Source organism: Phaeoacremonium minimum (assembly GCF_000392275.1).
Source record: "Phaeoacremonium minimum UCRPA7 unplaced genomic scaffold PA7_03_scaffold_592, whole genome shotgun sequence".
Taxonomy (NCBI): Eukaryota; Fungi; Ascomycota; class Sordariomycetes; order Togniniales; family Togniniaceae; genus Phaeoacremonium; species Phaeoacremonium minimum.
The window spans coordinates 351826-417031 of record NW_006921494.1 but is presented as its reverse complement, the minus strand read 5'-3'; the positions used below and the strand labels follow the sequence as shown (position 1 = coordinate 417031).

General features: G+C 48.6%; 5 protein-coding genes across 5 annotated transcripts; 2 read left to right on the top strand and 3 right to left on the bottom strand.

Moving 5' to 3' along the window:
* Nucleotides 1-18106: 18106 nt before the first annotated feature.
* On the bottom strand, nt 18107-19882 carry UCRPA7_8410 (putative fad-binding monooxygenase protein; the record flags this gene model as incomplete). Its single annotated transcript, XM_007920923.1, has 1 exon — nt 18107-19882. One exon carries the CDS (start codon nt 19880-19882, stop codon nt 18107-18109), a length of 1776 nt encoding a protein of 591 aa, XP_007919114.1.
* Nucleotides 19883-20389: 507 nt separating this feature from the next.
* UCRPA7_8409 (putative beta-glucosidase g protein) lies at nt 20390-22352 on the bottom strand (the record flags this gene model as incomplete). Its single annotated transcript, XM_007920922.1, has 2 exons — nt 20390-22293; nt 22343-22352. 2 exons carry the CDS (start codon nt 22350-22352, stop codon nt 20390-20392), a joined length of 1914 nt encoding a protein of 637 aa, XP_007919113.1.
* Nucleotides 22353-25576: 3224 nt separating this feature from the next.
* On the top strand, nt 25577-26598 carry UCRPA7_8408 (putative oxidoreductase domain-containing protein; the record flags this gene model as incomplete). Its single annotated transcript, XM_007920921.1, has 4 exons — nt 25577-25877; nt 25930-26036; nt 26134-26290; nt 26345-26598. 4 exons carry the CDS (start codon nt 25577-25579, stop codon nt 26596-26598), a joined length of 819 nt encoding a protein of 272 aa, XP_007919112.1.
* Nucleotides 26599-30686: 4088 nt separating this feature from the next.
* Nucleotides 30687-31416, bottom strand: UCRPA7_8407 (putative benzoate 4-monooxygenase cytochrome protein; the record flags this gene model as incomplete). Its single annotated transcript, XM_007920920.1, has 2 exons — nt 30687-30690; nt 30743-31416. The coding sequence occupies 2 exons, from the start codon at nt 31414-31416 to the stop codon at nt 30687-30689; spliced, it is 678 nt and encodes a 225-aa protein (XP_007919111.1).
* Nucleotides 31417-60149: 28733 nt separating this feature from the next.
* Nucleotides 60150-63125, top strand: UCRPA7_8406 (putative ankyrin repeat domain-containing protein; the record flags this gene model as incomplete). Its single annotated transcript, XM_007920919.1, has 1 exon — nt 60150-63125. The coding sequence occupies one exon, from the start codon at nt 60150-60152 to the stop codon at nt 63123-63125; it is 2976 nt and encodes a 991-aa protein (XP_007919110.1).
* Nucleotides 63126-65206: the final 2081 nt, after the last annotated feature.

Below are 65206 nucleotides of genomic sequence, written 5' to 3'. Positions count from 1 at the left end.
AGAGAGCGCGATACTTGGACGACTTACGCAGCAAAGGGAAGCTAGCAGGTCCACTCCATGGGCTGCCGGTGAGCCTCAAAGATTCATACCAGGTCAAGGGGACTCAAGCGAGCATTGGCGCCGTAGCTCTTCTTGGCCAGACTTCAGAAGAGAACTCGGCCCTAGTAGAGGTTCTGCTCGGATTGGGTGCCGTTATTTATGTCAAGACCAACGTATCTCAGGTATTGATGGTTTGTGTCACTGGCCAATGTCTTGTTTGAGTAGACGTTGATCTTTGTATAGACCCTGGACTCAGATAACAATGTTTTCGGGCGTGTCTTGAACCCATGGAACACCATGCTCACGGCTGGAGGCTCCAGCGGCGGGGAAGGTGCCCTGATTGCCTTCCGCGGATCGCCACTCGGAGTCGGGACTGATCTTGCGGGTAAGTGAAGGTGGTAGGACTACAATGGCGCGATTGGTTCTGAGAAAAGTTAGGATCTATCCGTATTCCGTCTTTGTGTTGCGGCACATATGGATTCAAGCCATCGTCAAGCAGAATTGCTTATACGGGCCAGGTTATGCCTCTTAATGCAGGCATTGCAGCCATCATCCCATCAGCTGGCCCTCTGGCGAACGACATGAAGGCTTTGCAAATTTTCACCAAAGCTGTCATTGATGCCAGGCCATTCACTCACGATTCTACAGTTCTTGATGTGCCATGGAGAAGCGTCAGCTTGGAACAACGACGGAAATTACGTCTAGGGCTCCTTCCCGAAGACCCGCTCTTCCCTCTCCATCCGCCCGTGAAGGACACGATAACTAAAGCTGTGCAGGTACTACAATCACATGGGCACGAGATTGTAATATTGAACTCGGGCGAGTGTTACATAGCTGCTGCGAATCAGGTAGCTGGAAGCCTCCTTAGTCTAGACAATACGCCCGGAGAGATCATAGCATCTAGCGGAGAACCTGTTGTACCATCGATGGCAATGTTCGCTGACCAGTTGAACAGCATTGGCTGGAATTTTGTCCCAGATCTCAGTCAGATGGACAGACTTCAAAAGTTCGGAGCACTTCAGAACATGCGAGCAGAGATCATTGACAGTTGGCGGAAGTTGTGGGTCAAGCATAATCTCGATGCAGTGATTTCGCCTTCCGCGCAGAGCACAGCGGTCGAGCACGACCAGTATGGCTGGCCGGCGTACTCACTCTTGTTGAATCTTCTTGATGTGAGCTTCCTGCAATCAGTAGCAGTGCTGAGACGAACGCTCTATGAGACTAATGGCAAAGAGCAGTATCCGGCATGTATCATACCCGTTGGCAAAGCCAAGAAAAGCGAGCAAAAATTTGACAGAAAGCCTGGCCAAGGTACTCCATTTTGTAAGTTACCTCTCGCGGAAGTCTCTGCGATGAATTAGCACAAATTGACTCAAAAACAGACAATCCGGAAGCCGTGGAAAATGCCCCCTGCTCGATTCAGATATTCACTAGTCGGATGCGTGATGAAGAGTGTCTAGCGGCAGCAGAAATAGTTGATGAGTGCTTGTGAGGTAATATAACAAAGGCATGATTGCCAGCTTGGTTGATGGTCGTAAAAGGCAAGTTATAGGACTTTTGAGAGAGGGTTCAACTCCCTCAAAGGGGCTCGCTCTTCCAGTATTCCCCTGTATTGTGCCGTGACACAGATGAGAAGCGTGAGGACAGCAGTCGCGCCGGATGATTGTAGCAAATACACGGGATAGCAATCATATGTCGTAGTCTACATCTCGAGTAATTTCATGAAAGTGGTTCTAATGCGTCGACGTAAATACTCTTGACGGTTATAAGCGGTTGTTTCGATCCCCATACTTAGCGTAGGAGCCAGCCAAACCGTTATTTGTCGGTTAGGTGGTCGCGAGCACATTTTGCAGCCTCCCCACAACAAACCCATTCAATTAATAAGCTTCAGATTATTCTTCGGCGTCTCACCACGGGCATCGCCTTGAGTTGAGCCCAAGCGGCCAATATGTCATTGTGGATGATTAATGGGGAGAATCGATCACCGCGAGCATGTGATCGATGCCACGCCATCAAGGAGCGTTGCGAATGGGTGCGACTGGAAACGCAGTGCGAGCGATGCATCCGGCTCGGGCATGTCTGCGAGACCGTCAGACCAAAAGGTAGGCCCGGCCGGAAAACATCAGCAATGAACAGGAGGCGGCTTTCCACAGATCTGCGGCCACACCGGCATAACAAACCCGATGACAGCCAACTGCTGTGTACGCACTCCGGGTGCCGGATGCACGTCGATGACTACATCAAGTTGGTTCCCAGGCGTTTGTCTGAGCTTAGCTATCTGTCTGCGGCTGATAGCCAGCTTGTGGAGCGCACTCTGTTTCAGGACCACCTGTTAGATACATTCTCGGTGTGCTCTAGCTTCAGCGAGAGGGTCCGCGAACAAGTTATTCCACGGCTATTGCTGCCTCAAACGACTGTCCTAGGCGGTCTACTGGCCTGTGCCATCTCATGGGAGGGCGATGTCGACGGCCAAGCCAATCAAGGTCGCTTAAGAACCTGCTATCAACACGCCTCATCGGCTCTAGCCGCACTGTCATCGTTCCATGTCACCGACTTTCAGGCTATGATTGACTGCCTCATGCTCGGCTCTCTAGTCTCGACATTTGCCGTAAGGCTGCGCCTCAATGACATACTAGCCATCTGCAGCCGGACGCTCGCACTCATCCAGCCTGTATACAACACCAGTGATCCTTCGCGACCCGAGCTACGGGTCTTCTTGAGCTGCATGGTCATGTGGGAGCTCCGGGGATGCTTATTTAGCTGTGCGGTGCCTACGCTGCGCTTCCGGCCGCCCGCCGAGGCATACGCCGACCGTCATGTCGGGCTGTGCGGCACTCTATTACCCCTATTTTACGATGTCTGCAAGCTGAGCCATGCACTAGCACATGACAATTCAGATAATGATAATATTTTGATGGATCTCGATGTCATCGAACTTTCGGCACGAGAGTGGCAACCGGCAGTGCCTGAAAACTTCACCACCCGCTTCAGTGCAATCGAAGTCTCTCACATGCTCTGTCAGGTGCATGCAATGCGCGCGGCAGCTCTATTGGTGATCCATCGTCTTCGATACCCCTTTGGATTACACAATGAGCCGGCACGGGCCTTGTCCCTGGCCATCTTGGCACAGCTCGAAGTGACGTTTGCTGCCACGAAGGAGGCTGTTCGATGCATTGATCTGGCTCTTATGATTGCATGCCTTGAGTTACAGGGTCTTGAGCGTCGAAAGTGGCTACTCAACATCTCAAGGTATGCGGGATTCTCGCCGAAGTATGGGAAGCACATGCAGGATACGTTGACGTCTTTCTGGGCGGCGATGGATTCGTCTAAGACCATTTCATGGAGTGACTTGGCCACCGCAGGGTTTCCATTCCTGCGTAATCCAGAGTAGTAGTTACATCGTAATGAAAGAAATAAATACAAAGAACGGTATATATAACGAGATGTTCGGATAAGAGAGTACCTACCACAGTAGTCTATCACGAATATTGGAACAACCAGGACTCTTATGACTATAGCTCATTACTCACCACGGGCTTTCACCCCAGATAATGTCTTGTTTGGATACGCAGATGAGATTACGGGCCATCAGTGGCCTTCAGCCGTATTCGCAATATAACTATACATCCGTGCAAAGCGCAATAGGGTCGATAACATAATCATGAATAAACATGACTTGTAGACAGCATGTAATTCTCCTTGAGCAAATAGTCGAGATGACCGCGATGTACTCTCTGATGACTAGAGATAAAACGTTAGGAAGGGGTGCTCCGTTACGACTAGAGACCCGAAACGGTGCGAGGGAAGAGCCTCAAGCCCCTGAAGCTCTAGTGGCCTTTCACCATCTGGGGAAGGGGTGTATCAGAGTTACAAATAGAGGTGTACATGGTTCTCATGCAATTAACCAGCATATCATCATTAACCTCTGATGTACATCTATTCTATGCCAAGTGGTGAGCGAAAGCACATCATTGATAGCGGGCTTGAGATGCAGGGGTTACGCCATGATGCAGGACACTGGAGGGAATAACATCGCACCGCTACAAGTGGACGAAATAGGATGCATTGGCCGTCCCCACTCCCACTTGCACGGTTTTGTCAGATGGTAGCTAAAGCTGCAGCGGGCAGTAATCGAGAAAAGTCAACGCATTTTCTCCGAATGCCTTCGAAAGTCCGCTCTCCACACAACGCATCACCAAGCCCACGGTGCCCCGGCTTATTTCGTGATTCTGTGCTGATCAGCGGTGGGACTGCCTTACAGTCGCGTGGAGATTCGGTATGAGCCGAACACATGTTCTGACCTCACTGACGGTAACCCATCCCACATAGCATCCACCTGCACGGCGGAGCTTTTTGTCCGCACACCATCATGGAGATGGTGGGAGCCTCATGAGGCTATTCGCAACTCATGCGACACCGCGAAAAGAGCACATCGTGTAAACATGGGAAGGTATTAAACAGGGTCTTCACGATACCACTTAGGGACGTATTTCAATAACCTCTAGCTTCTCTATTCCTAGACACGATCCAACGTCATGTCATGCTGAGACCCTGCAGCACTAGCATAAAGACCCTAAGGGTCATTTGAGAAGCTCAGATGGTGTCTACTGCATCGCAAGTGTCTCGCTCCGGGTCTTTCTCGACGCTTACTATTTGGCCAACCGTAACTCCCGTTCTTACCGTGTCGCGATGCGTCATTTTCGGGAGTTTTTGGTGTGGGTGGTAAGGAGCCAAATGGCAGGTCGAACGGAGGACGAGCATGTTACCGTCTGTTCCAGTCCGAAGCGCCTCGATCGGACCCGTTGCTGGGGATCGTGAGCCCATCCTTATTTATGCACCTAAAAGGAACTATCGAAGCGAACGGGAAGCCGTCTTCTGAAGCCTGCACCGGGAAAAACTGTCGGTCAGGCAAATGAGACGGTGAAGACAGATTTCGTAGGGGCCAGGATGCACCGATGACAGCACTGGCTCCCGGTCATGCAGCGACCTGCAGCATGAGGTCAGCAAGCCTTAGTCGAAAAGGAACCAGCCGAAGCCGCCTGTCCCCTCGCTGGAGCATCCGCAATGGGAACCGCGGCGGGTCGATCGCACGGGTGGGTTTAGTTAGTAGCAATCGCCCTCAGCATCGCAACTTGTCGAGGGCTTCACAAACTTGCTTGCTGTAGAGGAATCTCGCGTATCGTGCCAAATTTAGGTCACCGTGTACATCTTTCGTTTCAGATGAGCCGCCGCAGAAGCAAGATCCCTCAGCCCACTGCATTCCATACACTCACTCACCGTCGGTCCCCACCGCCCTTCGCCTCCATCTCGCCTAACATCGCTTAGCCCTCTCTCTTCACCGCAAGCGAGCTACTCTGTAGATGTCTCCTGAGATTGTGCAACGACAGTGATGCAACTCATCTCCTCTCTGGGCTAGGGCAGCACGTCAGGCGCGGCAGGGGTTCCTGAATATCCTCTGTCGGCAGGCCGATGATGTCGCGGTGCAGTAACAGACCCTGATCGACGAAACAGAGACCAGCTATCTCAGCGTGCGGCTTTGTGTGGTACGTTGGGAGAAGGCAAGCGTCGATTTGCCGTGTTCCACCCGGCCGCGGTTCGCGCTCCACGGAAGCACAGCAGGCCGGTAGGGCAGGAATGTATGACCGTATATAACGGCGGATGCACAGACTACCGTAGTGATAAGGAATTGAGCTTACTGAGGGAGACGGTTCCGCCTCAGGGATTGGCGTGTCACTACGACGGGTTGAACATGCGACCATGAAGAAGAGAGCTATGCAGCTATGCAGTGCTGCAGGAGCCAACACGCTGTGCTACCTTCTTGCAGCTTGAGAGCGAATCAAGTGCTTGTGCCGACGCGACCAGCCGTATGAGAATGTTATTGCTGCTGGTGCTCTTTGTTGATGTTACGGATGGCCGGCTGCTGCGGTCGGTTGCCCAGGGAAAAGACACGCACGCAGTACGCTCTTGAGTGTTACTGTGGATCTTACAGGCTCAGCAGGACCGCTCCTTGCAGCGTATAGATGATACTCCGAACCCCAACCGCGGGTTGGAAGGAGTCGCAGTTTGCATGTGCATGCGCATGTATGTACGGTATAGTACTGTACTGTGCCTATTGTCTTTCAGGCGGCTGGGGCAGGCGCAGCTTTGCGGAGATTGCCAGCGAGATTTTCGCCGACGTGATCATGCTGAAAGCAAAGGGGAAAACAGCTATCTAATCTATGCACTTTGATGCATTGAAGGAGTACGATAATATGAATCTGGATTTGACTCGTTCTGTCCTGCGTTATCCAAAGTAGAGTTGCAACAACGGAAACGGACACAGCGAAAGTCTCTTTCAGCTTGCCAGGGATGCAACTGGATGATGCCCATCTGTAGTGGGGAAGTGTGTGAAGGAAAACGGCGAGCGAAATGAGAGACCCCGTCCAACCCAGCTGTGAACCCCAAGATGGTACTGCACCCAGCCCCCGCACACAGAGCCCAAGGGAACTGGGAAGGGCCGAACGGAAAACCCTTCGCGATGCCGAGACGAAACACTATGAGAAATGGAGGCCCGTCCCAATCGAGGCCATGGTGCATTGCTAGCACCCAACAGGCAAGTCACAGGGGGTGCTCGGGAGTGAGCGATTGAATTATTGTGACGATACCCTGGATCCACGGGCTTTTGCGCGCTTCTAATGATGACAACCGGCGGAGAAAGCTCCAAGAGCTACTTGCTAAGTATGCAGCTTTACGAACTCTTGAGTAGACGGGAATGCCGTCCTAGTCCTGTTAGAGGTTGGTCGCGAACCTTAGGTGCCGTTGGTGGGAGACTATCAGGTCGTTTTTTCTTTTTCGCTTCATTTGACGGATAACTTAATAAACTCTAGCTCAGCTGGTCTTGTCTTTTGAATCTGAGACATGTCAGTTACCTCTGCAGGACGCTTGCGAAATGCAGTGGCAGCAGAAAGTAGGGATCGGCAGCAGTGCAGAGGGCAACCAGCGGCAGATACGGAGTCGGACAATACTCGCCATTTCGGTAGGCCGGGGCTAAGTCCTTGTCTTCTCACTTCTCACATCATTTCAGATAACACAGCGCAGTTGAGGAGAGAGATACTGTGGAGAGAGACAACGTTTGATCGTGTAATTCTTTGCATTGTTTCATTATCCTTTCGTTATGCTGCATGTATCTAAAATGTTGGACAATACCACACCACCGTGTATATGTGTGTACGCCGATACCATGATGACAAGTAAAAGTAATGAAGTGTCCTCCATATGCTGCCTTGGGCGCCTCGCTTTGAATTGACAGATTACATGTCTCATAAAAAGTAATACATGGGGTATGTTGAGTGGGTTGTTCGGACTGACAGCCATCCCAAACCAGAGTAATCATAAAAGTAAAAGGGTATAAGAAGTAGACCCGAAAGGGATATAGCGCAAGAAACCAGTATTGAAGCTATTCCCACTCAGAAAAAGGATTGCAGCAACAGCATCGTCAGACAAAGGGAGGGAAGGGCAGGGGACAGGAAAACCCGCCACCCCCCATCCATTCATCCATCCATCCATCAACGCTGAGACCGACGAGGGAGGAGGGAGGAGGATATGCCCCACGTATGTGTGCAAGTCCCTGGCTAAAGCGCGAGACCAGCGCCAATGCAGCACCACGTCATTGGCTTCAGCAAGGAAACCGGCTAAAAATAAGGACCGCCCAATCAAAAGCCTCAGCAGCGAGTGAATCCGCCGATGGTCTCTCAATTGGAGGAATGAAAGCCAGAAACTGGCCCCGCGCACGATCATCCCAATGACGTTTCCCAGGCCCGCCCGCCTCTGGCTGCTGCGGCACTGATAGAAGCCAGGCGACATATCCGCGCTTGCTCGGCCATGGCGTTAGCGAGCGGTTTCATGCCATTGGAGATTGCTCTCAGCGTTGAAGATATACGCGCGCCATCCGGCAGGTGGAATGCGCGATAGAGAGCAAATTGATTGTGGTGCTGTTCGGGACCAGGAACCAGCGTGGGATTGTGGGTGTGCAAAGGCCGATGCTGCGTCGTGTATCCTTGCGAGATCAGGGGATGGATCACATGGTAATCATGTGTAGCAGGTTGACTGTGAGGTGTTCCAGAGCTCAATTCCGTTGAAAATTGTCCTATCCGTGTGCTGAGTGATCCCCGGCTTGGACAGGCTCAAGCGTCGGCATAGCTGGCCGACCCATGTGCCTTGTATTGCCTTGTGGTTCAATCTCATCCATATACCATGTGTTGGTGTGACGAAGGGGCTATTGCAGATGCCGGTTGATGAGGGATGCGGATCTACAGCTAGAAGCTGCACAGAAGAAGTGAAAAGTAGTGGTGCCCATCGTGTTTTTTGAGAAAGTGCCCCGGCGTGATCCAGTCCACAAGCTCGGGTTCTCGGGTTGTCATGTAGGAGGCATAGTCAGCACCCAACCCTGGGATTGGTCTGAATCCATTCTGAGCGCTGCACCCATATCCAAAAGGGCAGCTGTGTGGAAACAGAAGATGCATAGAACGTTTCCTTGACTCCGCCGATCATGGCAAGCAGCTCCGTGGAGCTGCAGAATCGGGAAGGGTTGGGTTGGTCTGCTGAGAGCTCCTCTTCTCCTCTGTCGGATCGAATGTCACGTATCCACTCGTGATTGAGGACATCAGCCTCATTTTCGACTTTGTGCATGAACTCTGAGGCTCGATATCCCTAAAACCAAGGCCCTCAAGGTTTGCCCGCTCGTTGTAAGCAATTGGAGCAGTATATGCTGCTGTTCATCGTCCGTGTGTAGAAAATGTGATCCTCCATGTCTCGTGAGAGCTACCGTCTAACGCTTTTTAATCCCACCAAAAGCGACCGTATCGTCGACCCAAGTGAAACTGATCATTTGTAGCCGACCATCTTCGCGCATCGTTGGCAATAGTAGATGTTGGTGCCTACTCGAACCATGCCGCTCATGCTGGCGTCGTCCGTCGACGTCGTCTCCACCGCTCGCTGGCACCGCAGGCAGCGAAGCACCTCTACCGAAACCACTGGCCGCGAAATCGAGTCCATGCTATGTCTGACTGAGGATCCGGATGCTGACGAGGAGAGGTCTGAATCTGAGGCGGAGTAGGATCCGTAGGAGGAAGTTGACGACGCACTGCCGTAGTGCGTCTTGCTTGGCCGTGATGACGATGGCATGGCGAAGGATTGTTGAGGTTTATTGTGCGTCAGGTTTGCCTGCGTATGGTCTGTAGGTTGGTAGATGACAATAATCGTCGTCGTTGCTTAGATGCTTCCCCTCTGTCCAAGGATGGGGGACCAAGAGTTATATGTATAGTGTGTGTAGTGCGTGTCTGTGTTCTTAACTCTACTCTAAAATGAAACAAGGGAGGGGCCAGGGCTGGTGGAGGGTCTGGAGGGATCTTATGGATCGAGAAGTCTGGTGTTCATCCGGGTTGGAGGCAGGAGGAAAAGGGCGAGAATGGGAACCCCAGTAGGCTAGGTGAAGTACCTACTGGGGTACCTCTTAGACAGCAACGCACTTGGGCATAGCAAAATGGTACGGTACCACCGGTGCATCCGCCTGCCTGCCTGCCTGACAGTGACTGTACTAAATGACTGGGCTTCTGCAGGTGGGACTGCAAGTCCTAGAGATACGTACAACAATGGGTACGTCGAGGGGAGGGTCAGCGAGACAGGGATGATGCTCTGGGTGTCTCTAACGTACTCGCACGCAAAGATACCTCGCCCAAGTAGCGTAGACACGGAAACAAGGGCGTAGTCGTCAGCGTGCCCAGGTAGCGGACTCCTCCAACTTCAGCTGCAGATGCAATTATTGAGTTTACGCTTGTAGAGGACTTAGTCACACACAGCAGCTCAACACGTTCCCCCTCGAGCAGACCGCTCGAGAAGGCATAGCCCAAAACGTTACTGCATTCCGTCTGTTCGGCCCAGCGAGGAGCCGTTATTACACATTGTTGAGAGGAGTAAACTTCTCTCGACCGCACGGAATCTTTTGCTCCGTTTCTGTGATAAATGAGAGATGATGGAGGGCAGCTTCAAAGATTGCAGGTACCTCAGAAGGAAATTCCAAGAGGACTTAAATGACAAGAAAGTTAACATCGAATGATCTCGAGACAGCATCGTCTTCCGAAGAGAAACACTCCCATGGATGATGGCTCGATGGTCGACCGTTTTCTCGCAGAACTGCCCTTCCACTACCAGTGAGACAGGGGAGACGGCCACGTCCTCCGGCATGATTACAGAGTTTACAGCGCGAAAGCGAGCAAATGTATTTTCTTGGGCTTTAGGTTATGCCGTGGGCGTGCCGAGACTTGCAATCCCTCTCCTACCCAATGCCCACTTTTCCGCTTCCCTTGGCCGTTTCAAGTCAAATAGAGTACTGGAAAAGGCACCCAGGTATCACTTGTAAGCCATTTGCTATTTTGTAATCAATACCTTACTCAGACATGATGCAGGAAAGGCTTCATTGACCCGATGACATACGTTTTCTTCCGCCCATTCTGCAGCCGTTTATCATTCACCTTCCTACGTCGGACCTGATTGTGTGCATTGCAGCTGCGCTGCTACGCACCGAAGATTAAGAAACGGGGCGTTGTCTTGAGTTTGAAAGTACCCTCCTTACGGTACATTCAACTAACGGAGGATTTCCCCCTTCGACGTCCCTCACTTGGGAGCCAACGGCCCAACCAGAAGCTGTTGATTAGGCTTGGAGAACGGTGGAGAAACCGGCCAGGCGAAAGGACGCTCAAGAAGGCTTAGCGGCTAGCCCAGACTCCTGATGAACTAACAAATTCTCGATCGCCAGCCCCAAAGCGGTCCTGTATGATGGCGATCCTCTGCCTTCCAAGCTGTCACAGGGTCCAGACGCGTCCATCCGTCGCTCCCTCCTGCTACTAATTGGGAGCGTTTTGGTGCGGGCAGCAAGCAAGCCGGCAGGGCTCGGCAGCCTGCTCTGCCTTGCACGATTCCACCGTATTGGTTTCGATCCAGAACCCAACATCCGCCCCCCTGATGTGACATTGGCAGAGCGACGCAGAATTGGGGTGCTGTTGGAGTGCCAGAATTCTCCAGCTTCCGCCCAATCATGTTCCGTGCGCCCTGAATGCCTTCTTCGAAACATCCACGGGACCACCTCCAGCACGCAGTGTACTGGGTGCAAGAATCCCCGCTATCAAACCTACAATGAGCCCCAAAGTCTTAAGGCTGTACTACTGGTCGCAGGTTGGACAGCACTTCTCTGTAGCGCTTCATATCTTGAGACTGTATGCAGTGATTCGTCACCCATGACCACATACTCTAGGAAATGGCCATATCCACAGCTCATCCATTTCAGTTATCGATTTCTCCTGTTTGAGTACCTGCCAAATGGCAATGGATCATCTGCCATGATTGGTTCGATCAGATCTCAGAGCATCGGAAAGTCGCCCGCAGCTTTGTTTGTCCACAATACCGATAACGCCCACCAGCCACAAGGAGTCAGGCACGAGAGAGGCTCGTGGACGTTGGTGCCACAAAGGTCTCGTTGCGATTGACTGATCGGCAGCGCGACTCTCCCAGGCTGGAGTGAAGCTGCGGAGATGATTCGCAAACAGGACCACCCACACAATCGGATCAGCACGCTCTAACACCTCTCATCTTCGATCACTTGTCGATACGTATCACAAAGCAAGATACAGGCCTGGCAGATCATGGAAAATTCCATTCTATCCCTGAACCAGAGCCTGTCAATCAACAATATGGAAGGAGCGGTAACGTCCGTTACATGCATAAACGCCCTTGCTAGACTAGGTACTATATTCATGTACCTTGCTGAACAAGAGTACTCCTCGCCTGTATTCACTCTGCCCGGCATCTTCGCCATCCTTGATTATGCAAATCACAAGTTTCCCATCCGAGACCGAGACAGATCCTCTGCCAAATGGACGATTTCAGGGCGTCCGGCTGTGTCACATCCTATCGGCCAATTAAACCTGCTGTCTCGGCTCATCTCTATCCAATAGATGGTTCTATTGATTACCGATGCCGCTGTGAAATGTCCCGACAAGATTTCGGGGCTTGGTATGTTCAGTTGGCGGGTCTGCTCTATGCATGATAGCCTCGCTGTCATCTTCACTTTTGCGGGGGATCATCAAAAAGACACAAATCGTTGGCATTCTGTTGTGTTCGTCCCCCTTCCCTCGCAGCGGGCGACACCTGCAAAGGTCTGGGGCTACTCATTTAGTGCCCTTCACCTGCAGCTGCAACATTGATGAGTGCCGTCTCGCCCTTATCCCTCTCTGTCCGATGGATCCGGTAGACAGTGTGAGCGAGCATAGGAGCAGCACAAATGTCAGAGATGGACCAAGGCTAAGCTCGGACGGTTTTAGCTGCTGCCTTGCGTCCGGCCAGAATGTGCCGTCCAACGGTTGTCTCGCCCAACGTTTAGTGATGCACCTACAATCTCCAGATTTACGCGCAACATCGTCCACAGGGGTCAGGGCAAGACACTTTTCAACACTGCGACATTTTCAAAGTTCTAGACCACTATGGAGTCTCCTCTGTAATGCTAACACACCGACTTGACCGGCTATCAAAGACATCAACATTGCAGCGACATGTCTGCATGGAAATTTCGAGATACTTTCTCGGTTGACAGCTTCGTGTTCCGCCAACTCCTAGGTGCATGGTAGAGTATTACAGTACTAGACGATCTCGATTGCTGCAAAAGTCCCCATCGACGATGGCTCACCTGGCTCTCAGCACGGTACGGTGCGGTCGGCTCCGAAGCGCCCTGGTGAATGGGTTGCCCCTTTTGGCTAGATCTTTCCAAGCTGAACCAATGAACGGCCCGGGTACTGCTACCAGCCAATCAGGGAATTCATTCTGACTGACGAGGCTTGTCGGCTTCTCCCTGAGCCAAAAAGTTTTCTACTGTCCAAATCGAAAATTTGTTTTCATGATCTCAAGCTGTGATCCGACTGGGCTGAAATGCGTCCAAGCTCGGCTTGGTGGGTCCCACTGCTCAATCTCCTGACTCACTTTCTTCAGCTCAACTTACCGCCAAGAAGTATCTTGCTCAAGCCACCGAGGTACTTGGAGGATTGGACTATTTGGTGAACATATCGTACCATTATGACTTTCGAAACAAGCTTCTAGCGGGAAAGGTAGAAACAACTGATAAGGCGGACGGAATCGGAGATCGACCCGGTGCCCGTCTTGTCATGGGGCCCGATCATTCGCTCTCGCTTGGCCTGGGCTGTGCCGGATCGGCGATGCAGGTCTCGCCGACGGGAATCCCGCATACGCGGGAGCGACGGGACTGCGGATCACCACTTGATTGAGCTTACGACTTACACAGGTACGCCAAGTCCGGTGCAGGTGGTGCAACAGTTAGATTATCGCGAATGGCTGTAGACAATGAGTGTCATCCCTTTTTTTGATGGATTTACTGGTAATTGCGCATTCTACCAAGGCGTAGAATCGGTTTCGCAATCGATCTGTTCCAGACGCCGGCTCTCCTGACACGTAAGCGGATCCTGGGTTCTAGATGTCGATCACAGTGGAACCCTGCTCTGTCCAGAACATCATTCTTCCCCTGAAGTACGCTCCACATTACGCTTCTACGTTGCCGTGCCTGAATCTGCCTAGAACGCCTGGTGCTTATGGTTTGGTGATGGGACACAAAGAACAACTCCACCATTGATCAGATCATAGACCTTCTTCATTAACGGGGCGTACTTCATAAATGAATGCCTTATATGCGCGCTTAGCGGCTATAGTGTAGCATCAAACACACTTAAGTGTATTGGGAACCACAAATTGCATCGAAGAGATCTGAGTCGTGCTCATCATGAACATGTCTACAAATACTCTCACGGCGCCAAAAGCCGTTGGCGCTTGTATGCGCCATATTGATAGGGAACGTGGGTCTGCCGTTTCACCACCAGCCACTGGCCCAGTGTTTTCAGGGGTAGCTGTCATTCTCCAGTACATGCTCTCAGATACTGGGGCCATCCTGCCCAGATTCATCAATTGGATACATCTTATCTAGGAACCGTTGATATCTTCAAGTGGTACGATTTGGCGTAGTCCGTTTCATGCTTTCAGCGAATGAGGAGGGATGTACTCGTCAGTGTGTGCCTCATCTCACTCAAAGTGCCTTTTGCGACACATGTTCACACACAAACCCAGGAGAAGAGAAGTGAGCTTGGTGAGCTTGATGAGCTTTGATGACTGTCTCAAGTGAATGGATATACTTGAGACTACTAGTTCAGAATTCGTCATCTCCTCGACCACGGTTGTTATAACCCTTCAGCCCATGAAATCTGATGAGTGGCAGAAAGACCTCAGGAGTTTCCCTTGATAGTCATGTGTCGAAGAAATTGCGCTTGTGCCGACATTTCCGTAGGACTGCCAACGTGCTGCAGTCATTCATGTGCTGAAATGAATGCCTCCACCTCAATCTCTACCAACATGCCCTCCAACCCCAACTTTCCAATTTGAACGCATGTCCATATGGGCCTATGTTTTGGAAAGATCTTCTTGAACACGGACGTCATGATATCGAAGCTCGAGTCCATATCGATGTGGTAAGAGCGGATGGCGTATATATGATCGAACGTCAAATCTGCGTCGACTGCTTTGAGCGCACTCAGGACGTTGTCGAATGCCCTGTCAATCTGTTTCTCGAGATTGGCAGTGATGTGGCCGGACTCATCCCACCCGCCTTGCCCTGAAGTTCTCACAACATTCCCGACCTGCACCGCTTGGGAGTAGTGATACTGTGAAGCATTCTCCTCTGTGCCGGGGTAATTGAAGAACTGAAGATGCATATTTGCAAACACAGCTTCGAGTGAGATCACAAGATCAAGCTTTTTCTTCTAAGTTATGACTTAAGATCTAGTGTTGAGACGTGAGGCGAGATGGGACGAGGTGATAGCGGCATCTTCTCCCTTTTATTTCCCGTGGAAAGTATAGAATTTGCAGGATGCATCATGGATGTTTCCCTTTATTCAGGTTCGATGTAGCTGCTGACTCGCGTCATGGCATTCTCATTTGAGATGAGACAGCGTTTATCGCTTTGATGGACAATCAGCTTACTCGAAACGTAGTGAGGGGACTTGGGAAACCAATATCGAGAGGCGCAATATGACGGTATTCTACAGACGACATAATAATGACTAGACTAGAATATTACCTAGAATCATCACTTTAGAGGCAGTGTCATAAATTTCGTGATGGGCAAGGGGTTAGTCTATGTAGCCTTGGCGAAGACATTGGTCAACCTTTTAACCCGATTCGGAGTTGGTGGAATATACCACTGGAACGCTAGTTACACTATCACAACACAGAAGGATGAATACTATATGCCATGGCTTATTCGACGATATAGAGGGTCTATGGCATTGTTACGGCATATTGGGGGCTCATCTGAAGTGATGTAACATTAACCTTCATGAGAGTAATCCCGAGTGAAAGACCAGAGTCATTTGCTTGGAGGCTCCATTTGAAGTGTATCTATCTGAGCAATTCGCCTGTGTTCTGTCATGTGTGTAGATATAGACATTGCTATCGCAATGCAGGTGTGATGTATGTGGTGGTGTTGATGTATGAAGACTTGGAGGTCCTAAGCTTATTACAATCCAACAGGATGCACTTGTCCAGCCCACGTTAATCCCTCTTTTTGGTAGAGCTATCTCGACTTGTAGGCCTCGAAGGAGTTGTAATACAGTCTAAGCTTGACTGAGAGAGGAGAAAAACAACAACAAATTCGGCCATGCTGGCCCAAGTGAGCCGTGCAACGCTGGAGCGAGCGTCGCGGTTAGGAGAGCCACGCTACTCAAGCCAAGTATCCATGGCTGGTGAAGAAACCCATTCTGAATGATTGGTAAAGAAGCTAGAAACAGTGCAAGCCACTGGACTAGCATGCTTTGTAGGAGGCCCAGTAAATCGGATTCACGGTAATCTTTAGCCTTGTTCCATGGATCGGTGTTGAAAAAGGATGCGAGTTGAAGCGTTGTAGTTATGACCCCCAACAACGTAGTCACACCAACTATCATTCTGTCTGAGTGGTTGTCGAGATTGTTAATTAAATACTCTTCTGCTATAGATTTGGCGGGTTCCTTAGAAATGCTGATGGCAGAAGGTCTTAACTGTTATTCATCCTCAACTTTGTCTTCCCAATTTGGTGTAGCATTCCAGGACGAACGCTGATGATCTCAGCCCCTTTTCAAATCCTTCGCTATAGGATATCTCATAAAGCACTGATTGCCTTGCATCTCTCGTCTATCTCTTGACCGTACGATATACGCCTTCGAATGGCTGAGGACTCTGACAAAGCTCGTGCCAAATCATCCAATTCATGACAGATATTGAGCACAAGTCTATGAGACAGCGTTTCTTTCACATCTATTGCTCCACTAACCACAAGAAAGAACAGCTCACGCCAGAACGACACGTAGCTCTGATGTTGCAGACAGTGCACAATAAGGAGCTCCGCTAGATCACGACTAACTAATGCACCGAATTCCTCACCTTTTTTGACTGCCTCAGATCTCATGTTCTCGCGCTGCTCATCATCAAATGTGGTGGACTCGAGGTCTAAGAAGCCTTGTAAGACAATCTCGTCAATGTTGCCAAATATACGCGCTATTGTGCGCAGGGCGAGCTTGGTGGCATAGTCATAGCTGTTCCAAATTGAATAGTAGTCGGTAGGCGGACCAAGTATCCTTGGACGTCATCTTCGAAAGGCTCGAGACCATGACGAGTATATTTGAGACTTGCGGTCCTTTTCTCCGTGTCTTTTTGAGACGAAGCAACTTCAAGACAGGTGGGAAACCCTCAATGAAAAGACGATCATATTGCATTGAAATGGGAGGTGTCGCTGCGTCGCCACAATTGCACTGCCCTAGCTCAAAAGCCTTGCCAGGAGCCCACCAACCAAATCGTCCACTAACATCCTGCTAACTATGCGATGACACAGGGCATATTCCATCTGTATCTAGAGTACTGATCGTGTGGTCTGGGTCAGCACCAGGTCTAGAGTAGTGTTATCTTATCTATTACGATCTAAGCTTACAGTAGCTTTGCGTGGTCAATCAAATTTCCCCATTCAGTAAAGACGCCTTTAATACCGCTCACACCAATGACATCTCATTGAAAGCAAATCAAATGCACTCCATAGAAATTGTAATGGATACTACTCAGTACATAAAATCAGTCACAGTCAAAGGAAGGTTCCTTATACAGAACCAGCCTCGCATTTTAAGCTCTGTTCTGTTTATTACATCGAACCCAGGTCGCCCGAATATTCAAATCTAACTCACCTTCCGCAATGTCAAAGACATTCACACCGAAAGAAGTCTCTGAGCAATCAAGCAACGAAAATAAACTAATAATAATTAACCGGAATGTCTATGATATCACTGCATATATGTCAACACATCCGTGAGTAGATCCAGTCACCACTGCCGTCCTCATCCACATCAAGCCAACGGGTTGACATAGTGGCGGCGATGATATCCTTGAGGAAGTATTGGGTCAAGATGCAAGTGAAGCCTTTCATGAGGTTGGACATAGTAACGACGCGAAAAGCGTTCTGGAAGAATTGCTAGTCGGAAAGCTAAGTGAGGATACCTTGGTAAGGACACCCTCCATACTGATGACTTACTCAAGTCAGACAACCCCTACATGCAAGATCTAGAATAGATCAAATTGTTAATCACAAATACAGGCACCGTTATCCCATCGGCCAAAGGCCATAATATCAGCATCGTCAATCCTGTCTATTCTTAGCATCATTTTGTTGTCAATCAGTGTTGTATTCTTTCGAGATCACTTATGGAACTCATTTGGGCCCACCTAATGAAACATGTAAGAAAGTGAAGCGGGATTAAGCGAGGACACAAGCTACAGGAAATGTTTCCTTTCTGTAACTAAAGCATTTATCTTACCATCACAGTGAACTGTCGTCAAACATTTCGGGGTGAGCTACTGAAGGAAAACGCAGGGTGAATCGCCTTCACGCTAAACAAGATTGACCGTGCGAAATTGGACCTCTCTTGTTAATTGAATTGTATCAGGTGTACCTTGAATAGATTCACTATTTCTGGAATAGAGCCCTAGCTAAGACATTTGGCCAGTTCTGTAACAGATTTTGCTGCCAATTTCCGCGCCAGACAATGATGCCATCCGGTCGCACGAGGACAGCCCCGTAACCTGCTGAATACTTAGGCCATTGATTGGTGATATCTCTCCAATGGCTATCGCCGATCAGCTCGACATTAACGTTCTCACTTGCCAGGGTTTCCCATATCGCCTCACTGGAGATTAGCAGAAAATTATTTTGGGGAATGAGATCACGTATAGCGATAATAATTCCAGCCTTCTCCAGCCAAACGTGCGGTATATGATGACCAGGTATGATAGAGGGGAAAAAGAACTCCGAGTTGAGGTCTCCGTTCTCGAGAAGCTGGCCCCCATGGTTGTCTATTTTGCCTTCCTCATCAATATCCACTGACGGGTAGAACCAGCCGACTTCCGCCCCAGGGGCCTTGAATTCCAAGTCCAAAACTTTCTGGGCGTTGTCTACTGCCTTCACCTTCTCGGCATGCTCAGGGTGTGTCTTGTCAAAGAAAGGAGAAATTGCTGCAGCATTCTCTTCTTGTGACTTCACCGGACTCATTCCCAAAGCCACGTCCATAACAAGGCCATGGGACAGCATATTGTGTAGGCTTGACTCTCCAACACGGCGGCCTATTGGCCGACGCTCAGTATCATAGCTCTGAAGAAGACCCTCGCATGCTTGCTCATCCTTCAGAGCAAATCCGAGTTTCCACACAAGATTGTATATGTCTTGAATACCTGTGTTCATTCCTAATGCACCAAACGGCGGGATTTTGTGCGCGGCATCGCCAGCGAGGAATACCCTTCCAACTCGGTATCTTTCGGCTGAAAGACACTGAACGTTCCAATGGCTAACGGTGATGACCTCTATTGGTAGATTCGAGATCCGTAGTGAGCTGCGCAGCCGAGCTATGCTTGCTGCTTGGTCAAATTTGGTAGGGTCAGAGCCGGCGATAGCGAAGCCAAACACCCACTCCTCGCTCTTCCGTGCCTCTGGACTATCAAACGGCCAGGGACCGATCTGGTACAAATATCCTGTTCTCACACTCCCGCCCTTCTCGGGATGAGTGAGCCAGGTCATGAAATTTCTGGGGTCGGGGTGAAGAGACCTGATGGGTGCACGGAAGTGTACCGACACCATCTTCAAAATGTCACGTTTGCCGAGCCAAGGCACGCCGAGTTGATCTGTGATACTCCTACCACCGTCGGCAGCAATCACAAACCGAGCGAAGACCTTCTTGACAGCCTGTTCCTCGGTTTGAACTGTGAGTATAACTCCGTCCTCTACCTCACGAAGCGAGGTGACCTCCGAGCGATATCTCAGTGCAGCCGGGTTTAACTCTTTTGCACGCGCGACTAGCACCGGCTCAAGCCTGATCTGCGGGAGTATTTCATATCGGGTAGGACTGAAAGTGGCATACTCGTCGGCATAAACGCCGCCTCCCCATGCATCCCTGCTACAAATCTCCCGACCGTCTTCTCCGAGGCCGGTATACCAGGCAGTCCGACCTTTGACGTCGTCCGGGCATGCAATAGCGCGAACAGCTTGCTCAATGCCCATGACCCGGAAGATTTCTGTTGTCCTTTGATTGATACCACATGCCTTCGGATGAATCGATGTGCCCGGATGTCGCTCAAAGAGTACATGTGAAATGTTTCGCTGGGAAAGCAGGATGCTAGCCGAGAGACCGATGGCCCCACCACCAACAACGGCTACTGGGTAGCGTTCGGTGATGTCTTCATGGTCAGCCATTTTTCTTGACGGTTGTGAAGTTAGCACTGATGATCATAGACATTCAACTGGTGGAGGGTTGGCGATGAATGTTGACGGCATAGCAGGTTCTCCTTGGTCTAAAAGAATTTGTGAAAAGATGGTTGGGTAACCTTATTACTGTCTAAGTGGGTAACGGACTCTAATATTAATCGCCTAGCGCTTTATAGAGACCAGCCCGCGCCAAGTGATCAACGCCAATAGCGAGCCAGCTCGCAACAGTCAGGATTGGAAATGTCAGCTTATGATATGCGATATGCCGAGAGCATTGACATGACTTCGGGACATGATCTCATCTTAGGTGTAGTCACGGCATATGACGGATTTACTGTATTAAGACTCTATTACATTCTTCTCGGAACGGACGCAGGATCGCACTGACAACTCATCCGAAGTCTTTACAACAAGTAGAGTTTGAATTTTGTGACTTTGACTTTCAATTCTCGTCCTTCATTATCAGATTAAGTTTCTGTTATTCTCTAGTGTTCTTCATGCCGTATAAGGGCTAATTTTCGTCACTGCCTTGATGTCCCTGCTACTAAAACCCACGCTCAAGGTAAATTCGCCTTCGGGAATGAGCCATTGTTGGGAGACAACATCCCAGTAACTGAGATCTCTCCTCATGAGCTCGAATCCAACCTTTTTGCTTTGGCAAGGCTCCAAGTAGATCTTCTCGAATCCGCGGAGCTGCTTTGGTGGTGTACCAACCGGCGTGCTGTCTGGGAACGTCACATACAGCTGTGGGACTGCAGCGCCAGCGACACGACCAGTGTTGGAGACGGAAACCGACACATTATAGAGCGATTCCCAGAGCGCAGGATTGCCTCCAGGCTGGATGGGCAAGTCTTCAGGAGCAGAAGTAATTGTGGCGCTCTGATTTAGAACCTCGACTGCGAGATCGTCGCCAAGTCCGAAAGTGGTGTATGACAGACCGAAGCCGAATTCGTAGCGGACGGAAATGTTGTGCGCATCAAAATAGCGATAGTCAATTTCTAGCTTCTCGTCAAACCAGGACTGCCAATCCCACGATCCGGTAGTGTTGATTGCCGTAGTAGGAGGCGCATTATAGTCGGTCCCATTATATGCAATGGTGTACGGGAGTTTGGCAGACGGGTTGACATCGCCGTAAAGAACATCAACGATGGCATTGCCAGTCTCCTGGCCAGGATAGTGCGCGGCGAGAATGGCCGTCACATTGGGATGATCAGCAAAGGGCAAGGTATTGATGCCCGAGGAGTGAGTGACGACGATAGTATTGTTGCAATACTTGGCGACAGATTCAACAACGTCATTTCCATTCCAATCAACATCAAGGTGCTGACGGTCCGCGCCCTCTTCGGCCCAGGTCTTCAAGAAAACAAGACAGACCTCCGGCGCAGTCGGGATCCAAAGGTCTGTGACATTAGAGTTGATTATAAGAGTATTGTTGAGCCATTGTTGCACCAAAGCGTTGTCCTCTTTCGCCCTAGCCTTGATTGCCTCAAGAGGCGATACAAGATATGTAAGGCGACCAGTTCCAGAGCCTCCGCCAACAGACAACGTGCCAAATTCGAAATCAATTTGATTATAGAAACCTTCGGTGTCTTCGCCGGCATCGTTTCCAAAGATAGCAATCGATTTGGGTGCCTTTAGTGGTAAAGCGCTATTCTCATTTTTCAAAAGGACAGTAGAGGCCGCGCCGTGCTTCCTAATCAAGGAGCCATGATTGCCCCTCACGTCGCGACTGACTTCGCCCGTGAGATTCCAATCTCTGAGCCAGGTGCTTCTCGGGGAGAAGGTATTTAGGTCGGCAGAAGAAGGGTCAACAGTCGGAAAGTCTTGATCCTGGCCCAAAAGAAAGTACGGGGTCAGGATTCTGAGAACCATGTCGTCCAGACGGGCCTCGTCAAGGGTGCCGTTATTAACAGCAAGTGTGAGGTTCCCACCGAAATACGAGTGGCCATCGGCTACCATTCCGTAAGGGCCTAGACCACCTGGCATATCCATATCGAGGCCACTTTCGACAGAAGCGAGGCCTGAGTGCGTACCGCCCCAGTCAGACATGATATAGCCTTGGAAACCTAGCTCGCCCTTGAGCAAACCATTCTGTGCCTTGGAATTCTGGCAGGCTTGTGAACCATTGATCCTGTTATAGGAGCACATAACGGATGCGACCTTTGCACGGACGGCGTTGGCGAATGGCCATAAATAGAGTTCATGGATGGTTCTATCATCGATGTTGGCGGAGACAGCTTGGAATGTGATGGAGCCGTTTGCATCGTACGAAGGATTACGCTGTGTTTCCTGTTCGTTGCCGATATAGTGCTTAGCTGTCGCCTGAACCCCAGCATCTTGAATTCCTGTGATGCTCTCCTCCATGGCAACTCCCGTGAGGTAGGGGTCCGGGGAAAATCCTTCCCAGTTTCGTCCTGAATAAGCAGACCTTCCCAAAGGACCACATACCGGTCTGCATTCGTACACTCAATATCGGACTCATGCGCAAAGGAAGTGATTTGAAAATGTGAGACTTACGCAAGAGCTACTTGAGAACCTTTAGCTTTGAATTCCTGGCCCATAGCAAAAGCCCTCTCGTAAAGCAGTTCCCTATCCCAGGAGGATGCAATGGAGACACCAGCTGAGAAAACACTAGCGTAGTCTGCGACACGGATGGACAGAGGACCATCTTGTAGACAAAGACCGGGAAATCCAAGGCGTTCTATGGGGAGAATGTTGCCAACGCATGGCCCTGGTTGGCCAGTAGTCATCAGCGCCTTCTCGTCAATTGTCATTTGAGACAGAAACGCCTGGGCCTTGGCCAGAGCGTCCTCCCATCCACCAGCCCCGGAAGTTTGTGCTATAGAAAGGCATCAAGAATTAGCATGATTGGGAGGATTCGGTGGTACTAATACTGTCTAGCTTAGGAAAACATACGTGACGGATACACCGGCGGAGAATGGCCATAGGGTCCAAGAATCGTGGTATTCAGGGGTTGCACCCAGCTGAAGGCATCATCGGAGCGGTCCCCTGCATCAAAGTCTTGAGAACGGACGCATGGAGCAAGAATTAGAGCGGACAAGCCAAGAGATAGCAATATCGAAGCCATGGCGGAATATTATCTCAGCATGAGTGACACATATTGCAATGATGCAATCAAGATTCGAGCGAGAAATGAGTGGGATTATATAATTTATCCCGGGCTCCCGGATCGTAGAATGATACCCCAGCCGAGAACTCTAGCCTGGATGTGCCGCCTGATGCCGTTAACATGATTGCGGATACGTCCTATGAGCAACTTTGCCCCGCGAACTCCACAGCGGCTCCAAATCGCAATGAATAGCATGGCCTGTATAGACCAAGGCAGTGGGGTTACATCCCAGCCGAGGCGGTATGGTTGTCCATCTGGCGATACTGGTGCACGCGCTCTCTGGATCGAGAGGACATCGAATCTGCCCCAACTTTTAGATCATGTGAGATCAAGAGACATAGCTTGATGACGGACCGATAGTAATTGTTCGTGACGTGGGTGGTGAAGCACTTTTGGGACTAGCAGCGGTCGACCAAACACGCTGAGGAGCGGATATAACCGCGTCTCTATTCATCCTACGCCAGAGAAACGAAGTTATCGTGGGTCACATTCGGTAGATGTTCGGGAGATGAAATCTACCAGTGCCCATTTGTGACCTCATTTGTGGGGACGGCCACAATCTCCCCATCTCTTCTCACCTCTCCCCAGCACTTCCCCACATCTCCAATCGGCCCTTCACACGCGGTTTGGGGAGATACGCGAGCAGCTAAGAACTGCTCAACGGTGACCACTGACTCGCGCAATTTTTGTCCAACGGTCTCCGGGGCCGGCACTACTTCCCCAGGCGGGCTTGGCCTGCACCGGCCCTGCCGGAACTCATACATGTGATGTATTTCGCATCGTGATGCCGATATCGCCCTATTACCAGGAGATCAAATCACTTGTTTGAAAGACGCTAAGAAGTCTGAATGGAGAGCACCAATATTTAACGTGCGATGTTCATAGTGGTTTCGGTAAAACAATGACCGACTGGACTTCGTGAAAATTGGAGATCTGGGAGCAATAACATGGCTAATGGTGGATTTCGACTGATTACTGCAGGCTTTCTAAGCGTTGCTAGCCATATGAGCGGCAATTTCTCGGCACAGTCTTTAGCAGGAAATTAACCGCTGGTAGGGCTCAAACCGGAATGAGTAAGTTAGACCTGCACCCCGCCTACCAATCGGTCCTTTGCGAGCCAGACGTGAAGCACGAGAATCTTCAAGACTTATGTCTTAAAGAAAGGTGTTCCTTAATGTATGACTTGGCACGTCAGGTTGTCCACTTGCTGTGGGCTACCTCACTAAGTTGGCGGGATGAATAGTATAAACCTACAAATACCATTGACGGATTGAGCTGCTATGTATGCAAGAAGCACAATCGCCGCAGGTGGCGTGAAGCTATTGCCAGAGAACTTGCCTCTTGATCATGCAGTTGTAGTATATGCCCCTCATCGTGGATTAGTGTTCTTCATTGCCCACGATACCATTCGAGGAGCTCTGCCAATACCTTCTTGCCTCATTCGAGAAACTTGACCTAGTGCTAGCCAGCCATCTCACTCAAACCTCTTGGACTAGCATACTAGCTTTCTTATAGGCACCAAATAAGTGTATATACCCCTAAATACTACATAATACCTGAGCGATAGAATTACCTGCTGATATGAGATGAGCCTATTATGCTTAACCCCCAATAGCAGCATCATAGTTCGCTTACGATGACATGGAACCCTTTACTTGTTAAGATTATACTCAGGATTATAAATAAATGTATTTGACTTGAAGGCGGAGCGCTTATTAATAAGGACGTAGTCTAAGCATGAAACCACGGAGTTAAAATTGAATTCAAAATGTGCGAATAGGTAAACATTAAGCACAAGTCTCAGCTAATCTAAGTTCGTTAGATTTTCGCCTGACAGTACTCAACTATGTGTTCCCTACTGGCGGTCAAAGGTACATTCAATTGCTCCTGTTATTCAACACCGGAAACGATTTCTGGTTTTATAAGGCTTGCACGACGCCACCGAGACGCTGGGCGGGCATTGAATATCACTACCTACTGTTACATCTGTGATTTTGCCTAACTTCACGTATCGGAAGAAAGCTACGAAAGAAACATTTCAGTGATCTCTGCGTTGTCGCAGAATTGTCTAAATTTTGCTGGTTCATGTCACAAATGATTTGGTGATTGAATTTCAAGGATGGAAAATCAAAGGTTTGAAGATGAGCGGTAAGACGATAAACCGTGCACAATTGACGCAGTGTAGAGTTCTTGAAATTGCCGTTATCAGACATCTTCATTTGAAGATTGGCATCCGACGGAAGGCACTTGAAGGTGTTCAATTGCTTACGTTGAGCGCGGAGTGAACTGAATGCTTGCATCGGCTCCCCGCCTTCAGCGGCCCGGGGAGTTTCGGGCGTGATAGTCGCTATTGGCAGGACGGCTAATGACTTGCATGCGCGCTAAAGATGATGCGGAAGCCACACCCACCTGACTGGGGAAAGATAAATAGAAATCCAGATCGTTGTGCAGAGAAGTTCATTCTTGCGGACAAAACCAGCTCTCGCGATCAAAAAGCTGAATTTTTTGCCATTGCCAACGCGACTCATCTGATCTTCGACAAGATCATAAATATGGCTCCTATTAAAGTCGGAATTGTTGGCTACGGGTTTGGTGCTAGAAACTTTCACGTACCATTCATTCAAGCAATCCCTGATTACGAGATCACTGCCATTTTCCAGAGGTCGGAAGCTCCCAGCGACCCTGCATCAGCAGCGCCTGGTTCTCACTGCACAGTCGACTTTCCTAATATCAAGCACTATCGCAAAGAAGAGGAGTTCTTCGCTGATCCCGATATCAATCTTGTCGTCGTTGTCACCCGAACAGATACACACGCTTCGTTCGCAGAGAAGGCTTTGCTGGCGGGGAAGCATGGTATGCACACACCTCAACCCCATGTCCTCCTGCCAGTGGCTAATTCGCATAGCCCTCGTCGACAAACCATTCGCGAAATCGGCAGAAGATGCCGACCGTGTTATCAAACTCGCCGAGAGCAAAGGATTGATCTTAACCTGTTATCAGAACCGCAGATGGGTTAGTGGCCCTTGTTATTACTTCCCTTACACATCTCGCTCGGACCCCACTCCGGAAATATTTGACGCGGACATGCCGCTGACATTGATACTCATAGGATGGCGATTTCAGGACGCTCAGAGGCCTCATACAGCAAGGTGCCCTGGGTACGATCAAGGAGGCGGAAATACACTATGACTTCGAGTCGCCACCATGGCTCTTCAGGCCTGTCACAGGGCCTGTTCCGCCAGAAAATGGAATGGCATTTGGTTTGGGTAAGCCCCTTGCAATTCGCATCGTTATTATCATTGTCTAAGCAGATGGGACAGGTTCACATAGCGTCGACCAGGCGCTAGTTCTCTTCGGCCGACCGAAGTCTGTGACAGGCTTCTACCGTACCCAAATAGACAACGGTAGCAATGTGGAGGATTCTTTCACGATCATCCTCCAGTACGATGGTCCGCAAAAGGATTTGCTCGTCACAGTCAAGACTTCGGTAACCACACCGCTGAAAGAGCAGATTAAATATATTATCCGTGGAACTGAGGGCTCCTATGTCAAGGTATGCCTTCGCACGCGATGAACTGCCGTGAAACCCAAGCTCAAACGTATTGCAGACACAACAGCGGAGTACCTGCGTTCAGGAAGAACAGATCGCGAAAGGCGTCAGACCCCTGGAGCCGGGGTTCGGCGTTGAACCAGAAAGTGTACACGGAATTTTGACTACACTAACACCTTTTGATACCAAGGTCCAGGTCTTGGATGAGCCTTCTGGGAAATACTCCGGTAGATACCCAAGTCTTCCTGGTCGATGGGTTGGGCTGTATGAAAATGTAGCGGCGGCTATCAACGGCAAGGCAGAGCTGGAAGTAAAACCTACCCAGTCAAGGGACGCACTCAGAACTATCGAGCTCGCAAGGGAGTCTCATGAGAAAGGTGTCACGGTACTCTGGCGATGAAGATTTCGCTCAAGCCGAGTGATTATTTGATTAATTAAGACGATGCTGATTAGCCATATCTTGAGTGGCAAGTCTTCATGACATATATCATTCATTTCAAAGAGAGAAAATTTGACCGCTCACCCCCGTCGTAAAGCCATTAAGAATGAAGCCTAGTCTAACTATAGAGCACTGCTAAATTCGTAGTCGCTCAGGAATCAATTCGTCGACGTCTTGCAATATCAGACATGTAGCCGCTTACATGCTTTGTCCAGAATAAAATACTGATTATAGGTTATGTCTGTTCAAAATGACTAGATTGAGGTGTATTGGTATAACATTTTAGATTGTTTTATAGAGTCTAGAAACGCAAACTACTACTGATATTAACCAGCCCCACTATTTACCAGCGCGAAGGGCAAAAGTTGGCCACGATAAGGGACGCAAACCCACTAAACCGCTTGCGGAGCTAGGGCACTGAGAATTGTTAACAGCCCCAACACAATGCCCGAAACTCCCCGGCTTCAGATTTCCTACGGCTCCCGCATCTTTGCGTCTAACCTCGAATTCCTGCTCTGACATACAAACTGTGGCCCGGCTATCCGCGGACGGGCTGCATATATCCGACCCTTGGACTTCCAATGTCGCGGGACGGAGAATCTGATCTTGCGCTCCCTGGAACGGACAAGAACAGGGGACAGGTCTTCGCGGCAGCCGAGCCTCAGACTCCAGTGCCGCCACAGAGCATTTCTGGAGGTTCGCCAACGCATCTAGCTGTTGAATCCCCGGGGCAGCATGGAGTAACTTCGATTATTACAAGCGGCGGCAATGATAGCCGTAAGCGCCCGCGCAACGAGAACTCTAGGGCGGCTGTAGTGTACCCACGGAAGAGGTCCATCGCTGCATGTCGCCTATGTCGTATCAAGAAGGTTAAATGCAACAATGCACGCCCATCATGTGATAGCTGTTTGACATCCAGGGCCGAATGTGTGTATGCAGATTCTCAAGATCATTCAAGGTGAGGATAGAGGGATTGTTACATCGCCAGGACGATTTGCTAATACCCGATCCGTTGCAGCTTCGATCCAGCAAGTCTGCTCATTCTGGACCGGTTGAATGAGGTCCTTCAACAGCTAGGACAGCTTCAGACTCCTCAAGACAGACTTGCGGCCCCAAATTCAGGTCTGCAAAATGGCATTGCTCCCCGCGATGATGAGCCCATTGAGGTTCAACTCCGTATCCCTGCCGCAAAGACTGCGCCAGATGCTATCCTACAGTGGCCTGTGTTTGGGAATCCCTGTCCACCTGGCCATCTCACTGATGCTGTTTATATTGGGGGGATGCATGACGGAGAGTGAGATATGGAGATTCCTTCTTGTTAACCCCTGTTCACTAACACACTTTGCAGGGACAGATCTTCTAGTGCGAGAGTTACCGCCATTGACGAAGACGCGATACATGAAGATGTGCAGCGATTTCTAGATCTGGTCCACATAAAGAATCCCGTCTTAGAGGTCGACATTCTGGACTCGTATGCTCGGAACGTTGCTGAGAATGGTCTCAGGTGGGATGGTGTCTCTTGCCTCATTGTAAGTCTCCATTCATAGCTAGATACCTGCGGATCTGGATAACTTCTTCGGTCTAACTAATATAGCTCCTGGCATGTGCCCTTGGATGTGTAGCACAACCGTTTGTGCCGGATTCCACAACACCTCAATGGACTACATCATTAGAGTCTCACGGAGACGACCATAGGAGAGGGAGTGTGTATTACAACATGGCTAGAAAACGCCTCGGCCTTGTTGGCACAGGCATTCTTGCTGCCCAGTGTCATTTCTTGGCTGGGATCTATTTGATGTACACAATGCAGCCTTTTGATGCCTGGACTGAATTTCGTTCAGCATCGCAACTGCTGTACATCTACTTGCAGCATCAAGCTCGTCGACCAGACCAGCAAGAGCATCATACAGTCAAAAGCAGACATCTGGAGCAAAGACTTTACTGGAGCTGTTACAAATCCGAGTGTGAGTTCCGTGTGGAGTTCCCACTCCCTAACGGGGTTCTAGCCGACCTTGAGTATCCTGATATGCATCCATCCCCTCCTGATATACCAAGCCCGGATGGCGGGGTACCGACGATAGGAGGATCAAGTCGCTTGTCCGGCACCCATCAGCAGTTGGGAGTAATCTATCGCCAAGAGCAGAGCTGGCTATACTACCTGACCGAAATTACTTTACGACGAATGGCCAACCGCATTTTGAATGCATTCTATGCTGAGACCAGCGCCCCTTGGACAACCGGATCCATTCCAAGTATGATTGAGGCTGCGAAAGAATTTGAAACTCAGCTACAAGACTGGTATGAGCTTTTTCTCCCGAATTGAATCATCGTTTGACTGACAATGTCATTTCAGGTACAACACACTTCCCGGTCTCATTCAATTTGAGGAAAGTGAATCTGCAGCAGAAGAATTGCCATCCATGGCTCGTGGCCGCGTACTTGAAATCAAGGCATGGCTTTATCGCCCTTTCTTGTACTACGCTATCCACAACTCACCAAACACGCCTCAACGAAACATGGCACTTCCGTTTGTAGAAAAGGCTCTCTTTTACAATTTTCTTATTGTGCAAGAGGACCATACACGTCATCGCCATCACGGGACGTGGTATTCAACTCGTGCCAAGACTTCTGCCATACTATGTATCCTGGGAGCTGTTCGATGTGGGACCATCTCCGTAGCTGCAGGATGGGAAGATGTTGTCCGTTCCGGCATCACAGGTTTCAGATACTGGGAGTCGGAGGCTCCTGGGCTTTCGCGTTCAATCCAAGTCCTTGAAAATTTGTTGCATTTTTTCACCAACGATTCGCCAGGTTCTCACTCTTTGGCAGCAGGAATGGTTTCATGAATCGTCAATTTTGAGCATGCCATATAGGAAGCAGGGAGTCTGTGGTGCATCTTAGATATAGCCATCAGAGACATTCTCTAGAAAACGAGACTGATCATATCACTCGAATAAGAGGCGTATCTTGTTGCGTTTGGGTTGAGACAGTGCCTAGCATCTAGGCCGTTCTTCGAAGTTGATCCAGCATTCGTGCTCCTGTCGCTTCATATTAGCAAGACGGCAAAGGTGACGCGGAAGAGGATGGGTTTACCGACCGCAAATCTGTCAAATGTCTCGTCATAGAATAACTCAAAGCGACTGCTGATACCAGGACTTACCCCCTTCTGTCTATCTTGCTCGGTAGTCGTGTATTTTCGGTAAAGGGCTGCTAGAAGCGTCGTCATCTCAGCCATGGCAAGACTAGCAGGATGTTTTCATATCAGCATCATTTGCAGATTTCAAGAAAAATAAACAACGTGGGGAAGCATACTGCAAGCCAATACACATTCTTCCACCGCTGGAGAAAGCCCAAAACCATTTCTTCATCTCAACCGGGTCCCCACACTCCCCAAGCCATCGTTCAGGCTTGAAGTTCAGGGGTTGGGGGAAGACATCCGGATTTCGGTGCAGTGTGTATGGTGCAACGCCTACGATAGTCCCGGCAGGAATTCGATACCCATCTATCACAGTATCGACTTTTAAGGAGCGTGGCTCCATTGCAGGGATAGGAGCGTACATTCGCAAGGCTTCCTTGATGATCGCGTCGAGATAAGGAAGTTTATCTGCGACTTCTGCCGTCGGATTTCCGTCATCATTGCAAGAGGCAGGGGGAATGCTATCCAGCTCGGCGATTAACTGTTCTTGATAAACCCTGTTCTCGGGCCTTGATAGAGACCATATGACATACATAAGGGTATCGCTGGTTGTGTCGATTCCCGCCAAGAAGTGGTCGGCCACCTCAGATGCAATGTCGAGGCCATCCAGACGAGGTCCTTTCTCGCCCTTGTTATACTTCCACAGTAACGACATAATCGATTGATCATCCTCTGGAGTAATCTGCTCGTGACCAGTTGCTTCAAATTCATTCCATGACTTCAAGGCATGAGTCCGAATACCGGTGTTAGTTGCTGGCTTGTTCATGGGTAGCAAGCCAAGGCGCGTGATAATATTCTCAATGACTCCTGTTGCTGAGTAAAGCCATAAGGTGTATGCTCTTAGATGGACATTGAACCAGCTGAGTTTTCTCCTGCCATGGTCAATAATATCATTCAGAAGAGCTCGATCTGCGTCGTTTCCTCTGAGGGCATGTGTCCCTCCATGCTTATCGCCGTACAGAAATCCTGTGATGCTGTCGAGACTGAACCAGTGCAGGCTGCGGAATGTCTCTTCAGCAACAGCCTTATCCTTCTCCAACAGATCTAGGAACTCCTTGACGTTCTTTTCTATTAGTGGTCTTGCAATAGAAGTTGGTGAGAGAATCATGCTCTTTGAGTACGCATGAGCAAGCAGCTTCTTCCTCTGGGCATGTGCCTTTGTGCCAGGGAAACTAAACAGGTTCTCTCGCCCATAGACATCGAACATGCGATAATAATCTGTCCGGTCGAAGCCGGATCCAGCCCCATAGATGGTACGCAATGCTGAAAGCGACGAGAAGGAGACTTCATGAGGGCCGACTCGCACGGCAGTCCCATACTTTTGGTGAAAAGAGTGGATGGTTCGTGTTCTTTCCCCTCTATAGTCTTCAAATGCGAGTCGCCATTTCGTAAGGGCATAGGCCCTGGGGCCTGGGATACGACGTAGTGGAGACGCAACCAAGGGGCAATAGATACAACGGTGCAGGATGTAGGCAATAACGACAACAGTGCCAACGAATACAGGGTGGATAGCAACAGCCCGCAAAGCTATACCGAGAGCGTCAGGATCAGTGCTGCATTGAACATGAGATGTGTGCTGCACCTAATAACTCACCTTCGTGAAAGATACTGCTAGAAGTCATCTTGAACTGCGTTGTAATGATTCAAATACTTTACACAATAGACTCCTCATCTGTGGTACGGACTAATGAAGCCCAGTATTTTATTTCTCTTTGCTGCGAGTGGCGAGGCTTCAAGGCTGAAATACCGCCCAATATCTATTCAAACATCATTGCTTATGGCCGTGATCTACCGCAGTGAATAATTCTGCACATGTTTATGCGCTGTACTGGTCTTCTAGCTCCTTTCACCGTCTCCCGAAACGCCCGTCTCTTGTTCACAATTGGAGTTCGTTTGAATGTAGCTACAGTAGGGAATGAGGGCTATAAATTACTTATCGCCCGGGATACTGTCACTTGGGCTTATCGCCCGCGGCAACGCGGGCTTGATTGTTTGACAGGACCCCTAGCAGGGGGTCAGGTATCCCCCGAATAGTTGGGGCAGCTTATCGGCCGTGGTTTACGGGGGCATCCATGACATAAGCCATGAGCACAAGGAGACGAGACTATGCCAAAAGACGATTTTTAGCATAGTACAACATTGATCTTCATCTTTGACGCTATCTTTATTAGTCCTTGAACTTTTGTTAGAAGAAGTACAGTGCATGTCTAGATAGGGTTTGATCCACACCCAGCCCCGTGTAGGTCCAGCATCGACAAGGTCGATACGTGCGAGACGCATACCGCATGCCACGAACGATCTTACATCCCCCGTATTCAGACTTTGTTTCTATCATAGTCTTCGCACATTAAATAACTTCGCGCATGAGTTCTACGCTCAACAGCAATGAAACAGCAAAATCACGGCCGTCGGGTTTAACTAAGCCTTAGCCAAGTCACGCTAACAGCAAGCCTGATCCTTAGCAATTGTAGTAGCCATGCCTAGCCATAAGCGAACGGGATGGCTCAGTGGGATTCATCTGTCAGTGGCTGTTAACCCCGTTGTGATGGGTCCAAGCTTTGTCCGCGTGTATTCCCATCGCTAAAGCATTGGTTCGGACGCGGTCTGTTGGACGCGGATATGAGCCGAACACTTGGTACTACTTGCCCAGCCTGGGGAGTCTCTGATGGACGGTGACGGCTAATCCATTGGGCCACCTCGACACTGGTGGCCTAGTTCCAGCACAAAGGTCAGGGCCCACCTCGCTCTTGATAATTACTGCATACTCTTATCAATCTTAATCGACTCGGTAGTCGGGGGACCGGGGGATATCAACAGTCTCACATGCGTTGATTTGTGTGCCATCGCGCGGCTGAAAGATGGCCGTGCTTCGACCAAGAAATCGGGGAAGACTCTGACTTTAAGACGAGCCGGCTCCACGGAATGCAATTATCGTTGGTCACTCGATCGACGAATTCTCTCACAGACGGTTGTACTGTACCAAGTTCCTGCCTTCCACCTTGCCGAGTCTTTTCAGTTCAGGAGACAACTGCGAATCAGTCCGTAATGGTTATGTCTGCCTCAAATGTCTATGAGAAAGGTCCTCCACCAGCCTCCGTAGAGAGCGATCCAACTGGCAGCTCCAGCCATGATGTTGATGCTGGAACTACTGGGAACATACATACTCACCACTCTCATCCTCAATCACTGCACAGAAAGTTGAGGGGTAGAGAAGTGCAATTCTTCGCAGTTGGTGGCGCAATTGGAACATGCAAGTACAGCCTTGCAATTGAGTTTTCTATGACGCTCCACGCTAACACCCACTTCTAGCTCTATACGTACAGCTGGGGTCTGCCCTGCCCAAGGGAGGACCTGTCGGCCTCCTCATCGCTTTCTTGATATGGAGTACTGTTATGTGGGCAATTAACGAGTGCTTCGCTGAATTGGTCACCTATGCGCCGGTCCCATCACCCTTCGTCCGTCTCGGCAGTGATTGGGTTGATAATGCATTGGGATTCGCTATGGCTTGGAACTTCTTTTTCCAAATGGCGTTCTTTGTCCCCTTCGAACTGGTTGCTATGAATCTCATGATTTCCTTTTGGACCGACAAGGTGCCTGTAGAGGCAATCATCGTGGCGATGATTGTCTTGTATGCCCTTCTCAACATGATCACTGTTCGATATTTTGGAATTTCTGAATTCTACCTTTCGATACTTAAGGTTGTCCTCATTTTTGGAATATTCTTCTTCACATTCATTACGATGGTCGGAGGCAATCCATTACATGATGCGTATGGGTTTAGATATTGGAAAAATCCTGGACCTTTTGTTGAGCATCTTGTCCCTGGGAATACAGGCCGTTTTCTCGGTATTGTATCTTGTCTCTACCAGGCCAGCTTTACGTAAGATTATCACCTCCCCAGTTCGCTATCCCAAATGAAGTATTAACAAGTCTTATAGTATTTGTGGACCGGAGTATCTCTCTATGGTGGCAGCTGAGACCGAAAACCCCCGGAAAATCCTCAAGCCGGCATTCAGAGCTATCACGTGGAGAATGCTAGTCTTCTTCATTGGCTCCGCATTGTGCATGGGCATTGTTATTCCATACAACGACGAGACTCTTGCCGCTATCCTAGGCGGTCAGAAGTCCGGATCAGGTACCGCAGCAGCATCACCTTACATCATTGCGATGAACCGCCTTGAAATACCCTTTCTTCCGCATCTGGTCAATGCCGTTATCATGACTTCCATCTTCAGCGCAGGAAATGGTCTCCTCTTCGCCGCTACTCGAACCCTCCACGGCATGTCACTTGAGGGCCACGCACCCAAGTTTCTCTCCTGGTGCACGAAAGGGGGCGTGCCCATATATGCATTGTTTGCAACTTTGTCCTTCTGTTTGCTTGCCTTCCTGCAAGTCAGCTCGTCGTCCGCTAAGGTCATGACCTACTTGGTTGACCTCATCACCGCCTGTCAGCTGATCAATTACGGCTTTACTGCGTTTATATGTCTTCACTTCTACAAAGCAATGAACAAGCAAGGAGTCTCGCGAGATAGTCTTCCTTACAAGGGAAGATTTCAACCCTACACCTCATACTATGCGATGAGTGGAACGGCTCTCATCCTTCTCGTCTCCGGATATGACCTCTTCATGACCGGCGGATGGAGTGTGATGTGGTTTTTCTTGGACTATGGTATGATAGGGTTCTTTATTGTCGCATTTGTGGCATGGAAATTCATATTCAAGACGAAGTGGATCCGGCCTGGCGATGTGGATCTGAGTTTGGGTGGCCTAAAGGATGAGATTGATCATTATGAGGAACTCTATGTCCCTCGGGAGCACGGGAAGATTGGGAAATGGGCAAATAAAATCTTCGAGTAGACGTGTAGAGACGTAGCTGTAGACTAGCTAGCTGTCATCATTCCACTAAACCGGGTAAGGATGGGTGATGAATCCAGCAACGGTCGCAGTAGTCCATGTCACGAATAGAAGTTGAAAGAGGAATTATTACATTAGGAAAGTTGTTCTTGTCAGAAATCTAGTGACTCCAACTTAAAGAAGCAATATTTGTTCATGTTAGAACAAACAGAACAGTAGAAAACAATGGTTTTTTTTTTTTTTTTTGGTTTTTTTTCCCCCAATTTTCTTTTCCATATCCTCCCGATCACAAATCTCTTGCCCCTTTTCTTCCTCAGGTCTTCGGGGAATGTACACGATTCTTGGTAGCCTTGTTTTGGTCACTGATTGAAATGAGCACTCAGATTCCTGAAGGCGGCCAAGGGGAAAGACTCTCATTATTGAACTCTTTACCTCGAACCCGGCCTAGACCATAATCGCAAGGCCCAACCCAACTATCAGCGATTTGACGAGTATGTCTACCTGCTGAGAATTAGCCCCGGCGGTGACGTACGAGGGTTGTGGGCCGGGCAGCGAGGCACTAGCAGCCGGAGTTTTAGTGAAAGACGCAAACGGAGAGGCAATTCCGCTCACCCCTGGTCCAGACGGCGAGCTTGCAGCGGAGGTTTCAGACGCGGAGCCAGAAGAGGCTGCGCCAGACGCAGATGTAGTCTCGCTCGCAACGGCTGAAAGAGTAGTGCCCTCTGCGCCGGTACCCGTGGTCGATGCTGGAGCGGGAACTGACGAGGATGTGGACTGCTCAGCGACGGAAGTTGAGGACTTGCCGGCTGGGTCGGGGAAGGTGACGGTGACACCAACACTAGCGCAAATGTTCTTCAAGGTGTTTTCGACGGCTGAACAAGGTGGTAAGTCAGTACAGTCTTCTACTGTGTGTTCGTTTCGAACTTAACATACTAGCAGTGTCTTCGGCGTTGCAGACTTGAGGAATCATCGTCACAACATTCTGGATGAAAGCATCGCTCGCGCAAGTGCACTTAAGGTCTCCAAGAGCACAATCAGCTCCCTGTAGAAGTGCAGATCCTGCTTTCATCTACATCGTCATATTAGTTCGGCAACTTATTGCTACTACAGATCCAATAGGTCGAATTCATACAGCACAGTCTGGAAATCCATCTCCACTGGTTTGACCTAGAGTAGGAATAGCCAAGGTGGCAGCAGATACAACGAAAGCGACAAACTTCATATTGATGACTGCAAGTTGCGGCGATTCTGTTAAGAGGTAAGGAGCTTGTGAAAGACTGTATATTCTAATGGAAACTGAGCGATTGTGAGAGGTAATAAAAGGAAACAGATTCCGGGCAGCCGCAAGAATGACAATGCAGTGCTTATATACATACACCTTGAGGCATCATTTTGGCTCGGATGACTTGAAAGTGTGGCATCGTACAAGGGGCTTAACACCCTCCGAGGCATGTGATAACCGATTTGACCGACATCGCAGGCCATTTTGAGACTAAAGGAACGTAACGAGGATGTAATGAGGTAGTTTGCGTGGCTTGTGAGCGATGAGCTGCATTTTCAAGCCTTGGCAAAGCCGTTGCTCGTCCATGCAGGGAACAGAGTCTCACTAAAGGCCATGACCGCAGAAGCATATCATCTTTAGCTTCTCTTTGTAAGTAAGATTGGATCGTATTTGGCGAAATTATCAAGAGTGGTGTTCGGTGGTGGAGAATCGGATGTCAATGGAAAGGGGTAGATGCAAAATCCTGGCACGGTGGCCTCCAATAGGTGGCCATCCTGCTTGACAACAGGTTGAAGGGGTCGGCTACAACTTCATCAGTTATTGATCTGATAAGATAATCTTAAAATATTATTCCATCGTCATGTGGATAGTGTGAAGTCAGCCTTTGCTGAGCCTCTTGGTCCGTCCGCGGGGACTCCGTGGAAAGATGCTCTCGGCCTGCAGATCTACATAAGCATTGAGGGAAAATTCATCATTCCACCAGGATAATAACCGTCTTGTCAGTTTTCTTGACTAATCATATCGGAAGAGACTTGAGGACATTATAGAATCCCGTTCTTTTCTCGGGTTGCCCCTGTTCAATCCCCACGGTTGAAAGCCAAGAGACAATAATCTCATCAAAGCTCAAAATTATCAGATTAGATCAAGATTAGACTAGCATCAAGGCATTGCAAGGAGACTTACAAGTTATCGACACTAATGATTAAGTAATATTTGATGTTTATTCACTCGTCCTTGAAAACAATTCGTGAAGCTTTGTCGACAAGCGCTCGCTCCAAGCAGTGTCATGATCACGCCTCGTAATTTCGGCCATTCTCGCTTTCATCCCGTTCCAGTGCCATTGCTTCCGATAGCGGACTGTTGGGCACCCTCTTGGTCTACTACGTAGACTGTAATAATGAATGATACCGCGCTTTGCTGACATTAGCTCATGTATAAAAGCAGGGGATGTTAACAGAAATACGAGAGTTGTGCAGCAACTATTCATTTAACTTTCAACCGAGCACCTACTTTAAATCAGGTATTCTTTTTTCTTCTTTTTTTTTTTTCACGTTCTTCGACTCTTAATTTACGTTGATTCGGTTCAACAGTAAAAGAGGGCCTAAAGAGTAGAAGCGACAAGCAACAAAACTTAACTTTTTCTGTAGAATATCCAACACAATGAGCATATCAGGCCATCATAATTCCGAAGGAGCTCCTGAGAACACGGGGGTTTATTCAGTTGGCAGTCACGACAAGGAGAATGCAAACTTGGCAAATGACAATGATAACTTCGGCAGAGTAATCAATCAAGATTTCCAACACGGAGTTCAAAGAGTCCAGGCTGTGACACAACTTTGGGGGAAAAAACAGCTAGTTCTTGCATACATACTGTGAGTGCCAATTCGTCGGTTTCTTAATTTAGTATGCCTCCTTCATGTACGGAAAGCCGTCGTACAATGTCTTGCTAACTCTCAATCAATTCCAGTATCTGGTTCATGTCGATGCTCCAATCACTTTCGAACAATGTCTTCAAATTCCTAGTCCCTTTCGTCACGAGTTCTTTTCAGCTGCACTCATTGACTGCAACAACTACAATCATATCGAGTCTCGCAGCAGGTCTCACTATGTTACCGTTCTCCAAATTAATCGATACGTGGGGACGCCCACAAGGCTTGACCATCATGCTCATCCTCGAGACCATCGGTATAATTATGATGGCAGTGTGCAAAAACGTCGAAACGTTTTGTGCAGCACAGGTCTTCTACAATGTTGGCTATAGCGGAATCCAGCTCATCTTCATCGTGTTCGTCGCCGACACGTCCACCATGCAGAACCGGGCTTTGATGATTGCTGGTACAACATCATCGATGTTAGGCATAGTGTGGGCATTTTCGCCGGTCACCAATAGTATTATCCTTCATACTGGTCTTCCTTGGGGCTTTGGCATTTTTGCAATTGTCACACCCATAGTGTGCGCGCCGCTCATTGTGATGCTGTTTTACTATCAACATAAAGCAATGAAACAAGGATTGCTACAGAGGGTGAGCAGCGGACGAACACCGATGCAATCTATCCTGTATTACGCGAGAGAGCTCGATATAATCGGGCTTCTGCTTCTCGCTGCCGGATTAGCATTAATTTTCCTTGCCCTCAGTCTTTATTCGTATCAACAAGAGCAATGGAGATCGCCGATGATTATCAGCTTTCTCGTGATTGGACCGCTCTCGCTCGGTGCTTTCGTGCTGAACGAGTGGCGCTTTGCTTCGGTTGGATTCATTGAGTGGGAACTGCTGCGGAAACCAACTGTCCCCTTCGCCTTCATCTTGGCCTTGACAGTCTTTTGTGGTAGCTACATCTGGTTGGCATATCTGGTCTCTGCACTCCTGATCGTATGGAATCTCAGCATTCCCACGGCTCTCAACGTAGGGAACATTATCGTCGTAGGTGGTGTCTTCTCCCAAATCGCTGTTGGAATTACTCTCCACTTCTACGGCCGTTTCAAATGGGTGGCTCTCTATGTCTCAATGCCGCTACTCTTTCTTGGAGCAGGTCTCATGATACAATTCCGACATTACTATGATGGAATCGGCTATATAGCTATGTGCCTGGTGTTTATATCCTTAGGTCTCGGATCCGTCGCCCTCTGTGAGCAAATAGCTCTGATGTCAGTGGCCACTCAGCAGCAGATCGCCGCCCTGATAGCTACCTCGGAACTAGTCAGCAGCATCGGGGTGTCGACCGGGTCGGCCATCTCGGCTGCAATCTGGACGTCTGTGTTTCCCGAGAAGCTGGAAGAATACCTTCCTGCTGGCGCACGCTATCTCGCCCCTTCAATTTACGGCAGCCTCGTGTCACAGATGTCTTATCCCAAGGGAAGTCCTATCCGGACCGGAATTGATCTTGCTTACAGCGCGAGCCTTCGAATAATGCTAATTGCTGCCATCTGCTTTTATGTTCTAAGTTTTGCGTCGGTGCTTTTCTGGAAGAATCTTGACGCCAGAAAGATTAATCAGGTTCGTGGACGAGTTGTCTAGACTTCAAATGGTGTTCAATGGATCTTGCATGAGAGTTGGGAAGCGCAGCTTGGAGAGGGTGGAGGAAAGAGACTGGTGGCAAAGGTATCATTTGATCAAATGACTTGAAATTTGGGCTACCTTGAAACGTCTTTTTCCCATATTGATAGCCAGTTGGGTAACTCCCCCTTGTATCCCTACGTTTTCCCAGAAAATTCACCGTCATAGTACGAGTGCGTGGGGGCTCAAGTCGGTAAAGAGCTCGCTCCAGGTCATATTTTGCGATTCTGTTTTCCATATAGTATTTAATGCCGTGCTGACTGAAGAAATTGAGCCGAATCGCATGTCATCATAGATGTAATTGATCATGTTTAGCACCGCCTTCTGATGTCTGTCTGACTGAGCATGTGCACCAGCAACACACAGAGGGAAGATAACACAATTGAGAACCTTTGATGGTCGCTTAACTTCAAATATACAGTCGAGGCACGACTGGACATGTTGTTGGACCAACGCGTGTAGAGTAGGAAGCCCACAGATTGCTCTGTAGAGGTAGATGAGGGCGGTGTGTTGGAAGGCCCTGATCAGTGTGAAGGCATTCACTGCCTCGATGTCGTTCTCGGTTAGGGGTTCATCGGGAACCAGAGAATTGTCAAGGTCTTCTGCAGTCAGAGGGGCGTACACTGGACGTAATGCTGCTTCGAATTCGCGTATCCTATCCATAGAGAATTCTTCGAGCATGTTCGTCGTTGCGGCAAGGTAGTACGCCATTCGGGACATCTCCTGGAAGACAGATGCGAGAGAGCACCGACCAAGGGGGTCGCGACCCCACCACACTGCCCCTTGGTCGATGATGTCCCATGTGTCCGGCGTGAATGACGGCGCTCTCTCTTGGAGCATAGCTGCTGTCAAATCGGCCGAGGCAAATTCTGACAAGAGCATGTGCATGGAGTCTGGGCAGCAGTTCAGAGCAGCATGCATACCTCCTAGACGGTCCAGAATGGCCAGCACACCTGCGTGGTGGCTTGCGGTCGATGCAGACTTTTCGGTACATTCGATGAACCCGTCATGGAGATATAAAAGCAGTACGGCGAAAAGTAGAGTCAATAGAGGTCCGTCGCTACCATTACAGCAGCCATCGACTTCGCTTCGCACTGCCGCAAGACACTCAAGGCGCTTGAGATTTAAGCCTTGTCGACTGTTGCGTCCGTCCTGAAGTAAGCGGTGGGAGTCTGCCAGAACACATGTTGCGAGAAGAACGACGCGATGCTCGAGAGCCACTAAAGTTGGAGGAGCACAGGGCTCGGAAGCGGTGGTCAACAGGGGCCAGACACGACCGTGGAAGTAGTCGAGTGCCCGTTTCTCATAAACGGCAAGTGAAGCGGCGAGTTGTTCGTCGCGGCTGGCTATCTGATATATTGCTGGCACATTGACTGTCGGACGAGTGCTCCATCGGATTAGACGCGTGTTATAGTCGCAAGATGCGCCGACCAAAGAACATCTTTGGCAGCTCGGCTTGGTAAGATCGCATTTGATCCGACGCTTTTTACAAGGCCAGCAAGAGCCTTCAACGGTCCTTATTCTCGCTGATACCATGATGGTATTCTTGAAGGGTTACCCGAAGCCTCAACTCACATGAAGGAGGGTTTCTTGTAGAGGACCGATAATCTTTACACTCCTTATCAGTAGTAGTGGTCTATTTGCGAGACAGCGCGGTCTGTGTATTGTACTAGGTGCCGACTTCTTCGTCAAGCAGCAGCGATGGTCTGGGCTGCCATTTGCGCTATCGTACGAGTCCGTGCAATGCAGTCGCTGTCATAGTATCGATGCTAGGGTTGGAGATTGGAGATTGGAGCTTGAGAAGGGGAGCGAAACTATCTGAAGAGCTGGAAGTGAATTGAGGATTGGCACCGACATAGGCCCCAGTTTACCCCAGATATTCAGTTTCGATAGTCTGCCAATGCAGTAAAGGACAGGGACAGGGAGGTACAGACACAGGGTTCAATGACAGCTAAACAGTCATTATGTAGCTCAAAGTGCAAGTATCTAGGCGCGATTCGTTATCAAACCGGGCGCCGACTCCGTCGTCTCTCTTCCCCTCTTCTCTGATTGCTTCCACTGCTCCGATTTTTGGTGGGCCACCTCCCGATTAGTCGGCGATGATTTGGTCAATCAAATTTCCATATTCGGCCTAACCTCGTCTTCCATCCAACGGCTCAGCGTCAAGTGCCTAATCCCAATCCGATCACTGGACCCGGGTACGGCACGACTCAGACATGCCAGGGAGCGAGGGAGCTACAGTAAGGTGCAACCCACTACCGAAGATCTTATCGACGTCAGAAAACCCTGCCTGCGGTCGACTTCCATTGACTGACCACAAAGAGAGTCTAGCCTCGGTCACGATTCAATGGTCAGCTTGGATAGTATATACCCTCTCTATGCGGACTTATATCAGGATTAGAAGCTCTGAACTCGCCAAACTGCCAAAGAACCAATACTATGGATCTGTCTGGCGACACCACCAGACTTGTTGCGATGGTCTCTGCCCCGCTCATACTAATCGCTATCGGGGCCCTTCTTCAGTCTTTATTCCGCCGACACCGTAAGAGCCTCGAAATAACCCAGGTAAAGTCCAAGAAGATGTTGATCGATATAGTACGTCCTGCTAAGTTATTGTCAGCTTTACGTATATCCTGTCAAGGGAATCCGAGGCTGCGCTCTGCAAAAGGCTCATATGGGACCCTACGGGCTTATCGGCGACCGCACTTTTTGCTTATTGAAGACTCATAACGAGAAAGATGAGGACGGCAACATCGCAAAAAGACACGAGACTATGCTTATAGGGTATCATCTGCAATTATCCTTATTCAGGGCTACGGTCAACTACAACTGGTGTTGCGAGAATGCTGAAGGGGCAGAAGTTGTCATATCTTGGAAAGGCAAAGGTACGGAGTTCGATGTTTCATCCAATGTCCACACAAGGGACGAAATTCGATTTCCACTTAAGCCATCAACGGAAGGTTGTGAGGAACTCGAAGTCGACCTCCACACGAGCCGCACCAAGGCGTTCGATCTAGGTGATGAGCTGTCTGCTTGGTTCGCCGACCGTCTCTGTTGCGATGTGAGGCTTGTGTACATTGGCAATGGCTCCCGGCCTGTTCTCGGTTCCCTGGCGCCGAATAGCAAGAGTGGACTGAAGCGTGCTCGACTTGTGCAGAGGATGAAAGCATGGATCCCAGGACTATCCTATTCACCAGAGCGCCTAGCCTTCAATGACATCGCTCACTATCTTGTTGTCACGGAGGAGTCGAACAACCAGGTTAGCTCACGGCTTGATGAGGGGTTCAAGATGGACGTCACCAAATTCCGACCCAATATCGTTGTGAAAGGATCTTCCGCGCCATTCGAAGAGGACTTTTGGGGTGAGTTGACATTCGACGGTGGCATTCAGATGCCGCTTACCGCCAATTGTTATCGGTGTCAGAGCATTACAGTCGACTATGAAACGGGCAAAACTGCTACCGATGATAGGGGAATGGTCTGGAAGAAACTGAACAAAGATCGTAGGGTCGATGCCGGGGCAAAATACAGCCCTGTATTTGGACGCTATGGATATTGTTTCGGATCATCAGCCACCAAAACCCTGCATATTGGCCAAAAGGCAGCAATCACACATGTTAATTCTAAAAGAACTATCTTTGGTAAGTCACTTCTCAGAGGACATGACTTAGAAGATATTAAGACTGACGTTAATCTAGACTGGCCGCATTTGACAAGCTTTGGCGTCAGTCAGAAGAAGAAGTGATGGCAAATAATCACAAATCTGTATGCCAAAAGTATGTATCATGATAGACGAGTTCCAAGTGAAAATGTGATATAATTGTCAAGAATAGAGCTCAAAGAAGCCACCAGAGTATTACCTTGCATCAATATTAAGCCTTCGTATTGATTACTTCCGAGTGACGAGTCTGCCTAAATTGGTTTTTTGACTTGACTAAGGAGAGCTATCCTATGCAGCCCTTCGGCCTTACAACAGCGAGGACTGAGTGAACTGATATTCGGTGCTTTAATGAGCACGAGCCCCATGTCTTTCCACAAGGTTCCAATACGGCTTTGCAGTCCATCGTCTGAATGTTTTGCCGTAGTAAATCATGAAGATGCAGATGCACCAGAACGCCAGCCCAAGGAGTGAGACGAGCACAAAGGCATATCTGAGACCAAGGTTCTCAATCATTGGGACCACAGCGTAACTAAATGCGAATCCTGTTTAAGTTAGCACTCGTCCCATACACAAGAAAAAAAAGTGGCACGTACCCATCAGATTGCGAATCAATATTGCCGACACAAAGCCTTCCCCTGCAACTTCTCTGTAACTGTCAAGAATATACGTGAACGCCAAGCTGGATCCAATGGGTAGTGTGACCGAAATCAGTCCGAGACCAAAGACAATGCCAACCCAATGAATGCTGTACGAAGCCCCGACACCGTAGAGTAGGCAGCCGGCGGGATGGGCCAAGAGGGCAACGAGACACATCCACAGCCGCTGTTCCGGTTCCATGATACCATTATTTCTTCTCGCAAGCCAAACAGTCATAACATCACTCATCCAGCCCGAGAGAAAGCATCCGATAGACACTCCAACTACGCACGCAAGGTACGTCAAACCAATGGAGTTTGTGCCAAAGTTGTAAGGCTCGGCGCTGAGAATCAAAGCGAGCGAGCCTCCAACAACGTTATACCAGGACAGAATGCCGCCAACGAGAACTCCGGCAAATACCATTCCTGGGAATCTCAGTAGCTGAAAGGGAAGTAAGAAGAATTTGAACGCGCTAGGCTGGCGTGGGTCATGGAAGCCCCAAATCTTGAGCTTCTGGGTATAGGTCTTTGTCTGATATGAAGTAGTCTCATCTTGGGTTTCATCCACTGTTCCTGTCCCTGAAGCAATGTCAGACAGCTTCGTATTCTTATTGCGATCGACTTTATCGGGCTCAGTCGCAATGTGGTTCTCCAGCGTACCAGGTTCATCAAGAGAAGGCGCTTTCGTATCCTCCCTGACTCCTGTAAGCTCGGACTGAACTACAGGCCGATAGTACATAGTCTCTTCAAAGAACAAGAATGTCAGAACGCTGACGGCGGCTCCAATGCAGACCATGATATACTGAATCCAGCGCCATCCAAGTGCGTCTGCAACGAAGCCAGATGCCACAGGGGCAAGGAAGGCACCACACCAGAGTGTCCAGCAGTAGATACCCATATAGAAGCCGCGGTCGTGTGTAAAGAATATATCGCCAATTATGACTTCGATTAGGGTCTCCATTGGTGAGGACACAATGCCAAGGATGATTCTGTTCGCAAAGAATTCCCCTCGAGTGTGAACGTATGCCGACCACAGAGTAACGAGTGAGGTGACGATGATAGAGACAACAAGAACAGGGCGCCGTCCAAAATTGAGTGCTAGGCATTGAGTGATGAGAGTGCCCCATCCGAGGAACAGATACATCAGCCCATTACCAGTGCTCAGATCTGCCACCGAAATGCCGGTATCTGCCTCAATCTGGATGTAGGCAGGGGAAAGGCCAGAAATCATAGCGGCCGCAAAGAAACACCACGTCATGGCCCAGAATATGTTTCGTGTCTTACGCCATCGACTCCAGCGTAAGGGGTCATCAGGGTGGTCGCTCGGCTGCGGCACAAGAACGATATCGCGATGGCCACCTCCATGCTTGACATTTAAGGTGCCCTGGATATCCACTAACTGCACCGTCCCTGGTACAGCAAGATTAGAGACAGTCATCTTGATAGTCAAAGAGTTGTGCAAGCCGAAGTTGGCAATCGGCTAGTAGTGATGTAGAATACGGGAATGTATGTAGGCTTTGTAAACTGCTCGGGGACAAGCCTCAGAATCAAGCAAATTTGAGCATCGAGACTCTCATATTATATAGAATAGCCAGGGACGCGTTCTGGTCTCTTCACGTTGATACATCTGGAGTGTGATTGTATTTTTGGCGTAGAGGCCTTGCCAAATTTCTAGGTTACAGAATGGTGGATCCATTAAGCGAAGTAAGTCTGGTGTGACGACGTATCCATTGACAATTATCTCAGTAACTGACTCAATATTGAGAAACGTGTAGTGCTATTCGATATGCTTAGTGGGCTGCCTATTGGCTAAGAAGACCTACTACAGCCAAAAGGGGGTAAATTTCCCGGAAGGAGTGGCGCTTGGCAGGTCCGAAGCTAAACGCGAACCGGTACTTTGATAGACCATGGCTAGCAAGGACCGTGACACGTTATCAAGCCTGTAACCGCATAGTACACGCCTAAACCGCCATTCCTGGATCAATTGCAATCTGTTCAGAAGTTTATTAGTATATCTACCTATCCAGTTGTCCGGCTATCTGCTAAGCGCCCCAATTTCCGGTACTGAGACTTTTCAGCATCAAGCGCATCCGGTGTGGAAGCTGAATTTTAAGTCCTAGCTTCCCATACTATTGATATAGATGCGAGAAGTAAGCTCAACAATGATTCGCAAATTAAAATTCCTTATCATTGATTGTGCTAAAAACCGGCTCGCATCAAGACTCTGTAAAAGTTGAAGCCAATCCTTGATAGCTTACGATTGCTAGGTAGCCGGTTAGTAATGATGTACGATTGGATAATGTAGATGCCGTCTTTATAGCATTTCAGCAGCAAAAGCCTATGTAGCGAACGCTTACAGCATTCATTCGCGAGTCTTTGTGTTACGACCTTCCCATGAGTAAGACAAATGAAAACATCATAATTACTAAAAGGTTGACACGCGTACTTCCAAGACATACGTAAATTGAAGATATGCAAGTCCGGGGAATCCAAGTCTGAAACATGAGTCATAAACCAACAATATCAAAGCAATGACCGCAGTTGCTGTAGATGAATTTAGTAGTCGTTCGATGAGTTCAAGGTGCGGCATCACAAACATGGAGTCCAACAAGGCTATCCTCAATCTGGCTATTATCGTGGCCAGAGAGTAATACATCAGCCAGATGTTTCTTCGAATTCTGGATTCCAATTATCTTCTAATGCGAAATTAGCCCATACGTGAGAAGAGTATCGTAAGCTGCAAGCCAAACCTCTTCGAACGAGTCCCGGATATAAAACCGAACAGTAGTCACTTCCTGTAATTGACCTAGACGGTGGATACGGGCAAGTGCTTGCTCTTCTAAAGTTGGGTTCCTATGCAGTTCGTTAAAAAATAGAATATTTATGTCAAACACTGTGTTACCAATGTGGTTCCATAAGATACGCCCGAGAAGCAGCAGTTAGAGTGAGGCTTGGTTTATTAGCGAACAGTCGATTGTATCATTAGAGGTCGAATTCTTTACCCAACTGCGCCGCATGAAAGCGTCAGGAGCATCACACGGATACTTGGATCTGATCTGAACTTCTGAACCGTAGCCTGACGGTCTTTTTGAGGAACCTTGCCGTCAAAACGTATGGTCGATATGTTAGCTCGCCTTAGGCCCAATTCAACTAAATCAAGGGTAAGTCTCCATGTCGAGAATATGATGCTATTCAGTGTCAGCGAAATCGATGCTACAATTAGCTAATAGATGAGGCCATTCGTCGCTAACCATTTGACGTGTGATGGCTGGCTCCTCAGGTCCGCAACCAATGCTTCTAGTTTCGACGGTAGACCGATTGAAGATGTCTCTTCAAATGTAGGCACAGGCCCGGTGACCTCTTCAAGAACACTGCTGCTCGTGGAAACAGATGCAACTGGACAAGAAGGATTGCATCCACAATTGAAACTACCTCGCACAAGACAAATTTTGTCTGTGCAGTCGGCGCAGATGAATTTAAGACAGCGTGAGAATTGAGATCTTTGCTTCAATGTGTGGGACTCCTCGAGAAGTGTTTCTGTTAGTTCCAGAGTTGACGAACACTGTGAACAATTGATGGGGCCCATCTCTCGTCGGGTGTTCAGTGTCTGTTGAGCAATTTTTGGCCATTCTGTCGTCTCCGAAAGGTGGAAAGTCTCATTGTGCCGCTTGTGGTAGTGTAGACCCAAGTTGCAGACCAGACGCATTGAATTTATCCGTTGCAAGATATTCACGTATACTCCGGACCTTGATGACTCAAAGTCATGGTGTAATGCATCGCCTATTTTGATGATTGTCTGTTGGCTCATGTCCTCATACAGTGCTCTTTCCTCGTTACTAAAATCTATTGGGCATTGCGTATCACGCCGAGGAGGGAGACTGATGGTATGTGCAGGTCTACGTAGCAGGAGACATGCTGAGAGACATTGTAACCGCTTGACCGCTTCTTCGTCTTTTCCGGACTTCCAGAGGTGAGATATGTCAGACTCAAATTGCTTAGGATCTGAGTAAGGATAAACCCGAATGAAAGTAAGAAGTGACGCAAGATCACTAAGCCGGTTTTGAATCGGGGTGCCGGTGACAGCCCACCGTGATTGGGCATCTAGAGAGAACACAGCTCGAGCCATACGGCTATTACAATTGCGTATAAAATGGGCTTCATTGTTAGTTATATTTGTTCCCGGGGGTGGGGCAGAGGGAGGGGGATGAGGGTGTGGTAAAGCAAGTCAATGCCAGGATAATACATGTTTTCTAATACTTACCTTCGTCAAGAACAATTCTTTTCCAGCGCACGCGAAATAAAATGGAGCTGTCTGCCAAGTTGCCTGGACTCCACTCAGCTGAGACTGTCTGATAAGTTGTCAATAATACATTAACGCCCTCAAGCGTATTCATATCGGCGATTTTGTTCTTTGCATGATGACGGTAACATTTCATGCCGTCTTTCACAACGTGACTGCTCGGGTATGATGAGACTGGTGACCTTTAAACATGCAGTAGACTTACTCAGACAGTTGTTCTTCCCAAGTTCCTATAACTATCACATGGTCAAATAAGCATGTTTCCTGTTATTGAGTAAGGATCCAACGTACGTGGCGGAGGTACAATCACAAGAGTTGTGGTCACTAGGTCTGGCCCGTTGTCCTCGTCGAGACATTCAGCCCTCCTGGAACCTTCCTCTGCTTCTGCGTCTGTAGCAGCCAATGCTATCATTGTAAGGGTTTTGCCAAGGCCCATAGGATCTGCGATAATGCCGCCGGAGAACTCAGGTGGCGCATCAACCTGGTGTTCACCAGAGACTTTATTAACGTAGCTAGATATTGTTAAAGAGGCTTGATACGGTTGTGATGATCCACTATTCGGGACGAAAGAATGAGAAGGTTTTAATGCGACAGAATACTCACAAGCATGCTCGATCGGTTTCAATGATCTCCCATAAGTCCGATTTCTCTTTCTGGAAATCCCAACCTCTTTCTCTTTGAAGCATAAAGGCAAGTGCTTGTTTCTGATGCCTTCGACAGATAGTCAGCCTCTTATTTTCAAACTTGACTCAATGCCCAGGAATACCTTTTGAGCTCTGACTTGATCAAGGCAGGCTGTCGTGCTTCAGGCAAGTTGTCATGGCAACTGAGAATGTCTAATAGGTCTGGCCGTCTAGAAATATCCTGAAGATAGACTAGAGACGATGATTGCGAAACTACCTCCGATACTAGAGATAACGACTCCAGCTTCTCGGATGACAGCCTATGCGGATTGCAATATTTGACGTCCATGTGACATAAGATAGGGTCTTGGAGATAAAGATCTTGGTCTTGAAACCAGACGCCAATCTGCTCAAACAGTTCGATGGGACCGTATATCGTTGCATCCAGAACACACGAGGACTGTGTCAATCTCCGCAAAGATTTGCGCGAAGATGTTTCTTTTTCGATTGTACATGATGCGAAGAGTGTTAAAGTCTTATCTCCAAGAAGCCCTTGGATCATTTGGCCACTTTCTGCGAGAATCCGCCCTCGCAGTTCCGGGTACTCTCCCGTGCTGAAGCTCGTTGAAGAATCTAGTCGGATTGGAAACGGCGAGTGTATCTCAAATTCCCTAGGCTTACTGCAGCGACCGCGGATAGCAGGTATCTTGTCCTTCATCAGTGTCATCTCATTTGCAGACAATTAGCCAGAGACTGTTGTGGCGTACCCTACCAAAACAAACAACTTCGTCTTGTTCCACCCCGAAGCGTTCCCAAGCCGGCAGTGGCACAAAGTCCAGAACCCCACCCTCATTATTAGCATTTGGCACAGGAGAACGCACTGATATCGGGTGGGCTAGAACAGTATGCTTCTGCTCCAACGATGACAACGGAAGGAGAGGTTCGGAAGCAGCAAGCGTCGAGCAGGGAGTTTGTTGATAGAATCGGCGGTCAGTTACCTGTTGAGAATGGTCACTTCGACAGGGTGCATGAGTAGTAGTTGTCGAAAGCCTGGAATGACTCGATGTCATGCAGTAGGATTGCCCCTCAATGCAGGCAGTATTGGCTGTTCACGAGGTATCAGAACACTTCATATGGGAGGCGCATTCACCGTTTCTGGAAAGGAGGCCTTCAAAAGGAAACACTCACAAGTGCCTACATAAGATATCTCGAACTCGGATTGAACTGAGTGCACTAAAGTAGTATGTTTGACTGATTGAGTGACCGGAAAGGCGTGTCCCTCAGTTCGCTCAGGAGGGTTCGAATGAGGCTGTGGCGCCTCACTTAACCTTCGCCGCTTATTCGAAGGATTGAGGAACGCATCAGTGCTTGTCATTCTTAATGATAGGCCTGCAGATAAATGTTGACGATGGTTTTCACGAAATGAACTTTCTTGAATTATTGGTAGATGAAACCGAGGGGGGGGGGNNGGGGGGGGGGGGGAGAAGTTACAGATCCTTCGATGGCTAGAGAAGAAAGTACAAGAGAAGGTAGGTAAGTTGCGACCTGAAGTGAAGGAGGCAAAGCATCTCCGAAATGTGATCGGCGGCCTCACGAGAGCTGTAATAACTAAGCTCTAGAATTGCATGTGGCTGGGACTATTGGGGGAGTGGGCCGAGTGCGCATTGGATAAGTAACTTTGAGGCATGCTGTTCTGGCGCCTATCGTGCCCATGTGTGACATATCTTGCATTGGTCGACCCGAAGGCTGATTACAAGGTTGAAATGTGTCACTCTTTAATTTGATCCATGTATTTGTGTTCGAATTCAATTTTTAACCCTTCATCTTTATACATCTAAGCTATTGTGATGGAAGTATAGAATTCGGCAATCAATCGTCCACGATGCCGCTAGCCCCTGCAGTATCAGCATTGGCACGAGAAGCCATAGCTACGGCTTTCGAAGACCTAGAGAAAGTAGTCACATTGCAAGAATCTCAGGCCTTTCATAACACTACTTTGGAGCAGGTTCGGGAAGCGACACTACAGATCGAGACACAAGTAGCAGCGCGAGGCTGTCTCCGCAACATGCGTCGTCTCAACCCACTATTTCAGGGACTGGAGCACTATTCTAAGGTGGTTGAGATACTTTGCAATGGAACGCCTTACCTGCCTTGGCTATGGGCGCCGATCAGCTTGATCCTCCAAATTTCGATGGATTACATTCGGGCGTTTGAACAGATTATCAAGGGTTATTCTCGCATCGCGGTATCCTTATCTCGATTTCAATACTTAGACAATGCCTTTTTCGGTGACAAACATTTTCAGCAAACTTTGGCCATATTCTATTCTGACATTCTTCATTTCCACAAATACGCCTATACATTTGTACGCCGAAGTGGTGAGAGCTCTTGTCATCCCCTTATTTGAATTTGACTAATTGTGTTGAGGGTGGAAACTTCTGTTCCTCAGTTCTTGGGGCAGGTTTCAGCGGCGTTTTGACAACATTCTAGAGGATATGCACCGGCACGAAAGCTTGATTGACCAGCAAGCAACTACACAACATATCGTGGAGTCAAAACAGATGCGTCGAGAACTACGTGACTGGAGGGAAAAAACCCGCGAGCAAGTTAACGATTTTGAAGAGGACCTAACCAATCGACAATATCAGTCTGTTATGTCGTGGCTTAGGATGGAAGAGGCTGACCAACTCGCTATTTTTGAATCGATATCATCTACCGGGCTCACCTATCCAGGGACTTGCACCTGGGCTATACAAAATAAGAGAATTAAGTCTTGGCTTCAGCCAAAGTCAGACTCTCAGGTAGTATGGTTACACGGTACTCCAGGCTCTGGGAAGAGCGTAATATCCACGCAATTAGCCAACTTCATGAGAGTCGCCAAAATGTTTGTTGTGCATCACTTTTGCACCTATTCATATCAGTCATCTTTGACTCACGACCAGATCCTAAAGTCACTACTCATGCAAATCGTTCGTCATGATGCCGACCTATCCGCCCACGTCTACCTTGAATATGTGCAGGAGAAGAAAGTGCCGACAGTCCCGATACTAGAGCACCTGCTACAAGAGCTCATCTCCAGTATTTCTCGAACACCTGACCGCATTGAATATATGTGGATCATTCTTGACGGTCTAGACGAATGCAATCATGATACACAGTCCCGCGTCATAAGCCTGGTAAAGCAGCTGAGTTCTACGACTATGTGGAACAAAGGCACTGCCTGCAAAGTATTAATCTCCAGTCGTGCATCGGAGACTCTTTCAAGCGGTCTTCGTAGACGCCCTACAATATCTCTCACTGAAGAAAAGAAATATCTCGAAGATGCAATCAGAAAGTATGCAGCTCAGAGACTACAATCACTCTATCACAAGTTCAATCAACTCGAAATAAGCCTAGACGAAATAAAGGAGATTGAATGCACAATTGCTACAAAGGCTGATGGTAAGAATTTCATTGGTGACTGATAATAATCCAAGAGGATTCGCTAACTCTATCTCACACTATATAGGCATGTTTCTTTACGCAAGATTAGTGATAGACTACCTTGCAACGAACATTTTCTATAACGGGAATGAAATCAAAGCTTCTGTGAATCAGCTTCCAAGAAAACTTAGAGAATTGTAAGCTATTGATTTCCACATTATCTATGAAGATCACTCATCCCTAATTGTCGCAGCTATCGAAGAATTCTAACTCAGATTCTTGCTCCACTGGATCAACGCTCCGTAGAACGGATTAAATGCATATTCGGCTGGATTGCGTTTGCCAAACGTCCTTTGAAGAAGCTTGAGTTTCTCTCGGCTGTATCTTTCAGTCCAGGAAACCCTGAAATTACGTCTATTGCCCCACAATATGCGCTGGATATATGTGGACCGTTGACTGAGGCGAGGCACGATACGACTTTGACTTTTATTCATGTTTCTGTGAAAGAGTTTGGCAATCTCCTGGCAAAAAAAGATTTTTCACAATACTAACCATAAGTAAAGATTCCTCGAAGCCTCTACAAACCTCGCCATCAGCGACAAGGAGGCACTTCAAGAACATGGAGTATCGACAATGGCTTGTCTTCTCTCCGGTTTTCAAGTTTTTCACGAGACATTTCAGGAACACGCCAGGTCCCTTCGACTTATTAAGGGTCTACACGGACTTCACAGTTATGCTACCGAATTCTGGACTGAATACTTGCTGTCTTGCGCAAAATACAGTAATTTTGAACAATCGCTTCTCTTCCAACTAGCCTTCCAACTTGCTCAAAAACTTAACGCTTCGAGTCCTCAAACTTCAAAGTTAACTGAACCCGAGCTCCTGGCGGTAGATGCGCGTCTCAAATACCTAAATGGACACGATGAACTTCAAGAAGTCGTGGCAAAAGCCATAACTGCAAGATCATTGAAGCACCTGGAAGCTTCTTTCATTGAAAATGAAGGTTTGTTGAGCTTCACATGACACCCTGAGTTGGTTGAGATTCAATTGGCTCATATCAACTTTAGGGGTTAACCCACATGCACAACGCGTATCCGGAACTTCAGTGAGCCAAGACGGTGTATCTGCGTTACTAACGTCCTATCAAGAAGGAGTTAAATCAGTCCTCAAACTACATGCATTCCCTGGTGTCTCTGCTCGGGATTTCGAGTTCTTCAAGAGTCAATTAGGCAATTCTGCATTTACGTGCCGGTTGAGCTCATGTTATCGAGTGACTGTAGGTTTCGAGACAGAGAAGCTTCTTGAAGAGCACATGGCGGATCATATCAGAAGATTTCGGTGCATCGCTCCCGGTTGTCGACACCTTGAGTTCAAGACGGCTCAGGCATTGAAAGATCACACAAGAAAATATCACACTCAGCCAACTGTTCTTAGACCCATACGTAGGGTTGGAGCTCTCACAATGAAACGTGCTATTTTGACGGAACCTGCTTTAGAGACAAGTAAGAGTGATGAACCAGATGTGCATGGAACTTTGTCTGGCATAAACCAGCTTCCTTTGACTCCTGATGAGAGGGCGGACTATACTCAAATCATTGATGAAATATTGAGATCCAGCGATCTCAACACGATCACTAGGAAGCAGGTCCGCAGGGCTCTAAGAATCTTTAGTGGCCGAGATATGTCTGAACAGAAGGTAAGAATCTCTCTAACTATCATTCGCACAGGGTGGCATTCCCGTGCTTATTAGTCTTATATCCATTTCATACTAACAATCGAGTCCAGGTAGCTGTAACAGAGCTGATTGAAGCTCGATTTGACAATATGTGGAGCGAATCCCATTAACCAACAACCTCGATAGGGTGACCTCTGCTCCAATAAGAGGTCTGGATGTCAAAAATTAAATTCATTTGCTCATCTGCAACAAAACTCTCAGAGGCAATCGCCATGAATATGTTTGTAGATCATATAGAAATGCAGAACAGTGTCTTTGATTCACAACCAATAAAACTTACAAGTCTTAATTGGCTTTCTTAGTCATTAAGTTTCAAATGGTGCTGGCACGGAGGGGACTGCGTGGGGTGCTGTATGTTGTGATAAGCATGCGCTTAAGTCGTTCTGACACAAAGCAAAGAAGAAGCTCACACCACAGACTGTTTCATCACAGCAATATTATATTTCTTTCGCATTTTGCAACTCACACTCCGTTACTCCCACCGGTCGATCACTTCCAACTCCTGAGTTTTCAGCAGTTTCTACAGATCCTTCATTAGTGTCTTCCAATACGTTTTCACTGGCCTGTTCAGTCGTTGGTAGATGTGATAACTCATTCCCGGATGTATCTGATGGACGCGGTTCCATAAGTGCCTCTTTCGTGGTGTGAATTGAGCGGATCGAATCGTCTCCAACAAGCGTAGAGTCAACTCGTCCAACTTCCATGTTTAGTGGCGCAGGAAGCTTCAAAGGATCGCTCTCAACACCCGGAATGGATGATTGCCTACTGGGATAACGAACTATACCCTGTTCTTCCACAGGTTTAGGTACTTGACTTTCCTCAAATGTGACCGGAATCTGTGCTTTCCCTAACTCCCAATCGTCAATCCCCGACTCACGGAGTGACATGGAGAGGAGATGGAACTTCTCGTCCGCAAAACGGGCAAGTCGCTTAGCAGATGTCTTCTCAGATAGTGGCTTTCCTTTGCGAATCCGCCGCTGACGATAGCTGCTAACGCAAGGGGGCACACATGCTGCGGTGATGATGATGGCAAGGCTGAAGAAGATGACAATCGAAGTTGCTAGCACACTGTAGTTTTGGACAGAAGCGCTCGCCCGCACCATTTGGTTGTGGCATGCTGTGTTGAAAGAACCGATTCTTTCAGGGCTGTTATATGAAAAATTGAGATATGTCAGATTTGCCCAGGCGTAGTCAGACGTTGGCTTTCCTGATTCTGCCCATGGCTTCCTAGCCCATGTTTGCATGCTGGTCTGGAGTCTAGACAGGTGGGTTGCGAACCACATATGAACTTCAGTTTTCCTACATCAGATTACAATTAGTATCGGCTGAAGGTTGCATGAAGCAAAAGGAGCAGAGTGTCACTTACCATTGATCATCTGGAAGAGTGTGGCCGTAAGCATTCGTGCCGTAGTCAGCTGCAGCGATACCAATCTGTCCATTGGCCATATCTTGGCCGAAATACTCGACATCCTGTAAAATCCTAGCTGCTGTAACAAGCTGTGCAGAGTTAAAACCTAGCTCATGTCTGCGAACCTCCTGCCAAGTAGCGATGTCACTGGACAAAGCCGAGCATTGCCCGTTATTGGGATTGCAAATTTGCATCCTTTCGTCACAAGCCATAAGGCTGAAGAAAGGTGCATCTACCACATAGATAGTTTCTGGGTAATACTGTGCATCCTCGTTGGATGGCATTGGGGTCTTCGCAAGAAATAGGGGATCTTCGACAGGCTCAAAATATTGAAGAGCACCTGACGTGAATACAGATACGGTTGTATCCGCATCATCGCGGTGAAAAGTAGGGTTTGGTATACTACCGTCATTTTGCGTGAAGATGTAACGTCTGGAAAGTGAAAGTAGTCAGTCAATGAACTGAAACTTGGTGGGTTGATTGCCGGGGTCTAATCACTTACGATGCAAAATAGCCTGTAGCGTAAGATTGCGCGTCAAGATTTACCACGGCCATAATGTCCTCATCATCATTAGACCAAATCCTTATGCCAACATAACTTGCATTGACGTCGGACACGCTATATGGGCTTGACGATGTAAATCGTGCGGTAGTAAGATTCTTAGGGTCTAGCACTCCGCAAGTAACGGTTCTGCGAAAGTTTACTCGATCTTTCTTCGGTGCATTGATGCCGAAAATCGTATGAGAGTCCATAAGCCCTGTGTCCAGTCGCAATGCAGGACCAGGTTCTCTCCCTGGTCCCAAGCAAGTAGTGTTGATGGTCCAAGGACAGTCGACGTCTTCCTGCGTCCAGTCTACTGTGGGCTTCACAAAAGATGATTGAATTTGATTAAGGCTCTTATTATATGCTAGTGCCGCGTAAGCACGAGCATCACGAGTTTTTGTGAACTCGAAATCAAACCAGCCGGTCATGTCTTCGGCAGTTGCGTTGCCGACAATTGTACCGGTGTACCACAAGTCGCCGCAATCCAGAGGTTTGGTCAAAACGATGACATTCTCATACGATTTGCTTGCTACTTCGGCGACAAGAACTCCTGCAGCAATAAAAAGCGAGAAGAACGTGACTGCTAGAACCAAAATTGGTACTGTGCGGACCCGAACACGCCGAGCTCGACCTTTCCAGGCTCTTTGTAGGTTGAATGTGTCGAGGATTGTGTCAAAGATAGAGCTTGGTGAACGGTAAAGAACCTGGAGTTGCTGGTCAAGAATATCCTTGTCGGCACGAACAGCAGAGCGTTGATGTAGGTAGAATAGTAAAAGTGACCATGCTCGAGAGCCCGCCCAAGCCACGAGGGAGGACAGAGCAGCAATGAGGTAGTTACCCCATCGTACAGAAATCGTGAAGGTAGCACCGATTGCAGGTGAAGAATTGTGATTGATCCAGAAGCCCGTCTGGATATTCATTGTATTCGACATTTTGCAGACACTTCACAACGATAGTGACGGGATATCCAAGGATAAAGTAATAAAAAAATGTCACAATACTGAGAACACCGCCTTTGCCTCTGCCAAATATAAGACCGCTGTAGATGACTGTAATTTACCTTTCTAAAACCGCAACAGACCACCCTTTTATATGATTCCGTGTGTCAAACATAATCCCTAACTTTGCCTATCATGGAAAGCTAGAATTGAGAAAGCATTTTTTGGTCCAGAACATCAGGTGCGGAACTCAAAGATCACGACATGCCTTAACATCGACAGTGTATTAGCTAAGTCGAGTTTAGCTAATCTTGGGGGCCTTCCATACATTGGACTAGAGTGCAGAGCTGACTAACAACTCGCAGAATAAGGTTGGAGCTGAAGGGAGATGCAGCACTTTTGCTATCTTTATTTCTTAGCTTGCCTTAGTTGCGTGTGGCTGAGTATGCTAGCCGTGAACCGACAGGTCTTTCCCTCTTTCGTGAACTACATCGAACACCTGTAGTATGGGCGATCGAGGCCCAGCAGGTCTTTATGTCAAGCAATCGACATGCAGTAGCATTATGAGAACACAAATGGCCCCAAGTTTATTCATGGCTACACATCATTGCCCACGACAAGCTTCCGGGGCCATTCCTTTCAAGCACCTCGCTTCGGACCGACATCTAAGCGAGGGTTGTTGGCGGCGATGGCACCGGAACGCTAATCTTGATATGACTTGCCTAATTGAGCGCTAAGTGGGTGTGCCGTGCTGCAGGATTCACGGTGGCAATTAGTGCCTGTGGCCCCCGTACGATTGAATCTTGGGCAAGATATTTCTTTGGTGCCGCAAGATGTTGCCCGATTTAAACATAGCGAGGGACCATCTTTTCTCAAGAAAAGGAGGGCGGGTATCTTGGGGCATATAGCATCTGTGGGAGATGACTCAGTGAACGCAGCATCTAAGGAAGGAAATCCAAGCCAAAATTTGTGGCTTGCTTGGCCAGATCACTACCATTTTAGCTCCCTTGCTCCAGCATACACATCGTCAACAGGCGAGACTATATTTTCCGCCATTCAGAAAGTATTTAAGATGAAAGAGTAGATTCAAATTGAGGCGTTTCGTACATGATCTGTCTACCGACTCTAAATCCATAGCATACCAAACACCAGCCTACAAGTTTTTTCTTTTTCCTTCCTGTATAGAATCTATTGTTCACACCAAAGAGTCTCACAACAGTAAACTCCATTCATAACCTCCACGAGACCCATCAGGCGAACTGAGTTCCTATCTGGAGTAAGTCGGTAGAAGGATCATTATTCTTCACTTTAGTCTTGTCCTTGCACAGTGTCGAACCACTAGAGGCTTCGAAATCACCCATCGTCTTCGATGTGTCAGGCCAGCAGATTACACTAGCTGATTTAGATTTATGTCTCTTCCTGGTTTGATAAATTATTTTTAGCTGAGAAAACATTAGATTTATCTCAAGGAACTATTTACCCCCGGCGTTTCAAGTGGTCGACGTCTTTTAGGGCAGATTTTTTCGTGGTGCTAGGCATGATAGTAGAGTTTCGATTAATGTAAAATTGCTGCCGGTGGGTGTGATGCTAGCAGCAATCAAAGTAGAGAACATCGAGTGATGCACTCTGATTTTGCATACAAAAACGTTTGTATATAACATTCCCGAGAGCAAGATATTTATATAATATATTACTTCATTTCAAGTCGTAGCAAACAGGACACAGCATCCGCCAGAGTCAACATTACGACTCAATAATTGTGCGAGTTGAGCTGAAGCCGCATTCTTTTGCGCGTCAGTCATCACCGGGACTCGTCAGTCTTAATAACGGGAGCAGTTCCATTGAAGCAAAATGCGCACTCTGCACTGAGTGCTCCGCGGAGGCGTCAAGTCCTCAACTATAAACAAGGACGCGGGGCTCGGACTTACCAAGGCTTGAAATTGCGCTGGACATGATGGGAATTGCGCAGCCAGCAACACCATATGTACTAGTTGCGCAACAATGCGCACGCATGGGCAGTTGACGCAACTCCCCTTTTCTCGCGAATGGTAAGCATGAATACCACGAGCTTGCTTAATTGAAGCTTCCGATGCAGGGGTGAGCGGCCGCCCTCTCGGCACCACCCGCGCCACTTGCGCGAGCCGCGCAACGAGGCTCTGCCCGTAATCTCGGCTTTCGAAGAACGAAGTAGTTACTCTACTCCTCGGCCAGGGTAATAAACGTTAATTGTTAAAGGATGAAGACACTTATATCGAGAGCTATAATGTTTATCAAGTTGTTACTGTTTGATACGATCAGTTCACATTGAGCCAATTCTTATAATGTTGCTGGTCGTCAAAGGAAACGTTATAGTAAATACACTGTTATCATAGTCATGGTCTGCTGGTTCATGAATGATGTGAAACAGGCTCCAAGATAAATAAAGACGTTCCATCATAACCAACAATACAGCTCTCTCATAAGTCACTAGCTTTTAGACTTTCTATCTCATTTTGTGATTGCATGCTCAGTGAAGTCCTTCCACGTGCTCTGGAGGTACACGTAAATCGAATGGCCAATGAAAGTGGATTCGCGAAGTGGCCAAGGGTTGGGCAACTCGAAACCCCGCACGAGCCCCAGGTTCAGCTGAGATCAGGCGAGTTGGTCAGACTCTTCACGTCTGACTTCCCGACTTACCTCTCTCCAACAATCGCCAACCGCATGGTACCCTTTTAGAGACTTGCGAAAATGATAGCCGAATATATTTCTTCATCGCCATAGTGAGGGGTAGACAAACCATGTGCTATGGGCTTTTTCAAGCGCAAAGTAAAAGACGGTGAGGAGAAATCCTCGACCGAAAAGGATGTCGGAACTCGAGAAAAGCTTCGAAACCTCTGGAAATCTGGTATCAATGAGGCACCGCAACAAAGCGAGCAGTCTGTTATCTCAGCTACATCGTTAAACCCAACTCCGCAGGACATTGTGCAAGAAGACACGGCAACGAGTCCAAATGAGAGCAAACCGGATGTAGCTTGTTCATTGCCTGAATCAGAATCCGTCTCTTTATGGGATCTCGCATATGATTCTTTGAAAGAAGAATACTCCGAGAAAATAGAGCAGTATGAAAGGGTTCTCTCCAGCCGAGATTTACATGGCGGTATGTCGGCGTAGACTGGAAAAGGCTGCTAATTTGTACTGACAACGACTACAAGATGACGACGACAAATCAAAGAATGATTGGAATACAATTGTTGGGAGCGATGCGTCAGTACGGCGCAGACAAATGGAGAAAATCATTGCGGCGGGCATGTCCCGGGCAGAGGAAACCCGGCTCAAGTTCAACATCGGCCAACACGAGGTTGTTGTTCGTGACCAACTCTCAAACGCCGCCAGTTTCGTAGACTGGGGCAAAGACTGGATTGGAGAGGCAGTCAAGGCCAGTCCAGAAGCTAGCCTCGTCTGGGCTGGTGTCTGTGCTGTTCTGCCGCTCTTGACGAATGCGATATTAGCAAAAGAGGCCAACGAGACAGGCTTCACGTATGTTACAACCAGAATGCGCTACTATGCTGCGATCCAATCTCTCCTTCTCCCAGAGAAGAGAAAAGAGGAGGCTAGTGAGGCTATCAACACCGAGTTCCGAAAGACGATCATACAGCTATACAAGCAAATCATTGACTATCAAGTTCAGAGCGTGCTAAGGTTTTTTCGAAGCAAAGCCAAGACGATTGCTAGGGAGGCAGTGAAGAAAGACGACTGGGAAAAGATGGTCGAAAAGATCAAAGAAACGGAATCAGCCATCCAACAAGACTCTCAACAGGTGAACACTGCCATGAGTAGGGAGGAATTGGCAGCGCTCGCAAAGAAGGCGGAGCAGATATATGAAGCCATGAAGCAAATCCTTCATGTAGCCGAAGAACAACTTAAAGAAACCCAGAAACAAAATGAAATTCTGTCTGAACAACTCGGCGTTATCAAAGACCAACGCGATATCGGAGAGAAGTTACTTGCTCTAGCGGCTCAGCGCGAAGAATGCTTGCAGCTCTTTCGACTGACAGACTTTCAATGGTACAAGGACCGTGTGGAAAACAGAGTGGAAGATACTTGCCTGTGGTTTCTCGAGCATGACAATTACAAGAACTGGCTTGCTGCCAGTCGCGGCCCGCTGTTAGTATCAGCCGATCCAGGTTGCGGAAAGTCTGTGCTATCCAAATATTTGGTCGAACATGAGCTTCCAAAACGTAGCGAAGCGACAATATGCTACTTCTTCTTTAAGGAAGGGGATCAGAACTCTGCATCGCAGGTGCTATCATCTTTAATACACCAGATTCTAACCAAAATACCAAGCTTGGTCGAGCACGCTTCAAAGGAAGTTGTGGCGAATGGGAAGAATATCACCAACATGTTGACCTCACTATGGGCTATCCTAGAAAACTTAGTTGAGGACCCCTCCGCCGGTGAAGTCATATGGGTACTTGATGCGCTGGATGAGTGTATACACGGCGATCTTGCCATCATTGCACAAATGATGAATGAATACTTCAACGACGCTCGGAGCAACAAATCAAAACTGAAGATCATTCTTACTAGTCGACCATATGACGACGTGACATTCAAGTTTGAAGGCCTTGCCGAAAGCTTTCCCACTATTCGCATACATGGAGAGGACGAATGGGCAGTCGCCAGTATAACCCGAGAGATCAATGCAGTCATTGAGTATCGTGTGGACAAATTGGCCAAAGAGAAGAAACTCTCTCCAAGTATCAAATCACACCTCAAGAAACGCTTACACGAAGTACCACACCGTACTTATCTCTGGGTTTATCTTGTGTTCGACTACCTAACCACACACCTCTTCAAGAAAACGGTGAAGGGTGTCGACGCTGCCTTGGACACGCTTCCGGAAACAATCGAAGAAGCTTACGAAAAGATGCTGAATCGTTGCACGGAACCAGACCAGGCTCGAAGAGCTCTTCAGATTCTGTTGGCGGCATACCGACCCCTGAGGCTGAGCGAAATGAAAGTTGCTGTCGGGATCACGCCTGAAGCCTCATCTCTTGACGATCTTGACCTGGAAGAAGATGAAGACTTCAAGCTCAGACTTCGGGATTGGTGCGGACTGTTCGTATCTGTTTTCGACGACAAGGTCTACTTTCTCCACCAGACAGCAAGGGAGTTCTTGATTGCGAACCCCCTTCTGCCGACACAACAGCCGCTTACCTGGGCTCATACATTTGCTATCGGTGATACTCATGCTTATCTTGCAGGAGTATGCATGATCTACCTCTGTTTCGAAGGGCTAGACTTTGAAAAGGCAGTGTCGCTAGACCCCCAAAGCAAGAAACAGCCCAATGCTGTCATAACCAATAGGGGCTCGAAATATAGTGTCATGATCCACGAAGAAATCGTAGAGAAGGAAGAGCAACCATTCTTGAAGTACGCACTGAATATGTGGGACGATCACATTCGGGAATACGGTAGCACACCGCGAGATATGCGAGACTTTTATAGCATTCTCTGCGACACTTCCAATAAGACATGCAAGGCTTGGTTCGAATCCCGAGAGAGCTGGGCAGAATTTGGCATCGAAGATTTGAGTCCTCTGGGAATACGTTGTCTTTTAGGGCACCTCGAAAGCGTCAAGCGTGCTGTGTCCAAAGGGGCAGATGTCAATGAACTTCCAAACGAGGATGGCCTCTCTCCCCTTTATGCAGCTACAGTCGGCCGACATTTCGACGTATTTGAATACCTCCTATCCCAGGGAGCAGATCCCAATTGCTCCTGGTGCAGTGTCCTCCTATCACAGCAAATAATCCTGGAGCAAGCAAATCACCCCTGGGAACAGCGAAATTGGGAGAATCCCAAGTATGGAGAAAAATCATTACAACAGCAGATCGTGTACGATAAGATACCATGGCTCGAGCGCGCTCTCGAGCACGGGATGGATCCAAACCCCAAATGCAAATGGGGATTTTCCCTCCTGCATCTCGCCACGACTAGCCAGGTAGTAAAAGCTCTCTGCGATAACGGCGCTGATGTCAATGCCAAGGATTATTGGGGTGTAACTCCGTTAGACATATGCTCCATCGATGAAGTGAAGGATACTCTTCTCTCTTTTGGTGCCCAGCATGGATCAGCTGCAGAGGCTGCGGATAGAACGTCAACTGGACTAACAGAACTTGAGCGAGATATTGGCGACTTGATGAAGTCGGCGTTGCAGCATGGGCAATGGGATGTGTATCGAACTTTATCAGCATACTAGACGAGTGCTTGGGCTTGTTAGCCTCAAGGTGTAGATATGTTTAAGATTTCTCGCTGTAACGAAGAAACGCGACTGAAATATTCTTCACAACAAAAAAAGTCGACATTACTTGAAGAAAAAAACCCGTCGGACAAAGGCACCGAAACATGCATGCAGGAGGTGACGCTGACCCATGTGACATACAAGTCGTCTTCATGCACAGCCACAAGGCGACTCTGGTTCGCTTCTCTCACCCCCTCAACCCCCAACCCGCGTCAGTTGCCTGTTTACCGTAAGGCGTGGCTCGGCCCAGCTTCTTAGCCAACTCAGATACCAGGCTACGTCGCGGAGGCGGGCCATGTACGCACGCCCGGGGACTCAGATTCAGGATACCTCTGCCACACTTTGCAAATGTGCCAATGAATATGCCCCGGCAAGCTCTGCCCTCTGCCCTCCACACCACAACTGCACGTCTGCCCACCACTTGCTTCCTACTACGACGCAGGTGTCGGGCCATACAGATGGCGACGTTGGAGCAACGAGGATATTCAACAGATTTAGTCAGGAAGAAGCTAGGGTGCTAAGAAGCGGATGCGTACTCTTGTTACGAAGTTACGTCATTGGCGGGACGCCTTCTTCGTAGAGCACGCCAGGGACTTTTGGAATGCGCGCCATGATGGGAAACGCTCAGTCACGGCTCTCAATCGAGGCTCGTCAATATTCAAAGTCTTCGCCGTTGCCTCTAGCTACGCTGTCGACTAAAAGAATGCAGGCTCAACTGGGAACCGCATCAGAACTGATGGACACTGATTGAAAGTTAGCGGCTGGGAACAATGAGCTGCCACATGTTGAGCGGGCTACCTTACTGTGCATACCATAAATGTACCCTACGACGACATGGTGTCTACCTAGGTTATCTAAGGCGCCTTTATGGCAGAGACAAGCATTACGTAGGTACCTCACCCTCACCTGTGTACGTAGGTAGATGCAAGAGCCTCGACCTCCCGGCAAAGATGCTTGCGCAGTTCCACCTAGATACGTAAAACGCCATGTGGCGGCCCACATCGCGCCTTCCGTTATCCAAATTTACCCCGTCTCCAGGAACGGCAAGGCGTCCTCGGCCAGGCCAGGTCGAAAACGGTCAGAATTCTCCGTTTGCGCAGAGTGTTAAACTGGGGTAAATGGCGGTCGCTGCTCACCCGTCACTATTCGCCAATGGTTTGCTCCAATGTGCGGTCTACTAGTGGCGCGCCTGCATGCGCCTGCATGAATACCCACCCGAGCCACCCTCCCGAGGGAACCCAGCAGCCCTGCCCGGGTGGACTGGAGCAGGCCCAGCAGGCCCAGCAGGTCCAGCAGGTCCCAACAGCAAAGACCGTGGTACCGCCCCACTGCCCCAAGGTGGTTAGTGACCTACCTTACCTTACCTTACCTTAGAAAGGGCCTGGCCATACCTTAATCCCCAGCGACCCCGGCACCTCTGTCATCCTGGGTCCATCAGTTACGACATCCGACATCAGCGAGTCAGCGAGAAGGCACCCCACCATCAGCCACAATTTGCTATATAAATCTTTGCCGCCTGAACATACCCGCTCCACGAAATCCCTATATATCGAGCATTGAACAAGCCAACCATTCATCTACAATCACTTGAATCCGACCTTCGTTCACGCCGTCTAATAGTCATCGACCATCTTTCCTGAGTCTTATGCACCTTCTGGCGCCGTTTATAGTACATAGCCGCATTGAACCTGAAGCAAACTTGAGGTCTATTTGCCGTCCAGCAAAACACTGTCCAAGCAACACGCCAAACAATGAATCTGGACACAGTCGCTCGTCGCCGCTTTGCTTGCCCCTTTCACAAAGTTGATCCCGAAGGCGAACCGACCTGTGGAAGTCCCAAAGCGACAAACAAAACTGGCGGTTTTGAAAATCTTAACCGCCTCAAGTATGTCTTATCACGGAAACGGTGTACCTGGACCAGAAACTGATTACCTGCTAAAGGACGCATCTGAAAGACTCTCATGACAAGTCGCAGCATTGCTCCAGATGTTGGGTTAACTTCAAGAATAGTTCCGGAAGCCATCAGAGCAATTTTCAAG